Source organism: Metopolophium dirhodum, chromosome 1 (assembly GCF_019925205.1).
Source record: "Metopolophium dirhodum isolate CAU chromosome 1, ASM1992520v1, whole genome shotgun sequence".
In the NCBI taxonomy this organism is placed as follows: Eukaryota; Metazoa; Arthropoda; class Insecta; order Hemiptera; family Aphididae; genus Metopolophium; species Metopolophium dirhodum.
The window spans coordinates 104012641-104084729 of record NC_083560.1 but is presented as its reverse complement, the minus strand read 5'-3'; the positions used below and the strand labels follow the sequence as shown (position 1 = coordinate 104084729).

General features: G+C 28.4%; 1 protein-coding gene across 7 annotated transcripts; it reads right to left on the bottom strand.

The window, feature by feature from the left end:
- Nucleotides 1–30720: 30720 nt before the first annotated feature.
- On the bottom strand, nt 30721–71746 carry LOC132933575 (voltage-dependent calcium channel type D subunit alpha-1). 7 transcript variants are annotated; one of them, XM_060999840.1, is made up of 40 exons: nt 70794–71743; nt 60228–60575; nt 59470–59575; nt 59249–59388; nt 59098–59186; nt 58385–58537; nt 57203–57408; nt 56337–56440; nt 56050–56216; nt 55704–55800; nt 55460–55605; nt 55278–55351; nt 53463–53614; nt 53191–53401; nt 51392–51512; nt 50671–50756; nt 50482–50597; nt 50330–50412; nt 50152–50263; nt 48907–49036; nt 48654–48829; nt 48501–48603; nt 46167–46274; nt 42431–42483; nt 42102–42248; nt 41823–42024; nt 41437–41706; nt 39095–39178; nt 38807–39022; nt 38603–38708; nt 38152–38528; nt 37842–38046; nt 37644–37777; nt 37471–37572; nt 37320–37394; nt 35990–36028; nt 35772–35872; nt 32942–33123; nt 32304–32431; nt 30721–31328 (listed from the first exon to the last, which is right to left on the bottom strand). In XM_060999840.1, exons 2-40 carry the CDS (start codon nt 60497–60499, stop codon nt 31143–31145), a joined length of 5559 nt encoding a protein of 1852 aa, XP_060855823.1. In that variant the 5' UTR covers nt 60500–60575; nt 70794–71743; the 3' UTR covers nt 30721–31142. The 7 variants fall into 7 exon arrangements, 6 of the variants coding, with proteins under 6 accessions (XP_060855823.1, XP_060855821.1, XP_060855822.1 ...); XM_060999838.1 differs by having other exon boundaries at nt 37290–37394; nt 70794–71742; XM_060999839.1 differs by lacking the exon at nt 46167–46274 and adding an exon at nt 44151–44258 and having other exon boundaries at nt 37290–37394; nt 70794–71742.
- Between the last annotated feature and the right edge of the window lie 343 nt (nt 71747–72089).

The window sequence follows — 72089 nt, the reverse complement described above, 5'->3', positions numbered from 1 at the left end:
TTGTAGTTCTAAATTTTTCTTTTTTAAAAAACGGGTAAAACATAAGTTCAACAATTAACGTACAATGTTTTAAAGTGTTATCCATAATATGAAAGTTTAATCCTTTGAAATTTCATTTAAAAACAATTCACCCGCCAAAAAAAAAATTGCTAAAATTAGCTGATTTATGTGATTCCAATTTCTTCTTTTGGAAAAAAACGAGTAAAACATAAGTTCAACGATTGACCCTCAATGTTTTAAAGTGTTATGCATACGATAAAAGTTTATTCCTTTAAAATTTCGTTTAAATACAATTCACCCTTCCCAAAAAAACCCCATTTATTAGCCGAATTATGTGGTTCCAATATTTTCTATTTGAGAAAACGAGTAAAACATAAGTTCAACGATCGACCCACAATGTTTTAAAGTGTTATGCATACGATAAAAGTTTATCCCTTTAAAATTTCGTTTAAATACAATTCACCTCTCCCAGAAAACCCCTTTTATTAGCCGAATTAAAGTTTAATTCTTTGAATTTTTGTTTAAATACAATATGCGGAGCATTGCACTTTAAAACATTGGGGGTCAATTGTTGAACTTATGTTTTACTCGTTTTTTTCAAAAAGAAAATATTAGAACCACTAAATTCGGCTAATATAAGCGGTTTTTTGGGCGGGTGAATTGTATTTAAATGAAATTTCAAAGGAATAAACTTTTATTGTATGGATAACACTGTAAAACATTGTGGGTGAATCGTTGAACTTATGTCTTACTCCTTTTTTCCCAAAAGCAGAAATTAGAATCACATGACCAGTTAATTTTAACAATTTTTTTTGCGGGGTATATTGTATTTAACCAAAAGTTCAAAGAATGAAACGTTAATTCGGCTAATATAAAGGGTTTTTTTTGGAGGTGAATTGTATTTAAACGAAATTTCAGAGGATTAAACTTTTATCTTGTGAATCTAACCTAACAATAAAACCCTAGAATTAAAATCGTTAATATTAGCCGATTTATGTGGTCCTTATTTTTGGTTTTGGAATAAACGTGTAAAACATAATTTCAACAATCGACACACAATATTTTTAAGTGTGATTCACAAGATAAAAGTTTAATCCTCTGAAATTTCGTTTAAATAGAATTCACCCCTCTAAAAAAAACCCTTATATTAGCTGATTTTTGTAGTTCTAAATTTTTCTTTTTTAAAAAACGGGTAAAACATAAGTTCAACAATTAACGTACAATGTTTTAAAGTGTTATCCATAATATGAAAGTTTAATCCTTTGAAATTTCATTTAAAAACAATTCACCCGCCAAAAAAAAAATTGCTAAAATTAGCTGATTTATGTGATTCCAATTTCTTCTTTTGGAAAAAACGAGTAAAACATAAGTTCAACGATTGACCCTCAATGTTTTAAAGTGTTATGCATACGATAAAAGTTTATTCCTTTAAAATTTCGTTTAAATACAATTCACCCTTCCCAAAAAACCCCATTTATTAGCCGAATTATGTGGTTCCAATATTTTCTATTTGAGAAAACGAGTAAAACATAAGTTCAACGATCGACCCACAATGTTTTAAAGTGGTATTCACACGATAAAAGTTTATTCCTTTGAATTTTCGTTTAAATACAATTCATCCCCCAAAAACCCCCTTTTATTGGCCGAATTAAAGTTTAATTCTTTGAATTTTTGTTTAAATACAATATGCGGAGCATTGCACTTTAAAACATTGGGGGTCAATTGTTGAAATTATGTTTTATTCGTTTTTTCAAAAAGAAAATATTAGAACCACTAAATTCGGCTAATATAAGCGGTTTTTTTGGGGGGTGAATTGTATTCAAACGAAATTTCAAAGGAATAAACTTTTATTGTATGGATAACACTGTAAAACATTGTGGGTGAATCGTTGAACTTATGTCTTACTCATTTTTCCCAAAAGCAGAAATTAGAATCACATGACCAATTAATTTTAACAATTTTTTTTGCGGGGTATATTGTATTTAACCAAAAGTTCAAAGAATGAAACGTTAATTCGGCTAATATAAAGGGTTTTTTTGGAGGTGAATTGTATTTAAACGAAATTTCAGAGGATTAAACTTTTATCTTGTGAATCTAATCTAACAATAAAACCCTAGAATTAAAATCGTTAATATTGGCCGATTTATGTGGTCCTTATTTTTGGTTTTGGAATAAACGTGTAAAACATAATTTCAACAATCGACATACAATATTTTTAAGTGTGATTCACAAGATAAAAGTTTAATCCTCTGAAATTTCGTTTAAATAGAATTCACCCCTCTAAAAAAACCCTTATATTCGCTGATTTTTGTAGTTCTAAATTTTTCTTTTTTAAAAAACGTGTAAAACATAAGTTCAACAATTGACGTACAATGTTTTAAAGTGTTATCCATAATATGAAAGTTGAATCCTTTGAAATTTCATTTAAAAACAATTCACCCGCCAAAAAAAAATTGCTAAAATTAGCTGATTTATGTGATTCCAATTTCTTCTTTTGGAAAAAACGAGTAAAACATAAGTTCAACGATCGACCCACAATGTTTTAAAGTGGTATTCACACGATAAAAGTTTATTCCTTTGAATTTTCGTTTAAATACAATTCATCCCCCAAAAATCCCCTTTTATTGGCCGAATTAAAGTTTAATTCTTTGAATTTTTGTTTAAATACAATATGCGGAGTATTGCACTTTAAAACATTGGGGGTCAATTGTTGAAATTATGTTTTATTCGTTTTTTCAAAAAGAAAATATTAGAACCACTAAATTCGGCTAATATAAGCGGTTTTTTGGGGGGTGAATTGTATTTAAACGAAATTTCAAAAGAATAAACATTTATTGTATGGATAACACTGTAAAACATTGTGGGTGAATCGTTGAACTTATGTCTTACTCATTTTTCCCAAAAGCAGAAATTAGAATCACATGACCAGTTAATTTTAACAATTTTTTTTTGCGGGGTATATTGTATTTAACCAAAAGATCAAAGAATGAAACTTTAATTCGGCTAATATAAAGGGTTTTTTGGGGGGTGAATTGTATTTAAACGAAATTTCAGAGGATTAAACTTTTATCTTGTGAAACTAATCTAACAATAAAACCCTAGAATTAAAATCGTTAATATTAGCTGATTTATGTGATTCCAATTTCTTCTTTTGGAAAAAACGAGTAAAACATAAGTTCAACGATCGACCCACAATGTTTTAAAGTGTTATGCATACGATAAAAGTTTATTCCTTTAAAATTTCGTTTAAATACAATTCACCCTTCCCAAAAAACCCCTTTTATTAGCCGATTTAAAGTTTAATTCTTTGAATTTTTGGTTAAATACAATATGCGGAGCATTGCACTTTACAACATTGGGCGTCAATTGTTGAACTTATGTTTTACTCGTTTTTTCAAAAAGAAAATATTAGAACCACTAAATTCGGCTAATATAAGCGGTTTTTTGGGGGGTGAATTGTATTTAAACGAAATTTCAAAGGAATAAACTTTTATTGTATGGATAACACTGTAAAACATTGTGGGTGAATCGTTGAACTTATGTCTTACTCATTTTTCCCAAAAGCAGAAATTAGAATCACATGACCAATTAATTTTAACAATTTTTTTTTGCGGGGTATATTGTATTTAACCAAAAGTTCAAAGAATGAAACGTTAATTCGGCTAATAAAAAGGGTTTTTTTGGAGGTGAATTGTATTTAAACGAAATTTCAGAGGATTAAACTTTTATCTTGTGAATCTAATCTAACAATAAAACCCTAGAATTAAAATCGTTAATATTGGCCGATTTATGTGGTCCTTATTTTTGGTTTTGGAATAAACGTGTAAAACATAATTTCAACAATCGACACACAATATTTTTAAGTGTGATTCACAAGATAAAAGTTTAATCCTCTGAAATTTCGTTTAAATAGAATTCACCCCTCTAAAAAAACCCTTATATTCGCTGATTTTTGTAGTTCTAAATTTTTCTTTTTTAAAAAACGGGTAAAACATAAGTTCAACAATTGACGTACAATGTTTTAAAGTGTTATCCATAATATGAAAGTTTAATCCTTTGAAATTTCATTTAAAAACAATTCACCCGCCAAAAAAAAAATTGCTAAAATTAGCTGATTTATGTGATTCCAATTTCTTCTTTTGGAAAAAACGAGTAAAACATAAGTTCAACGATTGACCCTCAATGTTTTAAAGTGTTATGCATACGATAAAAGTTTATTCCTTTAATATTTCGTTTAAATACAATTCACCCTTCCCAAAAAACCCCTTTTATTAGCTGAATTATGTTGTTCCAATATTTTCTATTTGAGAAAACGAGTAAAACATAAGTTCAACGATCGACCCACAATGTTTTAAAGAGTTATTCGTACGATAAAAGTTTATTCCTTTTAATTTTCGTTTAAATACAATTCATCCCCCAAAAATCCCCTAATATTAGCCGAATTAAAGTTTAATTCTTTGAATTTTTAGTTAAATACAATATGCGGAGCATTGCACTTTAAAACATTGGGGGTCAATTGTTGAACTTATGTTTTACTCATTTTTTCAAAAAGAAAATATTAGAACCACAAAATTCGGCTAATATAAGCGGTTTTTTGGGGGTTGAATTGTATTTAAACGAAATTTCAAAGGAATAAACTTTTATCGTATGGATAATACTTTAAAACATTTTGAGTGAATCGTTGAACTTATGTATTACTCATTTTTCCCAAAAGCAGCAATTAGAATCACATGATCAGTTAATTTTAACAATTTTTTTTTGCGGGGTATATTGTATTTTACCAAAAGTTCAAAGAATGAAACGTTAATTCGGCTAATATAAAGGGTTTTTTTGGGGGATGAATTGTATTTAAACGAAATTTAAGAGGATTAAACTTTTATCTTGTGAATCTAATCTAACAATAAAACCCTAGAATTAAAATCGTTAATATTAGCCGATTTATGTGGTTCTTATTTTTGGTTTTGGAAAAAACGTGTAAAACATAAGTTCAACGATCGACCCACAATGTTTTAAAGTGTTATGCATACGATAAAAGTTTATTCCTTTAAAATTTCGTTTAAATACAATTCACCCTTCCCAAAAAACCCCTTTTATTAGCCGAATTAAAGTTTAATTCTTTGAATTTTTGGTTAAATACAATATGCGGAGCATTGCACTTTACAACATTAGGGGTCAATTGTTGAACTTATGTTTTACTCGTTTTTTCAAAAAGAAAATATTAGAACCACAAAATTCGGCTAATATAAGCGGTTTTTTGGGGGGGTGAATTGTATTTAAATGAAATTTCAAAGGAATAAACTTTTATTGTATGGATAACACTGTAAAACATTGTGGGTGAATCGTTGAACTTATGTCTTACTCATTTTTCCCAAAAGCAGAAATTAGAATCACATGACCAGTTAATTTTAACAATTTTTTTTTGCGGGGTATATTGTATTTAACCAAAAGTTCAAAGAATGAAACGTTAATTCGGCTAATATAAAGGGTTTTTTTGGGGGTGAATTGTATTTAAACGAAATTTCAGAGGATTAAACTTTTATCTTGTGAATCTAATCTAACAATAAAACCCTAGAATTAAAATCGTTAATATTAGCTGATTTATGTGATTCCAATTTCTTCTTTTGGAAAAAACGAGTAAAACATAAGTTCAACGATCAACCCACAATGTTTTAAAGTGTTATGCATACGATAAAAGTTTATTCCTTTAAAATTTCGTTTAAATACAATTCACCCTTCCCAAAAAACCCCTTTTATTAGCCGATTTAAAGTTTAATTCTTTGAATTTTTGGTTAAATACAATATGCGGAGCATTGCACTTTACAACATTGGGGGTCAATTGTTGAACTTATGTTTTACTCGTTTTTTCAAAAAGAAAATATAAGAACCACTAAATTCGGCTAATATAAGCGGTTTTTTGGGGGGTGAATTGTATTTAAACGAAATTTCAAAGGAATAAACTTTTATTGTATGGATAACACTGTAAAACATTGTGGGTGAATCGTTGAACTTATGTCTTACTCATTTTTCCCAAAAGCAGAAATTAGAATCACATGACCAATTAATTTTAACAATTTTTTTTGCGGGGTATATTGTATTTAACCAAAAGTTCAAAGAATGAAACGTTAATTCGGCTAATATAAAGGGTTTTTTTGGAGGTGAATTGTATTTAAACGAAATTTCAGAGGATTAAACTTTTATCTTGTGAATCTAATCTAACAATAAAACCCTAGAATTAAAATCGTTAATATTGGCCGATTTATGTGGTCCTTATTTTTGGTTTTGGAATAAACGTGTAAAACATAATTTCAACAATCGACACACAATATTTTTAAGTGTGATTCACAAGATAAAAGTTTAATCCTCTGAAATTTCGTTTAAATAGAATTCACCCCTCTAAAAAAACCCTTATATTCGCTGATTTTTGTAGTTCTAAATTTTTCTTTTTTAAAAAACGGGTAAAACATAAGTTCAACAATTGACGTACAATGTTTTAAAGTGTTATCCATAATATGAAAGTTTAATCCTTTGAAATTTCATTTAAAAACAATTCACCCGCCAAAAAAAAATTGCTAAAATTAGCTGATTTATGTGATTCCAATTTCTTCTTTTGGAAAAAAACGAGTAAAACATAAGTTCAACGATTGACCCTCAATGTTTTAAAGTGTTATGCATACGATAAAAGTTTATTCCTTTAATATTTCGTTTAAATACAATTCACCCTTCCCAAAAAACCCCTTTTATTAGCCGAATTATGTTGTTCCAATATTTTCTATTTGAGAAAACGAGTAAAACATAAGTTCAACGATCGACCCACAATGTTTTAAAGTGGTATTCATACGATAAAAGTTTATTCCTTTGAATTTTCGTTTAAATACAATTCATCCCCCAAAATCCCCTTTTATTGGCCGAATTAAAGTTTAATTCTTTGAATTTTTGTTTAAATACAATATGCGGAGCATTGCACTTTAAAACATTGGGGGTCAATTGTTGAACTTATGTTTTACTCGTTTTTTCAAAAAGAAAATATTAGAACCACTAAATTCGACTAATATAAGCGGTTTTTTGGGGGGTGAATTGTATTTAAACGAAATTTCAAAGGAATAAACTTTTATTGTATGGATAACACATTAAAACATTGTGGGTGAATCGTTGAACTTATGTCTTACTCATTTTTCCCAAAAGCAGAAATTAGAATCACATGACCAGTTAATTTTAACAATTTTTTTTTGCGGGGAATATTGTATTTAACCAAAAGTTCAAAGAATGAAACGTTAATTCGACTAATATAAAGGGTTTTTTTGGAGGTGAATTGTATTTAAACGAAATTTCAGAGGATTAAACTTTTATCTTGTGAATCTAATCTAACAATAAAACCCTAGAATTAAAATCGTTAATATTAGCCGATTTATGTGGTCCTTATTTTTGGTTTTGGATTAAACGTGTAAAACATAATTTCAACAATCGACACACAATATTTTTAAGTGTGATTCACAAGATAAAAGTTTAAACCTCTGAAATTTCGTTTAAATAGAATTCACCCCTCTAAAAAAAAACCCTTATATTAGCTGATTTTTGTAGTTCTAAATTTTTCTTTTTTAAAAAACGGGTAAAACTTAAGTTCAACAATTGACGTACAATGTTTTAAAGTGTTATCCATAATATGAAAGTTTAATCTTTTGAAATTTCATTTAAAAACAATTCACCCGCCAAAAAAAAATTGCTAAAATTAGCTGATTTATGTGATTCCAATTTCTTCTTTTGGAAAAAACGAGTAAACCATAAGTTCAACGATTGACCCTCAATGTTTTAAAGTGTTATGCATACGATAAAAGTTTATTCCTTTAAAATTTCGTTTAAATACAATTCACCCTTCCCAAAAAACCCCTTTTATTAGCCGAATTATGTGGTCCCAATATTTTCTATTTGAGAAAACGAGTAAAACATAAGTTCAACGATCGACCCACAATGTTTTAAAGAGTTATTCGTACGATAAAAGTTTATTCCTTTTAATTTTCGTTTAAATACAATTCATCCCCCAAAAATCCCCTAATATTAGCCGAATTAAAGTTTAATTCTTTGAATTTTTAGTTAAATACAATATGCGGAGCATTGCACTTTAAAACATTGGGGGTCAATTGTTGAACTTATGTTTTACTCATTTTTTCAAAAAGAAAATATTAGAACCACAAAATTCGGCTAATATAAGCGGTTTTTTGGGGGTTGAATTGTATTTAAACGAAATTTCAAAGGAATAAACTTTTATCGTATGGATAATACTTTAAAACATTTTGAGTGAATCGTTGAACTTATGTATTACTCATTTTTCCCAAAAGCAGCAATTAGAATCACATGATCAGTTAATTTTAACAATTTTTTTTTGCGGGGTATATTGTATTTTACCAAAAGTTCAAAGAATGAAACGTTAATTCGGCTAATATAAAGGGTTTTTTGGGGGATGAATTGTATTTAAACGAAATTTAAGAGGATTAAACTTTTATCTTGTGAATCTAATCTAACAATAAAACCCTAGAATTAAAATCGTTAATATTAGCCGATTTATGTGGTTCTTATTTTTGGTTTTGGAAAAAACGTGTAAAACATAATTTCAACAATCGACACACAATATTTTTAAGTGTTATTCAAAAGATAAAAGTTTAATACTTTGAAATTTCATTTAAAAACAATTCACTCCCCCAAAAAAAATATTGCTTAAATTAGCTGATTTATGTGATTCCAATTTCTTCTTTTGGGAAAAACGAGTAAAACATAAGTTCAACGATCGACGCTCAATGTTTTAAAGTGTTATGCATACGATAAAAGTTTATCCCTTTAAAATTTCGTTTAAATACAATTCACCCCTCCCAGAAAACCCCTTTTATTAGCCGAATTATGTGGTTCCAATATTTTCTTTTTGAGAAAACAAGTAAAACATAAGTTCAACGATCGACCCACAATGTTTTAAAGTGGTATTCACACGATAAAAGTTTATTCCTTTGAATTTTCGTTTACATACAATTCATCCCCCAAAAATCCCCTTTTATTGGCCGAATTAAAGTTTAATTCTTTGAATTTTTGTTTAAATACAATATGCGGAGCATTGCACTTTAAAACATTGGGGGTCAATTGTTGAACTTATGTTTTACTCGTTTTTTCAAAAAGAAAATATTAGAACCACTAAATTCGGCTAATATAAGCGGTATTTTGGGGGGTGAATTGTATTTAAACGAAATTTCAAAGGAATAAACTTTTATCGTATGGATAATACTTTAAAACATTTTGGGTGAATCGTTGAACTTATGTATTACTCATTTTTCCCAAAAGCAGCAATTAGAATCACATGATCAGTTAATTTTAACAATTTTTTTTTGCGGGGTATATTGTATTTAACCAAAAGTTCAAAGAATGAAACTTTAATTCGGCTAATATAAAGGGTTTTTTGGGGGGTGAATTGTATTTAAACGAAATTTCAGAGGATTAATCTTTTATCTTGTGAATCTAACCTAACAATAAAACCCTAGAATTAAAATCGTTAATATTAGCCGATTTATGTGGTTCTTATTTTTGGTTTTGGAAAAAACGTGTCATACATAATTTCAACAATCGACACACAATATTTTTAAGTGTGATTCAAAAGATAAAAGTTTAATCCTTTGAAATTTCATTTAAAAACAATTCACTCCCCCAAAAAAAATATTGCTAAAATTAGCTGATTTATGTGATTCCAATTTCTTCTTTTGGAAAAAACGAGTAAACCATAAGTTCAACGATCGACCCTCAATGTTTTAAAGTGTTATGCATACGATAAAAGTTTATTCCTTTAAAATTTCGTTTAAATACAATTCACCCCTCCCAGAAAACCCCTTTTATTAGCTGAATTATGTGGTTCCAATATTTTCTTTTTGAGAAAACAAGTAAAACATAAGTTCAACGATCGACCCACAATGTTTTAAAATGGTATTCACACGATAAAAGTTTATTCCTTTGAATTTTCGTTTACATACAATTCATCCCCCAAAAATCCCCTTTTATTGGCCGAATTAAAGTTTAATTCTTTGAATTTTTGTTTAAATACAATATGCGGAGCATTGCACTTTAAAACATTGGGGGTCAATTGTTGAACTTATGTTTTACTCGTTTTTTCAAAAAGAAAATATTAGAACCACTAAATTCGGCTAATATAAGCGGTTTTTTGGGGGGTGAATTGTATTTAAACGAAATTTCAAAGGAATAAACTTTTATTGTATGGATAACACTGTAAAACATTGTGGGTGAATCGTTGAACTTATGTCTTACTCATTTTTCCCAAAAGCAGAAATTAGAATCACATGACCAATTAATTTTAACAATTTTTTTTGCGGGGTATATTGTATTTAACCAAAAGATCAAAGAATGAAACTTTAATTCGGCTAATATAAAGGGTTTTTTGGGGGGTGAATTGTATTTAAACGAAATTTCAGAGGATTAAACTTTTATCTTGTGAATCTAATCTAACAATAAAACCCTAGAATTAAAATCGTTAATATTAGCCGATTTATGTGGTTCTTATTTTTGGTTTTGGAAAAAACGTGTAAAACATAATTTCAACAATCGACACACAATATTTTTAAGTGTGATTCAAAAGATAAAAGTTTAATCCTTTGAAATTTAATTTAAAAACAATTCACTCCCCCAAAAAAAATATCGTTAATATTAGCTGATTTATGTGATTCCAATTTCTTCTTTTGGAAAAAACGAGTAAAACATAAGTTCAACGATCGACCCACAATGTTTTAAAGTGTTATGCATACGATAAAAGTTTATTCCTTTAAAATTTCGTTTAAATACAATTCACCTTTCCCAAAAAACCCCTTTTATTAGCCGAATTAAAGTTTAATTCTTTGAATTTTTGGTTAAATACAATATGTGGAGCATTGCACTTTACAACATTGGGGGTCAATTGTTGAACTTATGTTTTACTCGTTTTTTCAAAAAGAAAATATTAGAACCACAAAATTCGGCTAATATAAGCAGTTTTTTGGGGGGTGAATTGTATTCAAACGAAATTTCAAAGGAATAAACTTTTATCGTATGGATAATACTTTAAAACATTTTGGGTGAATCGTTGAACTTATGTATTACTCATTTTTCCCAAAAGCAGCAATTAGAATCACATGATCAGTTAATTTTAACAATTTTTTTTTGCGGGGTATATTGTATTTAACCAAAAGATCAAAGAATGAAACTTTAATTCGGCTAATATAAAGGGTTTTTTGGGGGGTGAATTGTATTTAAACGAAATTTCAGAGGATTAAACTTTTATCTTGTGAATCTAATCTAACAATAAAACCCTAGAATTAAAATCGTTAATATTAGCCGATTTATGTGGTTCTTATTTTTGGTTTTGGAAAAAACGTGTAAAACATAATTTCAACAATCGACACACAATATTTTTAAGTGTGATTCAAAAGATAAAAGTTTAATCCTTTGAAATTTAATTTAAAAACAATTCACTCCCCCAAAAAAAATATTGCTAAAATTAGCTGATGTATGTGATTCCAATTTCTTCTTTTGGGAAAAACGAGTAAAACATAAGTTCAACGATTGACCCTCAATGTTTTAAAGTGTTATGCATACGATAAAAGTTTATTCCTTTAAAATTTCGTTTAAATACAATTCACCCTTCCCAAAAAACCCCTTTTATTAGCCGAATTATGTGGTCCCAATATTTTCTATTTGAGAAAACGAGTAAAACATAAGTTCAACGATCGACCCACAATGTTTTAAAGAGTTATTCGTACGATAAAAGTTTATTCCTTTTAATTTTCGTTTAAATACAATTCATCCCCCAAAAATCCCCTAATATTAGCCGAATTAAAGTTTAATTCTTTGAATTTTTAGTTAAATACAATATGCGGAGCATTGCACTTTAAAACATTGGGGGTCAATTGTTGAACTTATGTTTTACTCATTTTTTCAAAAAGAAAATATTAGAACCACAAAATTCGGCTAATATAAGCGGTTTTTTGGGGGTTGAATTGTATTTAAACGAAATTTCAAAGGAATAAACTTTTATCGTATGGATAATACTTTAAAACATTTTGAGTGAATCGTTGAACTTATGTATTACTCATTTTTCCCAAAAGCAGCAATTAGAATCACATGATCAGTTAATTTTAACAATTTTTTTTTGCGGGGTATATTGTATTTTACCAAAAGTTCAAAGAATGAAACGTTAATTCGGCTAATATAAAGGGTTTTTTGGGGGATGAATTGTATTTAAACGAAATTTAAGAGGATTAAACTTTTATCTTGTGAATCTAATCTAACAATAAAACCCTAGAATTAAAATCGTTAATATTAGCCGATTTATGTGGTCCTTATTTTTGGTTTTGGAAAAAACGTGTAAAACATAATTTCAACAATCGACACACAATATTTTTAAGTGTGATTCACAAGATAAAAGTTTAATCCTCTGAAATTTCGTTTAAATAGAATTCACCCCTCTTATAAAAACTCTTATATTAGCTGATTTTTGTGGTTCTAAATTTTTCTTTTTTAAAAAACGGGTAAAACATAAGTTCAACAATTGACGTACAATCTTTTAAAGTGTTATCCATAATATTAAAGTTTAATCCTTTGAAATTTCATTTAAAAACAATTCACCCTCCCAAAAACAAATTGCTAAAATTAGCTGATTTATGTGATTCCAATTTCTTCTTTTGGAAAAAACGAGTAAAACATAAGTTCAACGATCGACCCACAATGTTTTAAAGTGTTATGCATACGATAAAAGTTTATTCCTTTAAAATTTCGTTTAAATACAATTCACCCTTCCCAAAAAACCCCTTTTATTAGCCGAATTAAAGTTTAATTCTTTGAATTTTTGGTTAAATACAATATGCGGAGCATTGCACTTTACAACATTAGGGGTCAATTGTTGAACTTATGTTTTACTCGTTTTTTCAAAAAGAAAATATTAGAACCACAAAATTCGGCTAATATAAGCGGTATTTTGGGGGGTGAATTGTATTTAAACGAAATTTCAAAGGAATAAACTTTTATCGTATGGATAATACTTTAAAACATTTTGGGTGAATCGTTGAACTTATGTATTACTCATTTTTCCCAAAAGCAGCAATTAGAATCACTTGATCAGTTAATTTTAACAATTTTTTTTTGCGGGGTATATTGTATTTAACCAAAAGTTCAAAGAATGAAACTTTAATTCGGCTAATATAAAGGGTTTTTTGGGGGGTGAATTGTATTTAAACGAAATTTCAGAGGATTAATCTTTTATCTTGTGAATCTAACCTAACAATAAAACCCTAGAATTAAAATCGTTAATATTAGCCGATTTATGTGGTTCTTATTTTTGGTTTTGGAAAAAACGTGTCATACATAATTTCAACAATCGACACACAATATTTTTAAGTGTGATTCAAAAGATAAAAGTTTAATCCTTTGAAATTTCATTTAAAAACAATTCACTCCCCCAAAAAAAATATTGCTAAAATTAGCTGATTTATGTGATTCCAATTTCTTCTTTTGGAAAAAACGAGTAAACCATAAGTTCAACGATCGACCCTCAATGTTTTAAAGTGTTATGCATACGATAAAAGTTTATTCCTTTAAAATTTCGTTTAAATACAATTCACCCCTCCCAGAAAACCCCTTTTATTAGCCGAATTATGTGGTTCCAATATTTTCTTTTTGAGAAAACAAGTAAAACATAAGTTCAACGATCGACCCACAATGTTTTAAAATGGTATTCACACGATAAAAGTTTATTCCTTTGAATTTTCGTTTACATACAATTCATCCCCCAAAAATCCCCTTTTATTGGCCGAATTAAAGTTTAATTCTTTGAATTTTTGTTTAAATACAATATGCGGAGCATTGCACTTTAAAACATTGGGGGTCAATTGTTGAACTTATGTTTTACTCGTTTTTTCAAAAAGAAAATATTAGAACCACTAAATTCGGCTAATATAAGCGGTTTTTTGGGGGGTGAATTGTATTTAAACGAAATTTCAAAGGAATAAACTTTTATTGTATGGATAACACTGTAAAACATTGTGGGTGAATCGTTGAACTTATGTCTTACTCATTTTTCCCAAAAGCAGAAATTAGAATCACATGACCAATTAATTTTAACAATTTTTTTTGCGGGGTATATTGTATTTAACCAAAAGTTCAAAGAATGAAACGTTAATTCGGCTAATATAAAGGGTTTTTTTGGAGGTGAATTGTATTTAAACGAAATTTCAGAGGATTAAACTTTTATCTTGTGAATCTAATCTAACAATAAAACCCTAGAATTAAAATCGTTAATATTAGCTGATTTATGTGATTCCAATTTCTTCTTTTGGAAAAAACGAGTAAAACATAAGTTCAACGATCGACCCACAATGTTTTAAAGTGTTATGCATACGATAAAAGTTTATTCCTTTAAAATTTCGTTTAAATACAATTCACCTTTCCCAAAAAACCCCTTTTATTAGCCGAATTAAAGTTTAATTCTTTGAATTTTTGGTTAAATACAATATGTGGAGCATTGCACTTTACAACATTGGGGGTCAATTGTTGAACTTATGTTTTACTCGTTTTTTCAAAAAGAAAATATTAGAACCACAAAATTCGGCTAATATAAGCAGTTTTTTGGGGGGTGAATTGTATTCAAACGAAATTTCAAAGGAATAAACTTTTATCGTATGGATAATACTTTAAAACATTTTGGGTGAATCGTTGAACTTATGTATTACTCATTTTTCCCAAAAGCAGCAATTTGAATCACATGATCAGTTAATTTTAACAATTTTTTTTTTGCGGGGTATATTGTATTTTACCAAAAGATCAAAGAATGAAACTTTAATTCGGCTAATATAAAGGGTTTTTTGGGGGGTGAATTGTATTTAAACGAAATTTCAGAGGATTAAACTTTTATCTTGTGAATCTAATCTAACAATAAAACCCTAGAATTAAAATCGTTAATATTAGCCGATTTATGTGGTTCTTATTTTTGGTTTTGGAAAAAACGTGTAAAACATAATTTCAACAATCGACACACAATATTTTTAAGTGTGATTCAAAAGATAAAAGTTTAATCCTTTGAAATTTAATTTAAAAACAATTCACTCCCCCAAAAAAAAATATTGCTAAAATTAGCTGATTTATGTGATTCCAATTTCTTCTTTTGGGAAAAACGAGTAAAACATAAGTTCAACGATCGACCCTCAATGTTTTAAAGTGTTATGCATACGATAAAAGTTTATCCCTTTAAAATTTCGTTTAAATACAATTCACCCCTCCCAGAAAACCCCTTTTATTAGCCGAATTATGTGGTTCCAATATTTTCTTTTTGAGAAAACAAGTAAAACATAAGTTCAACGATCGCCCCACAATGTTTTAAAGTGGTATTCATACGATAAAAGTTTATTCCTTTGAATTTTCGTTTAAATACAATTCATCCCCCAAAATCCCCTTTTATTGGCCGAATTAAAGTTTAATTCTTTGAATTTTTGTTTAAATACAATATGCGGAGCATTGCACTTTAAAACATTGGGGGTAAATTGTTGAACTTATGTTTTACTCGTTTTTTCAAAAAGAAAATATTAGAACCACTAAATTCGACTAATATAAGCGGTTTTTTGGGGGGTGAATTGTATTTAAACGAAATTTCAAAGGAATAAACTTTTATTGTATGGATAACACATTAAAACATTGTGGGTGAATCGTTGAACTTATGTCTTACTCATTTTTCCCAAAAGCAGAAATTAGAATCACATGACCAGTTAATTTTAACAATTTTTTTTGCGGGGAATATTGTATTTAACCAAAAGTTCAAAGAATGAAACGTTAATTCGACTAATATAAACGGTTTTTTTTGGAGGTGAATTGCATTTAAACGAAATTTCAGAGGATTAAACTTTTATCTTGTGAATCTAATCTAACAATAAAACCCTAGAATTAAAATCGTTAATATTAGCCGATTTATGTGGTCCTTATTTTTGGTTTTGGATTAAACGTGTAAAACATAATTTCAACAATCGACACACAATATTTTTAAGTGTGATTCACAAGATAAAAGTTTAAACCTCTGAAATTTCGTTTAAATAGAATTCACCCCTCTAAAAAAAACCCTTATATTAGCTGATTTTTGTAGTTCTAAATTTTTCTTTTTTAAAAAACGGGTAAAACATAAGTTCAACAATTGACGTACAATGTTTTAAAGTGTTATCCATAATATGAAAGTTTAATCCTTTGAAATTTCATTTAAAAACAATTCACCCGCCAAAAAAAAATTGCTAAAATTAGCTGATTTATGTGATTCCAATTTCTTCTTTTGGAAAAAACGAGTAAACCATAAGTTCAACGATTGACCCTCAATGTTTTAAAGTGTTATGCATACGATAAAAGTTTATTCCTTTAAAATTTCGTTTAAATACAATTCACCCTTCCCAAAAAACCCCTTTTATTAGCCGAATTATGTGGTCCCAATATTTTCTATTTGAGAAAACGAGTAAAACATAAGTTCAACGATCGACCCACAATGTTTTAAAGAGTTATTCGTACGATAAAAGTTTATTCCTTTTAATTTTCGTTTAAATACAATTCATCCCCCAAAAATCCCCTAATATTAGCCGAATTAAAGTTTAATTCTTTGAATTTTTAGTTAAATACAATATGCGGAGCATTGCACTTTAAAACATTGGGGGTCAATTGTTGAACTTATGTTTTACTCATTTTTTCAAAAAGAAAATATTAGAACCACAAAATTCGGCTAATATAAGCGGTTTTTTGGGGGTTGAATTGTATTTAAACGAAATTTCAAAGGAATAAACTTTTATCGTATGGATAATACTTTAAAACATTTTGAGTGAATCGTTGAACTTATGTATTACTCATTTTTCCCAAAAGCAGCAATTAGAATCACATGATCAGTTAATTTTAACAATTTTTTTTTGCGGGGTATATTGTATTTTACCAAAAGTTCAAAGAATGAAACGTTAATTCGGCTAATATAAAGGGTTTTTTGGGGGATGAATTGTATTTAAACGAAATTTAAGAGGATTAAACTTTTATCTTGTGAATCTAATCTAACAATAAAACCCTAGAATTAAAATCGTTAATATTAGCCGATTTATGTGGTTCTTATTTTTGGTTTTGGAAAAAACGTGTAAAACTTAATTTCAACAATCGACACACAATATTTTTAAGTGTGATTCACAAGATAAAAGTTTAATCCTCTGAAATTTCGTTTAAATAGAATTCACCCCTCTTATAAAAACTCTTATATTAGCTGATTTTTGTGGTTCTAAATTTTTCTTTTTTAAAAAACGGGTAAAACATAAGTTCAACAATTGACGTACAATCTTTTAAAGTGTTATCCATAATATGAAAGTTTAATCCTTTGAAATTTCATTTAAAAACAATTCACCCTCCCAAAAACAAATTGCTAAAATTAGCTGATTTATGTGATTCCAATTTCTTCTTTTGGAAAAAACGAGTAAAACATAAGTTCAACGATCGACCCACAATGTTTTAAAGTGTTATGCATACGATAAAAGTTTATTCCTTTAAAATTTCGTTTAAATACAATTCACCCTTCCCAAAAAACCCCTTTTATTAGCCGAATTAAAGTTTAATTCTTTGAATTTTTGGTTAAATACAATATGCGGAGCATTGCACTTTACAACATTAGGGGTCAATTGTTGAACTTATGTTTTACTCGTTTTTTCAAAAAGAAAATATTAGAACCACAAAATTCGGCTAATATAAGCGGTATTTTGGGGGGTGAATTGTATTTAAACGAAATTTCAAAGGAATAAACTTTTATCGTATGGATAATACTTTAAAACATTTTGGGTGAATCGTTGAACTTATGTATTACTCATTTTTCCCAAAAGCAGCAATTAGAATCACATGATCAGTTAATTTTAACAATTTTTTTTTGCGGGGTATATTGTATTTAACCAAAAGTTCAAAGAATGAAACTTTAATTCGGCTAATATAAAGGGTTTTTTGGGGGGTGAATTGTATTTAAACGAAATTTCAGAGGATTAATCTTTTATCTTGTGAATCTAACCTAACAATAAAACCCTAGAATTAAAATCGTTAATATTAGCCGATTTATGTGGTTCTTATTTTTGGTTTTGGAAAAAACGTGTAAAACATAATTTCAACAATCGACACACAATATTTTTAAGTGTGATTCAAAAGATAAAAGTTTAATCCTTTGAAATTTAATTTAAAAACAATTCACTCCCCCCAAAAAAATATTGCTAAAATTAGCTGATTTATGTGATTCCAATTTCTTCTTTTGGGAAAAACGAGTAAAACATAAGTTCAACGATCGACCCTCAATGTTTTAAAGTGTTATGCATACGATAAAAGTTTATCCCTTTAAAATTTCGTTTAAATACAATTCACCCCTCCCAGAAAACCGCTTTTATTAGCCGAATTATGTGGTTCCAATATTTTCTTTTTGAGAAAACAAGTAAAACATAAGTTCAACGATCGCCCCACAATGTTTTAAAGTGGTATTCATACGATAAAAGTTTATTCCTTTGAATTTTCGTTTAAATACAATTCATCCCCCAAAATCCCCTTTTATTGGCCGAATTAAAGTTTAATTCTTTGAATTTTTGTTTAAATACAATATGCGGAGCATTGCACTTTAAAACATTGGGGGTAAATTGTTGAACTTATGTTTTACTCGTTTTTTCAAAAAGAAAATATTAGAACCACTAAATTCGGCTAATATAAGCGGTTTTTTGGGGGGTGAATTGTATTTAAACGAAATTTCAAAGGAATAAACTTTTATTGTATGGATAACACATTAAAACATTGTGGGTGAATCGTTGAACTTATGTCTTACTCATTTTTCCCAAAAGCAGAAATTAGAATCACATGACCAGTTAATTTTAACAATTTTTTTTGCGGGGAATATTGTATTTAACCAAAAGTTCAAAGAATGAAACGTTAATTCGACTAATATAAAGGGTTTTTTTGGAGGTGAATTGTATTTAAACGAAATTTCATAGGATTAAACTTTTATCTTGTGAATCTAATCTAACAATAAAACCCTAGAATTAAAATCGTTAATATTAGCCGATTTATGTGGTCCTTATTTTTGGTTTTGGATTAAACGTGTAAAACATAATTTCAACAATCGACACACAATATTTTTAAGTGTGATTCACAAGATAAAAGTTTAAACCTCTGAAATTTCGTTTAAATAGAATTCACCCCTCTAAAAAAAACCCTTATATTAGCTGATTTTTGAAGTTCTAAATTTTTCTTTTTTAAAAAACGGGTAAAACTTAAGTTCAACAATTGACGTACAATGTTTTAAAGTGTTATCCATAATATGAAAGTTTAATCCTTTGAAATTTCATTTAAAAACAATTCACCCGCCAAAAAAAAATTGCTAAAATTAGCTGATTTATGTGATTCCAATTTCTTCTTTTGGAAAAAACGAGTAAACCATAAGTTCAACGATTGACCCTCAATGTTTTAAAGTGTTATGCATACGATAAAAGTTTATTCCTTTAAAATTTCGTTTAAATACAATTCACCCTTCCCAAAAAACCCCTTTTATTAGCCGAATTATGTGGTCCCAATATTTTCTATTTGAGAAAACGAGTAAAACATAAGTTCAACGATCGACCCACAATGTTTTAAAGAGTTATTCGTACGATAAAAGTTTATTCCTTTTAATTTTCGTTTAAATACAATTCATCCCCCAAAAATCCCCTAATATTAGCCGAATTAAAGTTTAATTCTTTAGATTTTTAGTTAAATACAATATGCGGAGCATTGCACTTTAAAACATTGGGGGTCAATTGTTGAACTTATGTTTTACTCATTTTTTCAAAAAGAAAATATTAGAACCACAAAATTCGGCTAATATAAGCGGTTTTTTGGGGGTTGAATTGTATTTAAACGAAATTTCAAAGAAATAAACTTTTATCGTATGGATAATACTTTAAAACATTTTGAGTGAATCGTTGAACTTATGTATTACTCATTTTTCCCAAAAGCAGCAATTAGAATCACATGATCAGTTAATTTTAACAATTTTTTTTTGCGGGGTATATTGTATTTTACCAAAAGTTCAAAGAATGAAACGTTAATTCGGCTAATATAAAGGGTTTTTTGGGGGATGAATTGTATTTAAACGAAATTTAAGAGGATTAAACTTTTATCTTGTGAATCTAATCTAACAATAAAACCCTAGAATTAAAATCGTTAATATTAGCCGATTTATGTGGTTCTTATTTTTGGTTTTGGAAAAAACGTGTAAAACATAATTTCAACAATCGACACACAATATTTTTAAGTGTTATTCAAAAGATAAAAGTTTAATCCTTTGAAATTTCATTTAAAAACAATTCACTCCCCCAAAAAAAATATTGCTAAAATTAGCTGATTTATGTGATTCCAATTTCTTCTTTTGGGAAAAACGAGTAAAACAAAAGTTCAACGATCGACCCTCAATGTTTTAAAGTGTTATGCATACGATAAAAGTTTATCCCATTAAAATTTCGTTTAAATACAATTCACCCCTCCCAAAAAACCCCTTTTGTTAGCCGAATTATGTGGTTCTAATATTTTCTTTTTGAGAAAACGAGTAAAACATAAGTTCAACGATCGACCCACAATGTATTAAAGTAATATGCATACGATAAAAGTTTATTCCTTTGAATTTTCGTTTAAATACAATTCATCCCCCAAAAATCCCCTTATATTAGCCGAATTAAAGTTTAATTCTTTGAATTTTTGGTTAAATACAATATGCGGAGCATTGCACTTTAAAACATTGGGGGTCAATTGTTGAACTTATGTTTTACTCGTTTTTTCAAAAAGAAAATATTAGAACCACCAAATTCGGCTAATATAAGCGGTTTTTTGGGGGGTGAATTGTATTTAAACGAAATTTTAAAGGAATAAACTTTTATCGTATGGATAATACTTTAAAACATTGTGGGTGAATCGTTGAACTTATGTATTACTCATTTTTCCCAAAAGCAGCAATTAGAATCACATGATCAGTTAAATTTAACAATTTTTTTTTGCGGGGTATATTGTATTTAACCAAAAGTTCAAAGAATGAAACTTTAATTCGGCTAATATAAATGGTTTTTTAGGGGGTGAATTGTATTTAAACGAAATTTCAGAGGATTAAACTTTTATCTTGTGAATCTAATCTAACAATAAAACCCTAGAATTAAAATCGTTAATATTAGCCGATTTATGTGGTTCTTATTTTTGGTTTTGGAAAAAACGTGTAAAACATAATTTCAACAATCAACACACAATATTTTGAAGTGTGATTCACAAGATAAAAGTTTAATCCTCTGAAATTTCGTTTAAATAGAATTCACCCCTCTAATAAAAACTCTTATATTAGCTGATTTTTGTGGTTCTAAATTTTTCTTTTTTAAAAAACGGGTAAAAAATAAGTTCAACAATTGACGTACAATCTTTTAAAGTGTTATCCATAATATGAAAGTTTAATCCTTTGAAATTTCATTTAAAAACAATTCACCCCCCAAAAAAAAATTGCTAAAATTAGCTGATTTATGTGATTCCAATTTCTTCTTTTGGGAAAAACGAGTAAAACATAAGTTCAACGATCGACCCACAATGTTTTAAAGTAATATGCATACGATAAAAGTTTATTCCTTTGAATTTTCGTTTAAATACAATTCATCCCCCAAAAATCCCCTTATATTAGCCGAATTAAAGTTTAATTCTTTGAATTTTTGGTTAAATACAATATGCGGAGCATTGGACTTTACAACATCGGGGGTCAATTGTTGAACTTATGTTTTACTCGTTTTTTCAAAAAGAAAATATTAGAACCACAAAATTCGGCTAATATAAGCGGTTTTATGGGGGGTAAATTGTATTTAAACGAAATTTTAAAGGAATAAACTTTTATCGTATGGATGATACTTTAAAACATTGTGGGTTAATCGTTGAACTTATGTCTTACTCATTTTTCCCAAAAGCAGAAATAAGAATCACATGATCAGTTAATTTTAACAATTTTTTTTTGCGGGGTATATTGTATTTAACCAAAAGTTCAAAGAATGAAACTTTAATTCGGCTAATATAAAGGGTTTTTTAGGGGGTGAATTGTATTTATACGAAATTTCAGAGGATTAAACTTTTATCTTGTGAATCTAATCTAACAATAAAACCCTAGAATTAAAATCGTTAATATTAGCCGATTTATGTGGTTCTTATTTTTGGTTTTGGAAAAAACGTGTAAAACATAATTTCAACAATCGACACACAATATTTTTAAGTGTGATTCACAAGATAAAAGTTTAATCCTCTGAAATTTCATTTAAATAGAAATCACCCCTCTAAAAAAAACCTTATATTAGCTGATTTTTGTGGTTCTAAATTTTTCTTTTTTAAAAAACGGGTACAACATATTTTCAACAATTGACGTACAATGTTATAAAGTGTTATCCATAATATGAAAGTTTAATCCTTTGAAATTTCATTTAAAAACAATTCACCCCCCAAAAACAAATTGCTAAAATTAGCTGTTTTTTGTGGTTCTACATTTTTCTTTTTTAAAAAACGGGTAAAACATAAGTTCAACAATCGACGAACAATGTTTTAAAGTTTGATTCACAATATAAAAGTTTAATCCTTTGAAATTTCGTTTAAATACTATTCACCCCAAAAAAAAAACCCTCATATTACCCGAATTTTTTCTTTTTGAAAAAACGAGTATAACACAAGTTCAACAATCAACACCAAGGTTTTATTAAAGTGTAGTTCATAAGATTAAAGTTTAATCCTCTGAAATTTCATTTAAATACAATTCACCCCCCCCCCCTCAAAAAAAACCCTTATATTAGCCGAATTTTGTGTTTAATACACTTTAAAATAAAATTAGCTTCTTCATGTGATTCCAATTACTTCATTTGAGAAAAACGAGTAAAATATAAGTTGAACAATCGACCCCTAATGTTTTAAAGTGTTATCTATAAGAAGAAAGTTTAATCCGTTAAATCATTGATTAATTACAATTAAACCCTAGAATTAAAATCGGTAATATTAACCGATTTTTGTGGTTCTAATTTATGCTTTTGGAAAAAACGTGTAAAACATAAGTTCAACAATCGACGTACAATATTTTAAAGTTTTATCCATAATATGAAAGTTTTATCCTCTGAAATTTAGTTTATATACAATTCATCCCCCCCAAAAGACCCCTTATATTAGCCGATTTTTGTAGTTCTAATATTTTCTTTTTGAAAAGACGAGTATAACACAAGTTCAACAATCAACCCCCAAGGTTTTATTAAAGTGTTATCCATAAGATTAAAGTTTATTCCTTTGAAATTTTTTTTAAATACAATTCACCCCTTCAAAAACCCCATTTTATTAGCCGAATTTTGTGGTTCTAATATTTTTGTTTTGAAAAAACGAGTAAAACATAAGCTCAACAATCGAACCACAATGTTTTAAATTGTGATTCACAAGATGAAAGTTGAATTCTTTGAAATCATTAATTAAAAACTATTTACCCACAGAATAAAAATCGTTAATATTAGCTAAATTTTATATTCCTAAAATGTTCACTCGGAAAAAACATGTGTAACATAAGTTCAACTATCGACCCACAATGTTTTAAAGTGTGATTCACAAGATAAAAGTTTAATCCTCTGAAATTTTGTTTAAATACAATTCACCCCCCCAAAAAAAATTGCTAAAATTAACTGATTCATGTGATTCCAATTTCTTCTTTTGGGAAAAACGAGTAAAACATAAGTTCAACAATTGACGAATAATGTTTTTAAGTTTGATTCACAAGATAAAAGTTTAATCCTCTGAAATTTCGTTTAAATACAATTCACCCCCCCCCCCCCCCCCTCAAAAAAAAACCCTTATATTCGCCGAATTTTGTGTTTGATACACTTTAAAATAAAATTAGCTTCTTCATGTGATTCCAATTACTTCATTTGAGAAAAACGAGTAAAACATAAGTTCAACAATCGACCCACAATGTTTTTAAGTGTTATCCATAAGATAGAATATTATTTTTAATTTGAAATTTCGTTTAAATACAATTCACCCTCCCCCCCACAATAAAAAACTTAATATTAGCTAATTTATGTGGTTTCAATTTCTTCTTTTGGTAATAACAGGGAAAACATAAGCTCAACAATTATATTAGTGACTTGTAACTGCATCATAATAATTATTATATATTCAGCAAGTGTGGATGTGCCGATGCGTGAGTGACATAACAGTGGCGACAAATACACCTGCGTAAATATCGATTCCCTGACTCCGGGGTCGGAATGTCATAGGAACTCGTACGAGGTTGGTAGAATAACTAAATTAACACCCGATTTCTCTGTGACACGGTTGTGTCGAGATCGTATATTTATTTTGATATAAACCAATAAAAGCAATAAACGTATTGCGCAACAATATGTGGGGTAATTCGCTCAGTTCGTGTTGACGGTTTCAGGAGGTGCTCTAGGCCCATGCTGTCGAGGAGCATAATGGTCGCGGCGAGAAGCGAACCGTAGTTCGTGTGCCACAGCGACGTCTTGGAGGACGCGCGCTGCTGGGCACTCAATACCCATACAAGGACATGAGATCGGAGCGGTATAGCAGAGACGGTCGTTAGTGGTCGGTTACATGGTTTCCGTACGGGAATCGCGAGTCGGTCTGTTTCGTTTCGCTCGGTCGGAGGCGATGAGCAGAGAGAGCGCTAGCCGGTCGGTCGGCCGCGTTGTACCCGTCACGGGACGAGTCGCATAGCGTCGCCAATGGGGCACGCGAGTTTGAAGTTACAAGGAACATAAATATAAAATTCACAGAAGTCGTATAATAAAAACAAATATAAAATAAAATAATTGTTACGAATATTATTATACAATGTGTCCGCGCTGCGGAACGGTATTGCGAAAAGGCTTGAGCAAAGTGTTGATAAGGCGCAATACATATCGCCCTATCGCCACAATACAAAATGTGAAGCCAAATAAAACTACCGGTTTGAAAACATTAGGTACCCAGTATTCTTATTATGGTGTAACCTTTTGGTGGCCGTTCCCCAACCACTGCCAACCATGTCGTTTACAGTCCATTATAATATCTTACTATCTTAGTCAATCATAAATTAATTCAACTATTAGTAAAATAAATCCCCTACTTTAATAACAATATAAATATATAATAAAATAATAAATTAATATACTTACCGTCTTCACTTTTTCGTATACAATAATGATAATATAATATCATTGAATTCAAATATAAGACATACATTACCGTGACGAGTACCATAGGCGCAACCAGGGTTAAAATTCTGGGAGGCCAACAAAACTATTTATTTAAAATAACCAATAGGGTGGCTTATATCTAAATAAATAAAACATACTTTGGGGGGCTAAGCCCCTAGCCCCCCCCAAGTTCCACTAATGACAAGTACACGACACGTAATGTACAGTCACTTGACCACCTTTTTAGTATATTATGCAAATTTCATTGTTTATTTTTATTATTTCTTATTTCATCGTAATTAACGTTATTTGAATAATAAAAATTGCTGAGAACGTTGCTGAGATAACTATTCTACCAATTATCTTTTATCTTTATCTATATATTAAAAAAATTATTAAAATTTGTATCCTTATACAGCACTGGTTGTAGATCATAATTATATTTCAATATTTTAATATAATTTTGGATTTTGTAATACCACAATAGGTATTTTAACAAAGCTATTTGTTGAATGCAAACAACACACCCTTTATTATGTAGATTATAAGCAAATTATTCATTCTGTATTACAGCAGACGCTGAATCGGCATTTTATATTTCTATAGCATATTCGTTCTATGTAGTAGCCTGTAGGACGATTAGTCGTTGCTTTATATTACGCCTCGAAGCACTATAGTTATTCATATCAATATACAAATTATTATATTATTACATAATATATCCAATCTTATTTTTATTTACCTTGAACTTCCATATATTTGTATACTTCAACAGGTTATGGGCCCAGTAGTAAGGTACTTATAATAAAGTCGTGTACGTATAATACATTAATTATTGATACGAATCGCGTGTTTGTGTACAGCAATAATAATTCGCGAAGTATAATAGTGCAGTGTAGTGTAAGTGCATCGATCGTGTGAAGCGCAGAAACTGTGTTTGTTATTTTTACATTTACATAGTGTACAGACAGTGTACAGATAATTCGTTATTATGGAAAATGAATCTATAAAATTTAATAAACTAACAGGTAATGAAAATTGGGGAACATGGAAATTCCAAATTAAAGTCATAATGACTGCAGCCGAAATATTTGACGTTGTGACCGGAAAATCAAAATAACCCGTTCTTACAAAATCAAGTTCAGAAACTGAAGATGATACAAGAAAAAGGTATGGTGTTGATTATTCAGCATGGAAAAGAGTTGACAATAAAGCTCAAAAATATATTGTAACATCTGTAGACAAACAGCCATTATTATTTATTATGAACTGTGAAACAGCAAAGGAAATGTGGGACAAATTGCTCAGCATATATGAACAGAAGTCTGCAACAAGCATTTCTTTGTTACAAGAAAAATGCTATAGTTATGTTATGGACCTCGTAGAGAGTATGGCTGGTCACATATCAAAACTAGAAAATTTAAGTAAGCAATTGGCACAATCAGGAGAACCAATATCTGATTCAATGCTGATGACAAAGATTCTAATGACGTTACCAGACACTTATAAACATTTTTATAGTGCTTGGGATTCAATGTCGAGTGAGAATAAGACTTTAACAAACTTGACATCTAGACTCATGGTGGAAGAATCAAGGCAACCTAGAGGACATGATTTTCAGAAAGATACTGCAGGTAGTGCATTTTCAGCAAAGAAATCGTATGGAACGAATAAAGAAAAACATACAAAAATTGGTAATTCTGAAAACCGATGGAACAATAATAAAAAACCAGGCAAGTGTAATCATTGCAAAAAACCAGGACATTGGAAGCGTGAATGCCGGATTTTCTTAAAAGAACAAAAAGAAAGAAATAAGAGCGAATCAAACTCAGGAAATGCGTTAGTTGGAGTACAATCAAAGGACATCGAAATCAGTGAGTCAGAAAAATGGTATGTGGATTCAGGTGCAAGTGATCACATGACCAGTCGAAAAGAATGGTTCACTAACTATGAATTATTTGAAACTCAATTACCAGTACGTATTGGTGATGGTAAATATATTATGGCTATTGGTAAAGGTAATATAAATGTTCAAGCAAAAATCGGTGATAAATGGGTTGACAGTCATTTGTCGAACGTTTTACACGTACCTGATCTTAAGGTAAATTTGTTTTCGTGTGGAGCATGCCTTGACAAAGGTATAAAAATGGTGACAGACAGTGACGGCTGTATATTTAAAAAAAAACAATCGTATAGTTGTTATAGGAGTTCGTGAGAATAAAATGTTTTCAATGGTTCTGAGAACAGGACCATTACAACAGACTGATCAAGCAAATATTGCAGTTAAAAATCTCACATTACTACAGTGGCATGAAATTCTAAGTCATCAGAATGTTCAACATGTTTGAAACTACTTGAAACATATGCGGATTCAATTTACAGAAACAAAAAACAAGTTTTTCTGCGAAGCGTGCGTTTATGGCAAACAACACAGAGAGCCGTTCACACTGAGTAATACTAAAACTACAAAACCAGGTCAGTTAATTCACAGTGATGTATGTGGACCCATGGAGGTAAACTCACTTGGAGGTAAACGGTATTTTGTTATATTTAAGGATGATTATTCCAATTATACATATGTGTATTTTATGAGCCAAAAATCAGATGTTAAAAATAAATTTGAACTATATTTAAATACAGACAAAAATCAGTTAAATATCTCAGTAATTACTTTAAGAAGTGATTGTGGTCTGGAATATAAAAATACTGAAGTAAAAGCCTTATTGGATAAATTTGGAATAAAACATGAGACGAGTATACCATATACATCTCAGCAAAATGGGAAGACGGAAAGATCAATGCAAACAATTGTAGAAGCGGCCAGAACTATGGTATACAGCAAAAATTTGTCTAAGACACTTTGGGCAGAAGCAGTGAATACAGCCGTATATACAATAAATCGAACAGGAAACACAGGTCAAGAAGGAAAAACGCCTTATGAATTATGGTTCAATAAAACACCAGACATAAAGAATTTAAAAATATTTGGTAGTGAAGTCTATGCACATATACCAAAAGAAAAACGAAGAAAATGGGATCAGAAGGGAAGAAAAGGTATTTTCGTTGGATACTCAGAGGAGACGAAAGGATATCGTATATGCTTTGATGGAAAAGAAGTTTCATTAAGTAGAGATGTCATATTCAAAGTAGAGTCAGTAAACCCATCAACAGGCAACAGCTACAGAAGTAAAAATCAGAAATGAAGAAGAAGAGGAAGAAGTAAATTCGGAAGGTGAAGCTGAAGACGAGGAAGTCAACAGCGACGACGAAGAAAAACTGGACGATGATAATCAGATGCTAGTAGCAGTAAAGGATCAACAATAGATGATACTCAGAGACAGAGGAAAACTCAATAAACCTATTAGGTATAGAGATGCATATTTCTCAGCATGTAATGACCCACTTACATATAAAGAAGCTATGACAGGTAACAATGTAGACAGTTGGAAGGCAGCAATGACGACGAAATGTTATCATTGCAGAAAAATGAAACTTGGCAATTAGTAGATTTACCAATAAATAAAAATCCAATAAATAATGGGTGGATATATAAAACTAAGTACAAAACAAATGGAGAAGTAGATCGATATAAAGCTAGGCTAGTTGTAAAAGACTGTGCGCAAGTTCATCGGATAGATTTTCAAGAAACGTTCAGTCCAGTAGTGAAATACGATTCAATTCGAGTAATACTTGCGATAGCAGCAGCCAGAAAATTAATGCTCAGACAATTTGACATTAAAACAGCGTTCTTATATGGAGATCTTGAAGAAGACATTTATATGAAGCAGCCAAAAGGTTACGAAGATGGAACACAATTAGTATGCAAACTTCAACGGAGCCTATATGGGCTGAAACAGGCACCCAGGTGCTGGAACAAAAAGTTCAAAAATATGCTGATGAACTTTGACCTAAAGGAAACAAAAGCAGACCCTTGTGTATTCGTAAGCAATAAAAATAATCAATTATTAACTGTCGCTATTTTTGTAGACGATGGGCTAATCGCAGCAACAAACAACGAGCTGGTGGACACAATGGTGAACTACCTAAAGGACAACTTCGAGACGAAGGAAGGTGAACTTGATCATTTCTTGTGTATTGAAATTGATCAGAGACCTGATGGTTCAATTTTCATACACCAATCTTCATATTGCAAGCGAATTCTAGAGAGGTTCAATATGGAAGAAGCCAACGTCCTGCATATTCCCACAGATCCACAACACTCACCAGATCCAAATTTGTCAGGATCATTGGAAGCAGGGGAAGTTCCATACAGAGAATCAGTTGGAAGTTTGTTGTATCTAAGCCAAATAACAAGGCCTGATATAACTTTTGCAGTAATTCTCGTCAGTCGTTATTTAGAAAAACCTCTGACAATTCATTGGAATGCGGTGAAACGTATATTTAAATATTTAAAGGGGACATTTAATTATGGTTTAATTTATGATTCTAGTGTAACACCAAAGTTGCGTGGATATAGTGACGCAGACTATGCCGGTGACACAACAACGAGACGATCAACATCAGGATTCATTTTCATGATGGGAGATGGAATCGTGGCATGGTGTTCACAAAGGCAAAAATCGGTAGCACTTTCGACTACTGAGGCAGAATACATAGCGCTGAGCCAATCGATACAGGAACTTACTTGGTTGACGCTACTTATCAGTGATCTTCTGGAGACACGGGGAGATACACCGGTTCTGTATGCAGACAACCAAAGCGCCATCAAACTAGTGAAAAATCCAGAATACCATAAGTGAACAAAACACATTGATGTTCGCTATCACTACATTCGTGAGAAGTTCAGTGAAGGGATGTTTTCTCTGGAGTATGTGCCAAGCAAGGAGCAGTTAGCTGACATATTGACTAAGCCAACTCCATGACCAAGATTCGAAGAACTCAGGGAGATGTTGGGAATTAGATATATTAATTCTAAGTTAGGGTATATTGTTTAAGGGGAAGTGTTGAATGTAAACAACACACCCTGTATTATGTAGATTATAAGCAAATTATTCATACTGTAGTACAGCAGACGCTGAATAGGCATTTTATATTTCTATAGCATATTTGTTCTATGTAGTAGCCTGTAGGACGATTAGTCGTTGCTTTATATTACGCCTCGGAGCACTATAGTTAGTCATATCAATATACAAATTATTATATTATTACATATATCCGATCTTATTTTTATTTACCTTTAGCTTCTGTATATCTGTATACTTCAACACTTTTAAATGAATAATAACATTCGTACATTATAATATATTTATGAGTACATTCAATGGGTTGTACATTGTATCAAATGATAAAAATAATGATTTTTCAATGGTTCTGAAATATTTTTGTAGTTTTTGTGCCGTTGAATTTATAAAATTAGGTAGGTATACCTATCTATAAATTCTCGATAAATCTATCGACACTCGTATATTTAATAAATTGACTACTTATTTAATAAAACCAGAACAAAAATAACACAAAATATAGCTGCAACATAAATATAATATAATATAATATAATATAATGTAATATAATATAACATAGCATTTATATAATTACCGAAAATGTCAGCACCAAAAAATTAAATATATCATATGTATTGACTAAGCAAAAAATATAAGCTAGTATAACGTCTAATAAAAATTAATTATTTACATAATTAGTTAACATGGAAAAACGTTTATCGATAAAATCTTAATGTGTAAATAAAATAACTAAATTCAAAGTATAATAATATAAATAAACTTTATGACTAGGCACACGTGCCGAATAACACCGATAAAATTATATTGTGAGGCACTTGAATTGGACTCGGAGGATTGAATAATGATAATAATTATTATTATATTAATGTTATTAATTATTATAATTATAATTTGTAAACTTATAGGAAGGAAAAATATCTTAGACAAAATTACTGTCTTCTTCGTGGAAGGATATGGGGCGGCCATGTTGTTCTCTGGTGAGTAACTGATGTGCAGCAGAATCCATTTCCTCTCTGGTCATATTTAAAGCTTCGCGTAATTCTTTGGACGTGTTCTGCACAAACACTTCGTCACAGTATTTTCCAAGGCCTTGCTCCGCCAATATCTGTATGTAATTATATATATCAAATATCAAAAGTATTAATACGTAATGACTAATGAGTATACCAAACCATATTATACAACAAATACCTCACAAAAAAAAACAAAAGTATATAGTTAAGCTTACTAGTAAAAGATAAGTCCTATACCATAGTTTATCACTTAATAATTGTTTTTAAAACAACGTTAAGAAAAGTGTCAGAAATGTACAAAAAATCAACAAACTGATTCTGATAGGTATTGTAATTATTCGATGACAACATATAATATTATAAATATTAAACGGGTTGTAAAAACGTACAAACCCAAAATTGACATATTAGTGCGGACTTACATGTATGTAAGGTTTGTAAATTTAAACATTCATAACAGCGAATCTTGATAATTTTACAAATGTACACACTACTAAGTGTACACTGTTCATCTATAGGCACAGACGCACAGTATTACACGTTTTAATTTACCCCCACATGGCCTGCAATGTTCATAATTATGATATTTATTGTATTATGACATTAGATATGTGTAATAAACATTAAATAATATTATTTAATATGTTATTATATAACATTATATAATTCAATTTTAACTTTATACATTGTTTAGTTTACAGAAATACGTATAAAACATCAATGTTTCTACCAATAGGAAATTCAGTTATATTAAATATAAACATATTATGCATTTTAAATATTTTTAGTAGAGACTTTAATAGACAGATTTTGCTATAAAAATATTTATATGGTATAAATCCGTTGTATATATTTAACTAACTGTCAGATCTTAATTACAAAATTTTAACTAATTAATTAATCTTTTAAATTTAACGAAAAATAAAAAATATTGAAAATAAAAATGATTTAAAAGTTATAAATAATAATATAAATATTACGTAATGATTTTTATACCTATACATATATTTTATATTTCCTTAAAAGTAAAATGTAGTGCAGCCTAATAAATAGTTTAAATATAATACCCGTCCAACGAGGCTTTCTGCAGAGCCAATAACTTCGGTTGAATTCAGTCTATCATCTATGGGGCTTCCAGGTACAGAATGTGATAACCTGGTTAGGGACATGGCTCCATTCATTTCTTCTTTACTATCTATATATTAAATCAATCGAAAGTGTATTATAATGATTGTAACCACAAACTAATTGTCGTAGTTCACGATTGAAATCAAGGTAAATAGGCAAGTACAATAAAAGGCTTTTAATAAAAAAGAAAATTTGATATGTGAACCTTTTTTATACCAAAAATATACAACGCGATGAAGGCAAATCGTATCCATACGTTAAAAATTAAAAGAATGTAAGAAAATATGTTCATTCGCCATTTAATTTAACTTCAATCGATTTAAGATAAATATAATATTAATATAGTAATAATATATTTTTCGTGCGTACAGTAAAATAATATGTAAAAAATATTATTACTATACATCATAATTTATCAACGATTTTAAAAGCCTTTAAAATTTGTATACTTACTTAATTATTACTATATTATTAATTATTAATATTATATATTATTATAATTTTGTAGCGAGAATATGTATACATTTTGTTTTAATCAAACTACATGGCAGCGCAGTAAAAATGTGATTAGTTATACCTTTGAAATGAAATGAAGCGCGATGCATAAGATGCACAGTTCGCTGGTTATTTTGGTCGTATACCAATCTAGCAGTGTTACGTTTTCGCATGGGCACGTATACGTTATCTCCGCTGAAGTTTGATATGTTATCATCGGTTTCGGGGCTTCTGTTTAGCCAATCGTGGTTATAGGAATATCCTCTAATGATAGCGTTTCAAAATAAAAGCAACAGAAATGTCAATGTTAGCGTTGCGTGCATCATCATTCAGTAGTTATTTATTATAATATTAGATAAAATACATAATATGTTATGTTCATGTCATTATTATAATAATAATAATAATAAAATATAGGTAGGTATATAGTGCAAAAACAAAAAACCGATATCAATAATAATAGTTACTAATATTAAAGCTATAAGGCTGTTACGCGTATTACATAATATTATTTATACGTATAATATATATATATATATATATATATATAGGTAGATAATACAAGCTGCTATAACAGCGCCTATGTCTATGTACTAATGAAATATCGACAGCCAAAGAACATAATATTCAGTTTTGAAAACCAATGTAATTGAAAGAAGGTATATTTTAAACAAGAAGTAGGTACAGCCGTAGTTACACAATAGGTTGGTGTAATGAAGTATTTATATACGAATTTCATCGAACCATATATAACCGCAACCGAAAAAAAAAATTATTAAATTACTATAGTGAATATAGTGTTAAGCATAATGTAGATTATATCTAGGTATATAATATATATATATATATATATAGATAGATAGTACATAGGCAGTGTAAATCATGTTATATCTTTTGCTTTTCATACGATAAAACAAGTTTGGTTCATTACCATAACGGCAATACGATAATAATGAAATTGTAACAATGAAAGCATTTAATATACATTTGTTATTTGTTTATGTAACTACATAAAGTAAAAATCAAAGAAGAATCACTTGTTCCGAGTTAAGTGTATGTTAATGTTATTGTGATCCCTAAAAAACAGCATATTTCTTACCATTAAAATTACGCATTTGAACGGGTAAACGTCTGAAATATACATACATATATAATCTTGCGTCATTTGTACATCATACTCATTATTTGTTTTGGCTAAAAGACAAAAGTGCCTTTGGTTAAGAGAATTGAGAGTGTCTCTTAAACTTAATAATATATCTAGCGATTATGGTTTATATCGCATCATTGATATTTTACTACACCTATTTATTGCCTATAACCTAATATACCAGGGGGTCGGCAATTAGTTTCAAGGGGGACCGGAAGATTTAAAAAAAACTTTTTGAGGTCCAGAAACCTTTTTGTTTAGCATGCTATTCTATGTCTATACAGTGGAAAATAATGACAAATAAATCAGCATTAAGGCAATTAAAGCAAAATATTTTGGGTGGTCCATTTATTTTCTCTCTGTATAGTCCGGTTGACTTCGGATCGAATTCTAATCGATTTATATTCGGACGCCTAGCTATTGCCGACCCTTGTGTTATACTATATAATAACAAATGTATGTCCATAGTTTTATTTTTAACAATCTTTGTTAGTAACATATAATTTTAAACATATTTTAAAATATTATTCATCAAGTAGTCTTACACACAATTAAAATAGTTTTAAAAATAAGATAGACATATTTTATTGGTGATTAGGCAAGCAGAATATATTTTTATTTTATAGAAACTCGTATTGAAATTCTGTAAGATGAATTAATAAGATTTTAAGCTTAAAAATTTAAAAATTGCTTTATTTTGTTGAATACCTATAAAATTGGTTTATTATGGGTTCGTATTTTTTTAGACGTAATCTCAGGTCAATATTATTCTGACAGCTGTATTATACAGCTATCTGAATTTGTGTATACCTACTAAAATTTCAAAAACATTGTACAAATATTTAATAAATAACCTGTTCAAAATTAAAAGAACTCGGGAATATATTATACTATTTTTATGTATTATATTATAGGTAATCATATTGACATTTTCAATATTAAGAATGTTGTAAATGTTAATACAAAACATTAACATTGATTTAGAATATTTGTTTTCTTCATTAATTATTCATTATTTGGACGCTTCGTTAACAAAATAATGTATCTTTTTGTATGATCAACACGTAGGTCTGTAACTCTGGATTCATTTATTATTATTTATTAAGAACTCCATTTAAATAATTATGAGAAACTTAGTACATATTATATATATAGCCACGTTTCAATTGAAAATGTAAATGTAGAAACCACTTTGAAATGAGTCAGCTGTATCTAAACATTGAATGGTACAGAGTTTTGGACCTGTGAAATGTATATATTATATTATGTATCGAGTGAGTGTATTAAATTTATTTAAGAGCATTGCTGAATACTCAAATATTCTTTAAAAAAAAATGTAACTAAATATATTAAAGTAATATTTTAATTGATGTCCTGACCATTATTGACTATCATTTATTTAATTTTTTAGACGAATATAAGTTAAGTAAATAATAACGCATAAATATTTATATTTAATATAAATACAGATTAAATATCAAGTAAGTAACTTATAAAATGCAGAAAGAAATACTGTGATAATGTGTACTAAATACTTTGAACTTAATTTAAATAACGATAGTAGGTACCTACACGAATATAGATGTAATAAGTGTAAACAGAAGTATTTCAATTTTAGGAGGTGTCCTACCTATGTTTAGAAAAATCTATTACTACACTGGAAATTAGTACCTATTGTTATAACATTTAATAACATACCTACTGGCTTTTAAAATATTTTGTATTATAAAATCGTATTATATTATTAATTTGAATAACGTTTTACCTATGTAGTGAAACAGATCCATTTTGAATTTTGGTATCTCGCCGCTGTTTTGCATAGCTGCCCGGTAAATAATCTACTTCGATTGAACTCGACGGAGACAGCTAGAGTAGAATAACCCGTGGGCAATTATTTTTTTATTTTTTTTGGTCAATTAATATATAAATAAGATAACATTAACATTAAATTTATAGTATTTTAATATAGATCATAGAAAATACCTTTGTCACATTTCTTCCTGATACTTGTAAGTAATTTTTCTGAAAAATTTATAATTTCTGTGATATTAGAAATTAATAAGGTAGTTATATAAATATTATAATATTATATATTTAAAAATAAACAAACAATATGTTACCATATTGGACACCGGGGGTTAGTATAAATTTTAGCTACGTAATAAACTATTAGTTTTTTAGTTCAACAATAATAACCACTACCTAGTATATTTATATACTTTTGTTTTATAATTTTCATTAATGCACATAATACGCACAAATGATATACGAATATAATCTATTTATAATTTCTATTTGTATCTGAGTTGTTATGATTGGATATTTTCACATTTAAACTAATTCTGTGGTTACGTATAATATTATAATTCATCTATTTAGAATCTAAATACATATTATAATTGTTTATTTGTAGGGATGTACCTATAAATGAAAATGGATAGATTTATGGTAGGTATAAATTATTTAAGTTTGTATTAAAAATAATTAAGTTAATTTTAGTTTAAAGTTAATAATGGTACTTATTAATGCTATATAAATCAAGTTACTGAAAAATCATAAATTATTAAATAAATATTTTAAGTAATTTGTTGACTAATAATTAATAACTATCAATTAACATAATTATTATGTAGTAGGTACAATAGATTATTTGCTAAATATTCGTAAAGTAAATCAACATAAATGTTTCATATAGGTTGATATAGGTAACTAATTTTATAGCTCGTTAAATTATGTTTTTTCCGTAATTTAAACTTTTAATTGTTTTCAAATAGGTAGGTAATCATAATAGTACCTATAAAAAAAACTGTGCTTTTTAAAATTGTAGTTCAATGGGACATATTACAAACAATTTCTACTTTGTACCTATATTATTATTATTTATGATAAATTAGGAATATTTGAACAATTTGTATTATTCACACAATTGGTCGAGTTAGTAAATGTAGTAGAGTTAGATGCGTTGTAGGTATGTGTAGAATCTAAAATCTATTCCAAATGTAACTATCAAGCATTTTATAACTATACAGTATAATATTATATATTATTAAGCTTATTCAACTGCCGAATGTATCAATATATATTATTATATGAATGCTATATTGTTAGTTCACTAGCAACAGTAACAACTACTTCAGAACCTAACTTTCAACTTTAAGCCTAAAAATTTAAACTACGCACATATATTTAGTAACTGTAATTAGTAAGAAAACATAATAACTGTTAGTTTTATATCAGGTTCGATCAAAAACTGAAATCACAGTCTATCAAGTGCGTAGCTTACATGCTTCTTTTTTGAATGAGTATTGCTTACTCTAAATGACCGTCTCAAACTGCCCGTCCTACGTCTCATCGATGACCAAACGCTGCCAAAGAGCGTATGATTTCTCTTCAAATTTATAAACGATTTTAGAACTGTATTTTAAAATGTATTAACTATGGATATGGATGATTAAAATAAATACCCTATGTGATGGTTCCGGATTGTCGTCGATTAGTTCATCAAGGTTTCCGGATATAGCCCTTTTGATTTCGGGACCAGCATCATGCAAAGTTCGTAGGCCAGCCTATAAAAAAAAAATGTTTGCTCAGTGTAAAAAACAATTATTATACATTTTCCATATTTAGCAAAGTCTACCTGAAGAGTAACAGTATTTCGAGCTTCTTTATCCCCCTCCTTGAGTTCTTGTTCTTTTCGTTTTTTAAATCGTCGGAAATAATCTTGAATTAAGAATGTTGCGTAGAATTTGCCCACAGTGACTTCGTCATCAACTATTATAATACATTTTGGTTGATGAATATTGAAAACGATTATAACAAAGTTAAAAACGCTAACCTCCTGGAGGCGGCACAACTTGGTCTAAGAGTTTTGGACTGGTACGTTTCCAAATTTTTTTGATGACAGCTCTTAATTCTGCATTGGCATCATCGATGTTGCCTTCAGATTTAATGTGTAATGATGTTCTAACAACAGCAAACAATGTTGCATTAAACAAAACTGTGCCATCACTGTTTAAGGGCATGTTCATTGAAACCAGTCTCTAAATATTGATTTAAAAATATTTGTGTCATATTCAAGTTAATATTGATTATTGAATTATGAGTGATAATTAGTTTAGACACTGACAAAAATTAAAATTAGTTACCTTACACGCGACTCGATGTGGACATAGTTTACCAAATCCCAAAGGGGGTGAAATCTTTCTCAACAGAGTTACAACGTCTAGATGCTTTATTCTACCTTTGGCGTCAGGGTCATATTCACTCCACAACCTAATAAATTCGTCTAAATGATGAGGTCCAAGTATAGACCAATCTCTTGTTAAATAATCAAAGTTATCCATTATAACTGCGACAAACAAATTGATGATCAGAAATGAACACAGCACATAAAATGAAATAAAATATGGAAAAGCAAAGTCAGAGCCACAGCAATTGTCATCAGTTTTATCGGCCTCGTTATCGCAGAAAACTTCGTTCGGTCGGTAAGCACACGACATCATTATATCTTGCCAAGCTTCACCTATGTACGAAATAATTCATTTTCTTTATAATTTAAGGCATGGCATAAAATAATTAATTAATTAATCGATTTACCGGTAGCAGATCGGAAAAGAATTAGAACAGCTTGAGGAAATGTTTGGAAATGATTGTTTCTATGGATTGCAGAATCTTCAGTGTCTTTTGCTATTCTCCCAAAAATCTGCATGTCACAACATATTTTATTCCACAAAATTTAAAATGTATGTACTCGTAAATAAAAAAAATTAACTTCATTATGATAATAATGGAAACTATTACCTGCATCCCAATGACTGCGTAAATGAAGAACAGCATCACAATCAGAAGTGCAACATATGGTAGAGCTTGAAATGATTTTATGAAAGTCCACAGCAATGTTCTAATACCGTCACCACGACTTAATAACTTAACGAGACGCATAACGCGAAATAGTCGAAAAAAGTTAATCGACAATTTTCTTTCTTTTTTCTTTGGAGCGTTGGTGATATTAGGAGGCTAATAAAAAAAAATTCGACAGTAATATACCTATTGACACATTTATTATACGCGATATACTCAAATACATACGGACAAATTTTCAACAACGATATCTATGAAACTTCCCAGTACGATTATGAAATCAAATACATTCCATGCATCGCCAAAATAATTCTAAAAAAAAATTAATCAATTAAAAATGAGATGTTTTGTATAAGTTCGTAAATTATTAATATCTATGAAATTTGTTTTTTACATAAAATCATATTTTTTAGTATGGGTGCAGCTTAAAAAACAAAAACCACTCGAATAATAAATTGTATTTAATATTGAACTAATTGATATTGACTATTGAGTGTAATACTTATTTTTTTATTTTTTGAATGAATGTTGGTATAATTAAACAATGATAGGTATAAATATATTATATATTATACGTGGGAAGTATTAGGTATTATTAATAATCTTTTTTTATGTTAAGTAAAATTGATAAGAAAGTATTTTTCCATTTTACTTGATACCATTAGGTGAAAGTTTTACTTTACTGTTTTTTTACTAAACATGCATCGTTATAATATGTATATAATTAGATATCTTTATTTCAATGTTAAAAATAAATCGAGTGATTAATTTTTTTTTATGGTAAGACATACACCTAATTCTAACGGCAATCTATTGTTTTCTTCTTACTTTTAGATTGCGTTGTTATATTAAATAAATCAAATATATTTATTTTGATTAATAAGCATACAAATTAATTAAAATGTATTCAATTTAAAATAGAACATTAAGTAGGTAAGTCTACTAAGACACCAGAAACTGAACTAAAAGGCTAAGTAATTACATACCTAATAAATACTAATTACGATGATATAATTTAAGATATTTATAAAAAATGTATTTTTTAACTTTGATAGAATTGATACATTAATATTATTATACCTAGATGTAATTTAAAACATCTCAATTCTTTTTTTGTATTTTTAAGTAATAAATTACTATTACATTAATGATAAATATAAAAATACCAATCAATGAATTGGATTCGTTTTTAAACAAATGACCTAATAAAATATTTAGAATTTAATATATCAAATATTCAGGGGTATTTACAAGCGTAACGATTGCGTTTGATTCTGAGCGGAGCTATGGAATGTATTGATTTTACGATGATGTGTGTTTTTTTATATTTATTTTTTATTTTTTGTGACTGTCATTACCTTTTAGAACAGTGAAAATGCTTAGACTTTCTTTAACAGTAACTTTTCTGATAGAAATGTGAATCTAGCTGATACTTTGGCGGGTCGAAAGCAAAAAAATGTCTAATAGTTTTAAAAGCGTAGGGAAAAACTAAATAAAAATTAAGGAAAAACGGGAATTTTTACACAAAATCAGTTTTTGACAAAATTGATTTTGGTTTTTGAAGTAACTCTAAAACAAATGACCGTAGACAAATGAAATGTTCACTGAATGTTTATATTTGCATTTTATTTACACAATAACATTTTTTAAATTTGAAAATGATTTTGTGGTTAAAAATGTATAAAATGTTTTACTTTTATAGCTAAGAATTTAATATTTAAAATAAGGTTCCAAGTAAGTAGGTTATTCTGTAACCAAAAATTCTCAAAAATATAGAAACACATTTTTTTTTAATAGTTATTTTATGTTTAAATTTAGACAAAATTACAAATTAAATAACCAATAATAACGATTTTAGTTATTTTGTTGCAATTTTATAATATTACTTAAACTTACCGTATTAATAATAATATAAAATATGAAATATCCACACTGACAAATCGTCTCCGCTAAGAATCGTTTTTCGTATACAATGATATTATATCATTGAATCAATCCATTATACAGTGACCCACTTGTAACCTACTGTACAGCAGACCGACATCCACTAACCCACCGTATTTTTATTGCAAATCAGCTATTTAGGTAGGCTTTTGGAAAAACTGGGAATGGGTAAGAATCGTTTATCATAATACTGCCACCAGGTCCCGTAACGTTTATTCACCAACATAAAATATGTTATACATAGGTGAGGGCCTCTAATCACCCTGAAAATCTAGCCTTTGGCCCACAGACTTATTAGTAAGAGATACTTACACCAAAATAAAAATTGGTAAATTAAAAAAAAAACTGTGATTATAGATAGTAGATAGGTAGTATGTATAGATAGCATTTTGTAATGATAATATTATAATAAGTTATTATTAATAACGTTATATAGGTACTATAATAATATTATAATCACAAATAATATTATTATAATGTTATAATAATATGTTTAGTGAGACATTTGCTGTAGTTTTAAGTTTTCAGAATAATTGTTAATTTTATACTAAACTATTTTTAGACTTTAAGAGAAAAAAAACCTTATTAGATCACTAAATTAGAACACATAAATTAGGCATAAGTACCTTGAAACGAAAAGCCGCTAGTTTGAATACAAATTCCAATGCGAATACTGCAGTGAAAAATAAATTCAACATGTCCAAGATGCTATCGTAATATTGTGGTTGTCTGTAGAATTTCATTGCAAGTGTAATGGTGTTTACCATAATTAACACAAATATGGTATATTCAAATGGCTGTGACGTCACGAACCACCACACTTTGTATTGACATCGGTGCTTCGGTATGTAACGACGGACTGGTTTGGCTTTCAGTGCAAATGCTATACAGTTTCTCTAAGAATATGTTATAAGTAAAAGCAAATTATGATATAGGTACATGACAGGTGTATAATATAAGTAGTAATTGGTTTAACGTATTTGCTAAAAATATAAAATTTCGTATAATTTACTTGGTTTTTATCAAGTTCGCAATTCTTGTATTCCTGTTCTCCTTCATTTTGAAACGTTACTATAACGAAACCAACAAATATATTCACCATAAAAAACGCTATTATAATTATATATATGATGTAATATGCGGCAACGATCGGTCTATAGTTGTGTACCGGGCCCTTTTCTTCCTCATTGGAATCTATTGACTTTTGTAACAGTCTATAACACGTGCATATACATTTCATTAATGAACCGATGTTTTTAGTGATATATACAAATAATAAACACATTCTTACGAAGGCCATCCTTCAAAAGTAGATACAGTGAAGAGAGTAAGCATTGCTTTGGCTACATCATCAAAATGGAACGAGTTACGTTCCCATTTTCTATCTTCCTTTTTAGGAGTATCGACATCACCATGGTCGAACGTTAGGAACAAGCCTCTGTAAAATAAAAGCTACTTGCTTAGTATATGAAACAATTAGGTAGGTACTAATAAATAATAATATTTTAAGCATTAAATAATAGGTATCTCACAATATAAATTATATTATTGAAACTCAATATAGTATGTGAAATAAAAAAAATGCAGAATTGTAAAAATTAAATTATATTTTATACTAACTGGCATTCAAATTCTGTTGTTTTGGAAAGATCATTACACGAAAAAAATTTCCCCTATAATCATACAAAAATCTCAAACAATATTTTTATCATACATAAAATAATTATTAAAATATATTAGTGTTTAGATTGAAAAAAGGAATCAAGTATTAAAGTCGTAATAATCAAGCTAAAGATTAAACGTAATTAAAAGTTTATGTACTTATGAACAAAATTAATATTAATAGGATGTGAATAAATTAAATAATTATCAACGTGCGTTCAACAAATTAAAGCATGCAAATTACAACTAACCTTATTAGTTATTAGTAGATAAGTGTTATAAACGTATAGGGCCATAGCTAATATAAATACCTATTAGATATAGTTATGTTCAAATGATTAATATGCACAACAAACGTCATAAAAGATAGGAATCATTATTATTATATTTATTGTATCATATTTTAAAAACGGACCATTATTATTGAACAAAATCAAAGCGACAAAAAAAGACATTTTGAAATTGGTAATTTTAAAACTTAAAATTCAATTTTTTTTTAATTGTAGAAACAACCATAATATTACAATCCCTTCATTTAGATGGATATTTTTGATTAGCTTAGCAATGATTCCCAATTGAACAGATGCAAAACAAAATCCATAATACCTATCGTAGTCGAATCCTAGTTACAACGGTATCTTATCTGCACAAATTAAGTTACAGATTATAATTATAAATATCATAATTTTTAGGTAAGTGGGTTATAGTTAAATATAGATTTTGACAATAATGCTGTAAGTAAACAATTGATAAAATATTTCATACAAGCCAATAAACTGCGTTACCAGTAGGTAGTTTCATGCTCCCTAACTGGTTCTACACGATATTAAAATTACAATATAGGTACACTTAAAACATATATTATAAATATACCACACAATTATGGTGGTATTGGCCAAATACTAGATGGTAGTATTTGCGAAACATTCTCTGAGATATCAAAATAGCGTGTAAAAAATGTAAAAAAAAAAAAATGTTATTAAATGATATAAAAAATGTGCACAAAATATGATCATGCAGTATACTTAAAGAATTACATTCTCTATAGTATTCACAAATTTATTTAACTATTTTTATTAATTTAAAAAATAATTACAAAATAATGTTTTATCTGTTATGCAAAAGTGCTATAAAATTTTAGCGTGAAATAGTTTATATTTACAAAATTATAATAGGTAATTTGTTAAATAAAAGACATATGATTTTTAATTGATAACTTAACTTAACTTTGTGAAGAAAACAATTGAAAATAATGAATTGATAACTAAAATTTGCATGGAATATTCAATAAAACATAAGAAGTCTTATTTATAACAATCACTATAATCGTACTTATTTGCTTGAAATTGTCAAGTCTTGTTAAATAAATAAATTGGACACTTTTGCCTAACAGAAATTAATTACACATGAGCCAAATTGTATATATATATATATATATATATATTAGCTATTAAAAATGCATACATTAGGTAACTAAACTACATACGATTGCATCGATAGAACTACAATATAAAATAAACGTTAAACCTACTAAAACCTATAGCAGGTTATAGTGAGTATATAATACGTTAAATATAATAAAATTGTATACAAAATAAATTTTTTTCATTAAAAAATAATTAAAATTTTAACAATTTCTACAGAATATATTATTTATATAAGAAAACTATGGAATTACCTTGAAAAGCTGAACTCCTATGACAGCAAACATGAACTGAAGTAAATATGTAACCAGCATGATATTTCCGATGGTCTTAATTGCAACTATCACGCATTTCACTACATACTATAAAAAAAGGAAAACTATCAAATAAATATAATTAACTAGGGGTCTACAAGTTTCAAGTGAATATTAATACAATACCTAGATACAATTTTGCCATTTATTACTAGAAATATAAAATTGAAAATATAAATAAATGAGTACTTTTTAAAACTTTATTGAGAGGATGTTTCAAATCCTAAAAAATAATCAGTAAGTTAATTCTTAAAATGATAAATATTGTATAACAATCAAAAACAAAAATTATTTTATGATAAAAATAGTAAATAACAGTATTTTATCAAATTACTATTTACAACAAATAACAATAAATATTATATTTTCAAATTAATAAATAATCTGTTTGTTTTCATGCCAAATCCTGTTAAATTAAAAATGAAGCATAAATATCCTCTTAATAAAAAACTTTCATTACTTTTAAATACAAATGAGAAATAAAAACGTAAATACTTCTATAGATAATAATTTATATAATAACAAAACATTAGATATAAATAATTAAAACTTAAGTCTAAAATATTTACACTTAGAATCTTTATTTACTAACTTTAAACTTATTTTTCTAAAAATCTGACATGTATTGAATTTAATGTTGACGGATTTGAAAATAGTTCGGTATAAATTCGAAAGCTCGCTATCTCAATGCTCATTATGTTTACATGTTCTTATAACAAGTTTATAATAACAACAATTACAATTTAACTATAATTAACTACCTAAATATATTTTAACGCATGCATTTTTACTATCGTTTTTTTTATTTTTAACACTTCAATCGATTCAACGATTTTATGTTAAGAGTATTCGATACCGTCTCTAAATAGTTCAATATAGGCAATTTTCCAAGTGCGTGCATACTGTGTGCAGCGTTTGTATTCGTAAACAATTAAAATATGTGTTCTGAAAATTAATCTGATTACTAGGATAGTCTGTACAATTGGCATAAGATTTTTCTATTATGGTAGAAAACCTAGCTGAAATCAAATCCTCTTAATCTCAAATTTTATTTTTTATCAGATAATGTCCTATAATTGTTATATCTATTAAGTGCTAAGAAAACAACAAGTTTATTAGGCCATTATCATTTAAAATTAAAACTTTTTTAAATTTTAGATTACAAAATCTTAATATTATAGAATATGATTAAGCAATAAAGCAACTACACATACACAGACGTATAATGTGTAGCTACGTCATAATATTCATAAAGTAACATAAAACTACAAATTACAATATATTATTAACCATCCAAAGAATTAAAATATACATTATTTAATTTGAATTAAACATTTTTCAATTTACATAAAATTTCATGATTTTTTTTATGTAAAAATTAACATATTAATGACCTAGCTACTTATATTTATGAAAAAAAAAACACATTTTTAATAAGAAACAACTTATATTAGGTATGGTAAAACATTTACATTTATACTTAAGTATATACTTATTATAATTCACTCATAATATTTCAATCTATAATTAACATTTTATGAGCTTTAGAATATATCTTATCAATAAGGTTTTGGTTGAGATTTTAATATCGTGTAGATAATTATGAATTATTAGAAACGCTTTTTTTGTTGTATATGATATACTTACGATAAAATAAAAACAACAATTCTACTTAAAAACAAAATTTATATCGGAACAATCTATGTAAATTGTCAAATATACCTATATATTTTAAACAAAACATTAATTGTTAGGAGGTTGCAAATGCCACGACGCCAGTTAATTATTTAACTTATAGGTAATAAGTAAATAATAAAATAGTTACTTTGGTTAAATTTTTGTTTCAGAAAATGTCATTAGATAAAAATTTAAATAGGATGGTGGTTCATGTACAATGACATTATGAGGAACGAAAATTTGGCACGGATATATTATTATGCCTCTAATCGGTCGTACCTTAAATAATTGAACTCCGATAACTGCGAACATGAACTGAAGAAGGCATGTTACCAGCACTATGTTCCCGATCGTTTTGACCGCAACAATGACACACTGCACTACATGCTAAACATTTCGTATTATTTCATTTGTTATAATTTATAACTCAAACGTATGGCTGATAAGCATATTATATTATATTAAAAAATAAAATTAATACACTATCATAACAGGTAGTCAGTATCTGATGGCTAACATTGATTATAAAAATAATTGTAATAAAATTATTTCTATAAAATGTTAAAATATTATAAATCATATTGTAATCTAATTTTAGTTTTATGAAAACAAAATAAATTCACAGGAGAAGTCACTCAGTTGTATAATAGGTTACGAGTGTACCTCGTCATTGAGTAGGTCACTGTAACATGAACAGATCCAGTGGTGGAGCTCACACCACACACATACATATTTTCACATACTTTTAAAAAAAATATTTAATTGAATAATTTAATAATACAGGAATTAAACAAATTATAAATAAATAAATAGTGTAACTTACTATTGAATGGCATTTAGATTTTTGAATGTAATAAATTTTTTTTGAATTTATTGTTCATAATATAGTATATACCAATATTATAATAAGAGCACGGCATAGGGTAACAAATTAATAAATAATACTGTACAGTCTTAGAAACCACATGCTACACAGTATACAGATTATCATCGGTGTAATAATTTGATGAATTTATTAAATATTAACACAATTTTTAAACATTAAATAAACTAAGTACTTATGTTTCAATTTAAAAAAAAAAAGTTTAAATATTAAAAATTATGAATTCAAAATAATACATAGGCACTTAACGAATTGTGTATTTACTTGAAACGTGCAAGTTAAAACGAACAGGTTATTGCACGAGATCAAGTTTTTTCTGGATTTTTAATTATTTTATACAGTATCTCTCCTTTGTACACGGCAATAACTTTTGTACTAATTAATATTATTTTTAAAAGTTAATATTAGAGCCACAATGATTCGTATTCACTGTACATTTTTGGTTTACTCATCTCATGATATAAAAATTAAAATAATAGTTTTGCATAAAAATCCCGGACTGCCGATTAATATGGAACTAATTAATGTAATAGTTTTAAAATATTAACTATAAAATATGTTCATTGAGTATTCATGTAGGTACCTACCTACGCAAGTTTTAAGTTTTGGCAGAAAGCGGGCTGGTTAGAAGGGGCTAATATTAATTATTCATATGTCTACGTTATACACATATACGTTTAGTAGGTGTGCGGGTGGAAATGAGGACAAACATTGTGAGATACTCTGTATAGGTGCATAATGCATATTATTATAATATAGAATATAGAGACATTTATAATTTCAAAAACATTTTAATTTCATTATTCATACATTGCAATATGAATAATGTATGAATGTATCGTTTTGCATTATTTCATTCAAATTTTTTGCAACATAAAATTTATTTAATAAAAAAAAACTAGGGTATATAATAATTGTTCACCAATTAAGTTAACAAAATAGTATGTTTGGGATACCCAAGTTATTAATAAATGAAGCGCTTATGCAAATTCTATGATTCTATAATATATTGGAAAGGGTTGTATTATAATTGATATGTACGTTATGGATATATTATTGTTATTATTATTATTATTTAAGCATTAAGGATAAAACTGATAAAGACAATTAAATATTAATTAACTGCAATAAAATGTGTATGATTATTTAACTATATACTATTTTAGACGTATTAAATAGCACAGGTTTTATAACAAACTTGGACTAACTCATATAAACTAACGATTACAAATTCTACTATTTTCTAATTACTTATAAGTTATAACAATATTAGGTACTCATTCTAAATTAAAATACAAAACTTGACTACACAAAATACAGATTATTTAAAACTACTTAGTATTTAGATATATCAACAATAAACTTTAAGACTATATAATTTATTGATTATTCATATTATGTACCATAAACCATTGGTACAATGGTTATGGTATATCATAAAATATGTCTAATACCTTTATACATCAATAGAATGTAAAACATATTTCCTAGAATTCATCAATTTTAAAATATTTAACACCAACTACTATAAATAATAATAACAAAATGACAATGCGTGTTGTAGGTATTGATTATTTTTTTTAGATATTATATATATCTAAGAAAAATGTATGTTATTTTATGAAATAAACTCATTTAAGAGAATATCAAAAAATACTGGAATGATCTCTTACAACATTTTATAATTTAAAAAAAATTCATAAACATTTCTTTGTAATATTTATACTTACTTTCAGTCCTTTTGCTCTATTTATAGCACGTAAAGGCCTGAGTACTCGCAAGACTCTCAAGACTTTTACTAATGACATCGGTCCCGCGCTAAAATTTTGCGTACTATTATTTTAAAATAGTATATACTGTTTAATTTTTTTTAAGTTACATACCTTGCCATTTTAGAAATAACCGTCAACAGTGAGACCGCAACAACCAAAAGATCTAAGAGATTGAAGAATGATCGACAGAATGCTCCATCGTGCAGAACAAATCCGTATGAGATTATTTTAAAAATTATTTCAAGAGTGAAAACTGCCGTAAAGAAATGATCAAATTTTTTTAAAACCTATGATAAATACGAAATAATTTTTAGCAACTATAATATTTTTCAATACCTATAAATATAGGTTTAGTTTTACTCACGTTATTTCTTTCCGAATCTGCTTTCAACGGATCTTCTGCTGCTAATAACGCCGAAGAAACCATAATGCACACTAATATAAAATTACTGAAGTATGTATGGTTGTGCAACCAATGACAAAACGTTCGAACCCTAAACAAATTATAAAAATATCTCATTCGTATTTAATTAATACATTTAAAAAAAATCAAATTTCCCCAGGTTATTGTTATAGATATGTCATTGTTAGATCAAGTGTATGCAGTATTTATTATACCTAAATGGCTAAATCTATAAAATTCATATGTGGGTCAGTAATCATTATTATCAATTAATAAAATTTCTGCACCGTACAAAGCTGACCCTAAGACGAATGGCTGAGTAAGTTTTTTGTAATTTTACATTTAAAGTACCTTCAATACTATTTACACCAATTATTTACCTAATTTATATGTGAGCCTACATTATATAGAAAATTTAATAATATAAAAATGTTACCTACGACCTACCAATCACTGTTGATAATAAAATATTTAGAACTTTTTATGTAAGCCAGAAGTGAATGATTTCATAAGTAAAATGACCCAAAGATTGATTCAATTTTGGTTATTTTTTCAATTACCTATATTTATATTATATGCATGAATATACCATTTTAAGAGGATGTGGTATCCGCAAGTGTTATCTCCGTCTTACAAGTGCGTAATAGATCAAATTGTCCGCTCAACAAATCACGTTTAGCTCCGTTAGTTTAAAAATTAGAGTAAACTGGCCTATTATGGTGGTAAGAACACTGTCTAGGCAACCTCTTGGCTTTTTATTATAATTTAATTTTAAAACCAGTTATGAGTATTTTAAGATTTGGAAACAATTTACAATTTTAAAATACTCATAACTCGCTTTAAAATCAAAATATAATAAAAACCCTATGGATTGCCCATATAATAATCTTACCTTAAAATTTTATAAGAGGTGAATTCACTCTAATTTTTAAACTAACGGAGCTAAACATGATCTGCTGAACGTAAATTTGCTATGTTACGCACTTGTAAGACAGAGACAACACATACGGGTACCATGTCCTCTTAAATCAAGTTAACTGAGAACAGGTAACAATAAAAAAAAATAAAATATTTAGTTAGTCCAGTTATTTAGAGCAAAGTCAACTGTAAATATATCACTGTCGTCACAAACTGTAGTCATTCGCTGCACTGGTGTACTGCCAGTACTTTTTTTATATTATAGTTGACTTAATAAAAGTTACTTACCGACTGGTCGGTGAAAATATGAAAAACGAAGAGGCTGGAGGAATGGGCATTCCTTTATTTGCATTGTTGAACTCTGACATTGGACGGACGCCATCTTCATTTTCTTCGTTTTCTAGAATAAACCAGTACTGTTATAATTACTCACTGGCTACAAAATGATTCAGTTTTATAATTTAACCTGGATTTCCATTTGGTTCGAAATCGAATCCTTCTAAATCGATTTTGATGTTACTGTCGCTTTCATAGTCTTTTCTTGATGAACTGTATGAAAATTACAAAACCTTGCTAGACTAAAAATTAATAATAATAAGGCTATAATAAAGCACATACCTTTCATCTGAAAGTTCTTCCTCAGCAGATATACCTTCAGAATTTTCTCCTTGATATTCGTTATCTCTTTCTTTCGATTGACTATTACTTCGAGATTTTTGTTGTTTGTCGGGTTGCTTAATGACAAGAATAAATATAATAAATGTTTTTATTAAGTATAATACATATAAAGAAAAAAATAAACCTTACTTCTTCTTCTTTATCTATTGCGGTTAAAGACTCTGCGTCGGCTAAATTATCTACGGCGATAGCCAAGAAAACATTTAACAGTATATCTGGTATATTATTATGTAGTTAAGGTAGTTTAAAGTTTTGTTTTTAGATAAACGATCGGTTTTAATTGTCACGTAAATTATATATTAAAATCACACCGAAAAATACATTTAAAACTATTCAACAAAAGTTTGTATAAAACACTTTTTTTAGCTGTTCTTTTATCTCTTTCAACAGTGGTATGGGTAAAGACGTCAAAGCTATAACTCTTGTAAAAAATAAAACCTATTAGATTTTCATTCCAGGGATGTGTTTATGAGAGTAAACGTTTCCCATGTAGATATCGGTATACCGAAAATCATATACCGGTAAACGGTGACGTACAAATAATAAATTCGTATTATTATTACACAGATTACAGGGAATTATTTACATAATATAGTGTCATAAAGTCCATACGATTATATTATAATTTCATTAAGTTAGTCTTTTGGTTTATTAAAAAGTTTATTGTAAAATGTAAATCACAATTTTAATAATTTAATTTACTTTTGGATAAAAGATGTACCTATTTTGTAAGTTAGTATTTATATTTTGTAAATAGTATTAAATTCGTTCATGTAAATTAATAAAAAATTAAAATCCTATCTAAATTCGTGATTACAAAAAACATATTTCAATATTTGTTAAAGGATACAATTACCGCAGATAAACAATATAATGAAGTAGATGCAAGCTAAAATACCAGGCGATGATACACCATTGTAAGCTTTTATTCCATTGTACATCACAACATTCCAATCTTCACCAGTCAATATCTAAAAAAATATTTAAATTAAAAATAGTAAACTATTTATAGTTAAAAAACAAATGGTGACAAGTGAGTTCCGCTCTGCTGTACAGTAGTTGTCGAGCATGTCGTTGTAATGTATGTATTATATTTGAATTTGAGTTGAATGATAAATCATTGTATACGAAAAACGATTATGAGCGGAGACGTTGTGTCAGCCTAGCATACTTATGTAAATTATCAAAGAAATAATTTTAAAAAATTTAATAAAAATCGAAAATATCTCATAGCTAAAAATAGCGTAAGTTTCCAGTGAACTTTTTATTTTAATAGAGGTAGAAAAACTTATTGAAAACATTCTATTTAAAAATTTCTATTAAAAATTCTAATGTTATCTATGAAACAAACACTTTTATAAATTTCTAACTGAACAATAATTTATAAAATTTAAAAAAATTATCATGGCTATAAATAGCACGAAATAAGTCAAAATAGTTTGAAAAAAATTTATCATGCATGGAATATCATAATATAAATATTTGGCAAATATTACAAAAGTATAATATGGTTATTTGTTTTGGAAATACAACAAAATATCAAAAATCGATTAATGGGATAGTTACGATAATTTACCGCTGAATATAAAAGATCATAAAAATAATAAGTTGAAACTCTTCTAAAAAAATTATGTTAGTTTCAATAAACTTTTTTTTTTGTTATAGGTAAAAAAACTTACCTTGTTATAGGTAAAAAAGTTTTTATCGAGAATAATTTTAAAAAAATTTATAAAATATGAAAAAAACTCAAGGCTCAAAACTAGCTTAAAAAATCGAATATGTTACCATTAAAAGAAAATGCTACTATAAATATTTAATGAAACTTTCGAAGATCTACGGTTATTAGTTTTTAAGTTACACCAAAATAATGAAATCGATTTTTTAAATAAATGGTTTTGAAAAAAAAAATATTATATTATAATTTTTTTTTTTTTTGGTTATTCTAGACGCTTTGTAATACTATTTGAAATTTGTCTTTTCAAAAGTACCAATTAGATTTTCTTTTCTATCAGAAAAGATGTTGATTCCAAAAATCGGAGCAGTTTTATTACCCCAAATGTTGATGATAGAGAGAAATAAAAACTCGTCTTTGTCAACACAATATATTCATTCGCTCCGCTCAGAATTAAAATGGGTTAAGACGTATGGTAAGTAGAGTTTAGTTTACATCATTAAAATATCCTTAGTTCTTGAGATTAAATATTTGTATTAATGTTTATAATAGAACTTAAATAGTTAATAAATTATAGATTATAGGTTCCTAAATCTATATTTAAATCTAATCTATAAACTATAATCTATATAGACCCATTGATAAGCAATAAGAAAACAAAATCGGGATTTTTCAAAAACAAACTATTTCTATTTTGTTTTATAGGTAGGAAAATTTACTACATTTTCAAAAACCATGTTATTGTAGCTTGTATTATTTATCATACTATGCACGGGTTCACATTGAAAATGTTTGTATATTTTTTGTTACTAAACGTATAACTGTATAATGTGTGGTAATTGTAGAACTACGTATTTTAGTTAATATTTGATTAGGTAGTATTTTATTATGCACATAAGCGTTTATAAACTATGTGGATCGTAAGTGTATTAAGGCCCATTATGCTTAAGGGATGAACATAATTATTAATTACTTACTTGAAATACAGTCAGTAAACTTTGCCAAAACGTATCAAAATTACTACGTGGCTTATAATCTGTGGCGTCAAAGTTAAATTTTCCACCAAATACTTGCATCCCTAATAATGCAAATATTACGATGAAAAGGAACAGTAGAAGCAGCAATGAAGCAATGGATTGTATCGAATTGAGCAACGAGGCCACTAAATTTGATAGCGACCTCCAGTACCTATTGAATGAATTAATATTAAATCATTAAATATTCAAGTTATGTTATGATAAATTATTACTTTGTAACTTTAAAAACCCTGAGTAGCCGTACACAACGTAACACTGATACTCCAAGTGGTAACATTAATTTCGTTCGCGTTAAAATCGTTTCGGTTATACTTCCGATGACAACAAAACAGTCAAAACGATTAAAAAGCGAAACAAAATATCCCTAAAAATAATAGAATAATTTGTTAAGGTTTTTATGTTTTTACAATTAAAATAATTTGATATTATTCACAAAGTTGTTTTTCTCCCATTGCTCCCAACCATAGTATGGGATAATATTATTGGATCGGCCATCCTTGTCCTACATCTCCATTGGGCTCTGTTTAACCTAACCTCTTATTTACCTACACCGCCTATTTTCACGTCATTATCTATTTTGTTTATCCATCTCTTCTTCGGTCTTCACCTCCCTCTCATTTCTCCTACATTAATTTCCATAGCCACTCTCGCTGCCAGCCGAGTCATCTCTCCTTATAAAATGACCGAACCATCTCAACATATTCTCCCTTATTATTTTGTTCACAATTGATGCCACTCTGTTACTATAACTATCCCCAATGTGTGCCTTATTATATCCTTCCTAGTCACTCCACATATCCACATATCCACATATCTACTATATTTACCCTCAGTTCTGTTATATTGTCTACTGCCCAACATTTCGATCCATGCAACATGACTGGCCTCATAATTGCTTTATAAAATCTGTCTTTTAATCTAAATGACATCCCGCTTTCACACAAAAATACCAACGATTCTCTACACTTTATCTATCCACACGTTATAATCTAATTTCTGACGTCGTTCTCAAAACCCTCATTCTATTATACTACCGATCCTAAGTTCTTGAAATTATTCACCTCGCTCATTATATAGGTAATCGTTATTATTCATGTAATGTATTGTATAAAATATGTGAGTCTGTAATTTGCACCAAAATAAAGATATGTAATTTGCACCACTGCTGGTTGCCGAAAATAGTGTTTGTAATTTGCGCCAAAATAAGTAGGTACCACCTACGTATTCCATTATTCATCGGTATCCTCATTGAGTGTGAATCCGCAATGGTATAAAAGGCAATTTTAACTGGCCAATACTAATATTTTTTAAAAATCCAAGAATTATTGTTTTTTTTTTTTAATTGTATTTTGATTTATAAAACATAGACATTATTTGATTGATATTTTCAAACTTTCATAAATTGTTTTATTATTTGAGTATATATTTTTAATTAATTTTATCTATACTGTTTTTATATTGTCTTAAATGATAATGATAGATTATTTTTTTTAGTCTATGCTATATGACATATTATGCATATTATGTTGTCAAAAGATTAAGACATGTTTTAATGGTTTTTTAAATTTTAATATTTACGCAGTCTTATTAATTGTTCAATTAATATATCTTGTAAAAGAAATTATGATGGCTTTTTAAAGATAGTTGCAACAGAAATTTACAAAAATGATTTTGTTATAAAACAACGTACCTCTTATTTTAAAAATCAAGGTTTTGGTACTTCATTAACTTATATACTTATAATCACGATCTTATTAAAGTTATACTTGTACTTATACGAGTTATACATAATCTATTTAATCAGTTAGGTACTAGTCAGAACAAATTTATAAACTGAATATTCTGTGTCCAGCTTCTCATATTTCAATATATTATACTCTACTAGTCTACTATCAAAACTTGTCCATTGGTACTATCGAAAGCATAATCGAAGAACTTTGGTCCAAATTGCACATTTTTCAAATATTTAGAGTCAAATTTGGTGCAAATTGAGTACATCCTAAAATATATTAATGAAATATTATTACCTGTATTCCGAGACTATACATTTTTAGTAACATCTCTAATGTGAAAAGAGTAATGAAGAAGACGTTTGTAATTTCTACAAGTAAAAAATAAACGTTTTAATACATATAATAATCCATTATACTAGTCTTAAAAAAACTGTTTTATATATATAGGCAATATCAGCCATATTAAATTTACATACCTTGAAAATCATCTAACCATGCTGGTTGCTTATAATGTTCTGTTGCTAAAACGCCAGTGTTTAAGAACACTAAAATAATAATTAACCAATAAAATGCTTGTGATTTTACAGCTTTACGACAAGCCCGTCTAGCTCTGCGATTAATCCTATAAATAATAATAACAAATCAATTATAAATTAATGATTAAAACTTAATTTTTAAGTTTGATTAATAAAGATCAATCTATAAAACTATATACGAAACTTGTCAAAGTCTTTTCTCTTCTTTTTCCACCATGATTTACTTGAGTCGACTTCATCCCGTTCCACATTTGTCGATTTGTTTTCATTTGCATTATTATCTATTTGAAATATATAATTAAAGTATGAGACTTACGAATTCACGACTCAAATTTAGAATAAAACATAAATATTGCATAAATTCAGGATTCCAATTCCACTATTAGGTAAGTACTTCAATAATATAAGTAATAAGTTGATTTACCTACTTATTAATTGAAAATAAATTAAAATACACAATACGGTCTAAGAAATCAACTAGGTATAAAAAGAAATATTCATATATTATAAGATTAAAAATAATAATTTACCCTGTTGATTAGAAGATTCATCTTTATCATCTGCGTCAGGTTCAATATCTTCTGCTTGTGTTATCCAATCTAGATATCCCCTCAAGTCTTCTTCAAGCTGTTGCTTTTCACGAAGTTTTTGAAAATCTCCTCTAGCTTTTGCTTTTTCTCTCTCTTTGGAAAATTCTCTGAGATTTGTTAACATTAATTTAAATATTATTATTTACTTATGATTTAATTAGATCTTATCTTATATATATATATTGTACAGTTATTGTTATGTGTTAGTTAAGAAATATTAAACATACCCGCTTAACACACCAAGAATAAGATTCATTACGAAAAAAGCTCCTAAAATGACCATGGAAACAAAATATATCCACTGCCATGAACTTCCTAAAGCATCTTCAATCTAAATATATAAAACTGAGTTACGTCATATCAAAACATAATATTATATGTAATATACTAGCTGAATAACAAAATAAAAAACTGTGATTAATTAACTTCTTTTCAGGGCCTCACCCCTAATACCCCTAAACACCCTTAAAAAATCAAACACCTGAAACCCATTACCCATATAACCCGAATGATTCTGTTTTCAAAACACCCGTATTAACCAAAACCCGAATAATTTTGTTTTTTACAAACTTTTCATGTAATACATCATTTTGTATGTATTTCTTATGGTGAGTTCGATTCTGTAGTTAATTGTTTAATAATAATTAAAAATTAACAGGAACAATCTTACAATCAATCACAGGTAAATTCAATAATTATTTTCTTGAAAATAAAATCCAATACAATCTTATTATACCTAATATATAATATAATTTATTAATTTATTAGTACTTAAAATAAATCCAATTATAGCCTATAGCAATATAAAATATAGATATTCCAAATATCACGTTTTGTATTTTAAAATCAATGTTGTATATTTAAATTAGATTTTACTTAATACATGCGCCACTGTTGTATTCGTACAATCCCTATTATTTTCTCAAACATTTCCAAAAAAACCTTTTTTAGTGGACGCTTACGTCATAATAACTATCTGTATGCAAAATTTCAACCAGATCTGTTCAGTGGTTCCGACTATTCTATTTTTACAGACAAATCGGTGTAGTTATAATAATAAATGTAAAATAATAATATATTTTATAATATTTACACTGTATAAAACGTCCGTCCATCCTTCAAGAGTAATACATTGGAAAACGGTTAACATAGACAAGCCAAAATTGTCAAAATTGGTTATTCCCCAATTTGGTCCATCCCAAGGACCACGACAGGTGTAATTCCCTTCAAGATTAGCGCAATTAAAACCACTAATATCTCCATAATTACCTTCGTCACATGGATGAGGGCTGTCCATCACTGTAATACAGAGAAAAGTTGCATTTAAAATTGCAGGTATTAACATTTTTTATAAATAATTTAAAACTGCCGATGTATTTTAGGTGTGCTTACGTTTTAATTCAATTTTAATTTAATAAATGTTAGAAAAAATTATTTTTGATCTAATTTAGAGTTTAAAAAAAAAAGTTCAAGGTTGGATTTTATCCTCCAAATCCCCTTGCTACGTGACTGATCACTGATTGGTAGATATAAAATAACATAGGTATATAATATATTATTTTATTAAGTACCTACCAATTATTGGTACCAATATATATTTGTTTGAGTTATATTATAATACCGATTAAATGGATTAGATATAGATACTTATTGTTTATAGTATAATAGTATCCAATTCTGATATTTAATCATCCATATTATATTTTTATATAATATTATGATTGTAAAATAATATTTTGATTAGTTAATCACTTTGTAGACTTATTTTGGTATTTCCCTCATTTTTTTTTTCATTATTGTTTATTAATATTTAAGAGTAGATATTCAATACAGCGTTAAAGCGTAGAATATGGGAAGTAATCATAAGTACCTATCTTAATATCAAGTTTCGTGTTTATCATAGAAAATATATGAAATATGATTTTTTTTTATTAATATTACTTTATTGGTTCGTCAGTAGCCGCGTTCATTAAACTAAAAGTTTATTTATATCTGCCAACAATATTTTAGGGGACTATGAAGTGTTTGTCCTTCAAGTGCCTCCCTTCCTAATTTCGTTACCAGGGAATTTGATCAACAAAAAATGTAAAAGAAGTTAAATAAATTTGCAATTATTTTTTTATAAATAACATTTAAACACATAATACATATACGTATATACGGAATATTATTATGAACATTATTACTACCTAATACAGTAATATACTAGAATCAAATTACTCAATTAGATACTTAAAGACAATCAAGTTTTTTTAAATTATAAAACAATATTTACTTGTGTCATTATCATAGCAAGTGGTATGCAAAGTCCCAGAGAATAGCTCTAATCCAATAATTGCATATATGATGATAACAAATATAACTAAAAGCGCGATGTGTAATAAAGGTACCATGGCCCGTAAAATTGAATTCAATACAACTTGCAAACCTGTAAATAAACAATTAATACGTATCAATATTATTTTAACATATTAGCTGGTATTAAGTATTAAACATAATATTTTATTCATTCAACAGTATACTGGTTAATAATATTCTTTCATATTTAGCAGAATACTTATAAATAATTATATATTTTGATAGTTGATAAAGTTGTAGATTTTTTGTATTGCTGTTCGTAAATAGTTAAATGATAATAAAGACTAATTTGTATTTATTGTATTGTGTTAAAGTGTGACGTTATTTTATGAGTACTTACACATAATTTTAGCACGAGTTTAATATAATTTCTGATTCATAATAAAGGTAGGTGGGCGTAACTATAAGACCTTGAAAAAACATATTTTTCAAATGGTCTATATGTCTATTTTATTCTACCTGCAGTGTCCGAAATACATTTAGTACCTACTAATATAGTTAGTCAAGTTTGAATTATCATTCGAAAAAGTAAAAAACTTAAAATTATAAGGATAAAAAATATTTGTACATCCATTTGAATAACCATTCACTCTGTATATATGTAGTTAGGTGTTAAGATAAAATGCTTACTTGGAACACCCGAAACTAATCTCAGTGGTCGTAAGACTCGAAAGGCACGCAACGCCTTTACATCGAATCCATTGATTATACTGATACATCTGAAAAATAATAATGAAATATTTTATTAAACTATAAAATATATTAGTCATTTCCAAGTTACCCCATCAGTACAATTGTGAAATCCAAGAAATTCCAGCCGTTTCTTAGATATGCGCCTGGATGGGCAACAAACCCGTATGCTACAATCTTCATTATACATTCTACGGTGAATATAACTAAAAACACGCGTTCAATTCTATCCTAAAATTAGTAATGTTTATAATAAAAAATGATTTGTGTTGGGTATAAGTTGATTTAAAAATACAGATTTGTTAAACTTACTAAATAACCATTCACTGTGTTTGAATCGTTGCATGGATATGGTGTATATACTGCAAGAGCGACGCAATTAGCAAAAATTGTCATTAAAATTAAATATTCAAATGGTCTAAATATATTTGTTAAGGAAATACATTACCCATATGAGTATAAATTATAATCATATATTTTTTTAGAAATCGTTTTTTTTTAGAATATTTTAAATTTTAATATCTACATTAAATAATATTATATTTAAACAATTACAATAAATAATAATTATTATTATATTATAGGGAATAGGCATAACTAGGCAATTACATTTTATATTAGAGTTCCGTGTAAAATATATTATATAATTTTCAAAACTATAGACTTATACAATAAATCATTTTTGTAAGGCTGTATTAAATATTAATTGCACACAATAATATTCAATTATAACTTACAAGAAAGCAAATTTCAATATTATATATTGCTTATATAATTAATAAAAAACCTGTGCATTTTGAAATATTTTAGAAAACTATCGAAAGTTTATATTGTTTGATATTACGTGATCTATTTGTTATCAACTACAAAAATGTTTTTCTTTAAGTATATTTTGGTACAAAGTCTTAAAACGGTTATATAATCTGACAATATTTCACCAAATTGTAATATTTAATTTACTCTGAATGAAGATTTTAAAATATGCCTAGCGATATTTTAATAAGCTTTTTGAGATGTAAATAAAAATTAGTATTATTCTATAATTATTTAGTACTGAATAAAAAGGATACTTCCATTCGATTACACCAATACATAATTTCCGTAGAGGATTTTTGAGAGTTAGGCAGCATAACGCTCTTTGTGGTCTGTCGGGGAGCTGTTTTCCAGGTCTTCGAATAGGTCTTTTCGTTACTTGTTTGGTTTGATTATTGTTCGCCGGATTGTTATTATTTGTGTTGTTGTTTGTGGTGTTATTGTTATTGGTGTTTGTGGTGGCATTGTTGCTATTATTGTTATTTGACACCCCGTTAGGATCGGCATTGTTGTCATTTATAACACTCATAGTTTTTTTTCAAACATTTATTTCAAACAACAAAGAAATAAGTAATGAATATTACCCCAATATTCCACAATTCTACCTAGAAATATAAAATTTAATTAGATTTAAATCTTATATTAATTCAAGTTTAATATATATTAATCTAACACCAATTTTTCTAAAACTGTTTTCAATTTCTAACGGAAACGTTCATATACGTCAACTTAATTAGTGGCCTATCCCAAATACATCATAACAAATCAGTGTGTTTAACATGTCGATTGTCCACCACATACGCACATGCAAAGAACGTTCGTTTCTTTTAAATGTTTAGAATTATTAGAATTATTACTTTGTGGCTTATCTATTTATGAACGAACTTTCCTTTGAATAAAAAATTTGCTACCCAAACCACCCTTTGACGAATAACATAGATGCAACTGGTAATGCGCTATTGATAAATTCATATAATTATTATGACGTATACAAAGTAATTAGGTGATTTACAATTCATTATAAGCTCTATCATAGTTTATTTTGTCTTCGTTTGGTTACAATTTAATTTTTATTCTTCTTTAAATATTAGCTCAAACATTTAACTTCGGTGTCATATAATATAATATTGTATTTCGTGTAATTCATCGTTGTTACCGACGGTAATTAATTTTAATAACAAATTATTAATTATTATAAATTAAAGAATATTGGTAGGACATAGGACGTAGGTACGATTGCAAACGCTGCTTATCAGCGGTACTTTTTTCGTTACTTGATTCTGAGCGTTAAATTAATTTTATTGTTATGTGAATGTGTGATGTTGCCAAATTTTACGAATTTTACAATGGCGTAAAAGTATATAACTAACAAAGTAAAATAAATCTAAAGAACAACACGCGCTACAGAATGCTCATAAAAACCGTGCAACAGCCAATTGTGTACTGCTCACCCACCAATGCATGTAGCTTTCCAAATTTTAATGGCGATTTAAGTTGAAACATAGACAAAATGTGTTCAATCTCAAGACGTATCCATAAAAAATGGACCTTTTGATTCTCATGATTCAAACTTTTATTAACACTTATAATAGATATTTCATATTAAATAGAAAATTTCAAATTTCAAATAATATTTTGATATTTTTACCTTCAATTGACATAGATGATCCAAAAGAATTTATACATTTCAAGGGAAATGTTTTTAATTATTTATGATGAGTTACCACTTACCATATTATACACAGTAAATAATAGACCTATACTATTAACCATTTTCCAAATATTAATTAGGTAAATTAGATTTTTTTTTAATTATTATAACGTCGATGTTAAATTACAATATTATGAGACTGATTATTGAATGCAATTCATTAATTTTCAATCTTAAACCGTTGTAAGATTTTGATAACAAAAACAAGTAATTTAACAAGATTGTGTTAGTTTGAAAATTGTATACCTGCCTAAATATAAATTTGACAACGTTGGAGTACATTTTAATCGAAATGTAATCAAGGGAATCCTTTGTTATTAGGAAAATATGTACAAAATCGTGTTTCTAGAAAGGTGTCAGAAAGGTAAATCATACGGAACAAAATTCACCTCAATTATATTATTACATAACATAATTAAATAAAAATTATCGCTTCTAGAACTTTGCTTTAAAACGAAATCCCCGAGTATAATACTATAATATATTTAAATTTAAAACTAATTAAAAAAAAAAATTCAAACTATGCTCATTAAGCATTGCTCGACACAGTTAACAATGCTTACATTTAGAATCAAAAGATTACATACCTAGTATTTCTCATGAAATGCTATTCATAATATTTAATTAATATTAATATAATTTACTAATTAAACTGACCAATCTCTTAATTTGATGTTTTTATAATCGAAACTGTTTGGAAAATGTGATATAAATATTTAATGTATTAATATTACCCAGGCCTTTATACTAAAAAATAAATACAAATGCAGTTAATTACATTAACACCTACCTCTTTACCTACCCTTGATTTTTATATTATTACAATTTGTTTTAAAAAGAAAATGTACTTATTAGGTACTTTGATTTTTATTAAAATTATTACAAAAATTTAAAATAAGTGAAAATGCTTGAATATTTTATTATTATTTTATAACACGTTAGTGTTTGAGGGTGAGGTTTAAATATTGTTTGGATAAATATTAAAAATAAGTTAGTCATTTATGGCCTACGGATATTTGCAATATTTTTGTAGGTTCCTATACATTTGTATTGACTTACACAGACTTGAGATTCACAAACACAGTAAAACACCCGTAATAATAATGGTAATAATAACTATTTCAATTTTCAACAAATACTTTTTAAAACAGATAAAATAATAGTTGTTCTAAAATAAAAATATATATTATAGTATAATATGTTAAAAAATAAGTAGATAAACAAATAAACAATTAGCTTTTAGCATAGATATATAAAACAAAATCGTAACAATAATAATTAGATTACTACGCCTAATTAATCAACAAAAACGATAGTACCTTCATAATATTATAGTTTATTTAAAAAATGTTTAATAACAAAATCACAACCAATAATAGCTACCAGGTACCTATAATGAAAATTATGTTTTTAGAAAAAATAAATTAATAAATCAAAATAAGATTTGGCATAAAAACAATAACAATAATTGACTCGCTCATATTAGAAAACACAAGTGTACAATAGGTACATCAAAATGTAATTAAAATACAAACTCTTGATAAAAATAAAATTATGAATCAAGATTTTAGAGTCTGTATTAAATATTTAAATATAATTTTTGTATTAAAAGGCAATTTTATTAAAGAAAAACCCGATAAATTGGTTGATATTTTCAAAATATTAAATAAATCTAAATCTGAAGTATATTTAAATAACTACTATTTTTTAAATTACAACAAAGTTACAAAAATTGACTTTGATGCAACTTTCACTTGTTATTAAATGTAAAATGTATTCAGAAATTCCAAAATTATTTTTTCTAAAGTAAGTACCTTCATAAAATACTTACGATAAATTGACAATAAAGTTTATCAGTAAAATTATGAAAAACTAAAAAAAAAACTAAAAATATAGGTTACACTCTGTTTGTGTGCACACGGAAAATATAATATAGCAAAAGATAAAATGGCAATATATATTCGCCCGCAGGCACGTATCAAATATTTTCCGAATGTATTTGTTAAAAAAAAAAATCAGTTAAGTGAATTCTAACATAATACAATATCATATACACAATACACCCGAATACACAAAATACAGAACAATGCAATTTATAAACCTACCACAGTACCACTGCAAATAATAAACAAAAAAAATACACTAGACAACAGACCTTATTGTAAAATCAATACGCTCCACGCTCTGATCAGTGATCAGAATTTAAATTTGTTTTCATTATTGATATTATACCACGGTAACTTACCAAGAATAAAATAAATATTCCAACGTACCTATAATATTCTATTAGAAAATATTTTACTCGACTAATTCTTTCACTACTCTTCTTTTATGGTATTTCAGATTAGGAATTGACATGGGTGTATTCGAAAGTTAACCTGTGGGGGGGAGGGGTAGATATAAAGTAGACACACAATAAAACAAAAATAACTTTATTTTCAAAACTAAATCTATGTTTCTATTTTCTTGCTTGACAATTTGTCAATAACATCATCAACAGATAATGTGATAGAATTATAAATATTAAGTAATAAAAACCGTTAAGAAGGCGCCATACCCGCGTACGTTCTCTCAGTCTTAAAAACGCATAGCATAGAAAATTGTACGATCACGTTTAGCTCTTTTAGTGTAAAACTTAGAGTGAATTTACCTCTTATAAAATTTAGAATAAATATTATCTGGTGAACCTTTAGGGGTTTATTATATTTTAATTTTAAAGCAAGTTATGAGACTAATATTTTAAAATACTCATAACTCGCTTTAAAATTAAAATTAAAAAAAAACCTATGAAGTTCACTAGATAATAATCTTAACTTTAAATTGTATAAGAGGTCAATTCAATCTAATTTTTAAACTAACAGATCCAAACATGACCAAATAGCTTACAATTCGCTATGTTAAGCAGAGAGAATGCATGCGGGTCTTAGACGATATTGACCCTTTTTTTATCTCAACCAAGTTTCTAAGTAACCTAACCTATTTAGTATTAACAATTTAATTGCAAATTTGAAACAATTAGATTAATTAATCTGTCGTTCCCGCAAGTCGTAATTTATGCACTATGTGTTATCTTTGTCTTACTAACGCATTTACGTATAACATTCCCAAATAAAGGTACGCTCAGTAGCTTCTATATTGTCTTGTTAGCTTTAAATTTGAATATTAGAGAGAATTGACCTACAATGAAACTTAAAGGTAAGAACATTATATGTGTTTTCTTGTTGAATTTTTATGATATTTTAGATTCTAAGCAAGTTATATGAGTGTAAAATAATAGTATTTAAAAATAATTATAACTCAAAAATTAAAATATCATAAAAAAACAAAAAAAGGACACAGATAATGTGCTTACTTTTAAGTTTCATAATAGGTCAATTCTTCAATATTTAAGCTAACAACACTGCAACATTAGAACTATTGAACGTATATTTTAAAATGTTGTATAGGTATACGTTAGATACTAAAACGGGGATAACATATTCATGTACGGTGTAGTACGCCCCCTTAAGATTAGACTAGTATTATAGGTGACTTAAAATAAGACATTTCATCAAAGAAGTGTTTGCCGGCATGTCACAGGAGAGGAATACCTAACTGAAATGAAAAATGTGGGCCTAACCTTTATACTCGATTATTCCCAAAGTAGATAAAATAAGCATTTAAAGCATTTGCCAATTGCCGAATTCCAAAACAAGACAATTGTTTCGAAGTTGTTAGTATATACTATACAGCCCAACAAATATTTAAAGCCTAAATTGTATTAAGTGATACTTTACACACTACAACCTTTTAAACGTGAAAAAGCTGCATGATGCAACACTATTAAGTAATAAGTAATATTGTAATAAGCAAAGAAGGGATTGTAATTAATAATTTATACACATTACTACATTAGGGCAAGAGTGCTCAACCTTTTGAGGTTCATGCCCCACCCCTTTTCGTACTAGTGTATGAAGTTACACCCCCCTCACCACTATAAGATTAATATAGGATATAATATATATAATAAATACGTCATAACTAAAATGTTCATGCCTCCCCTGAAATTTTGTCACGCCTCCATCGGGGAGCACGCCAATGTGGTATAATCAAATATTAAAATAAAAATGTATTAATTTTTATTTATTACGTAATAAAATAAAAAGAGACTTATAAAAAGCAACGTAAAATATGATTTGTAAGAAAACTCTTGGGGGTTGCTCCTATAGCCTCTCAAATACGCCACTGGTAATTGACAAGTCACAACTCGTAATGTACATGAGCAGACTTCAATTTCGGGGCGTGCCTAATGAAGCATTTAAAAGTTTCTTAAGTGATATAAAAAGTATAATATTGAGGGTCCTGCATTTATTTTAACCGTTAGGTAAGAGAAAAATCGATTTACCATAAACAAACCAACACGAAGAAAAGTCCACTACACTGCTCTACATACACATTAGTTAGGTACGGTTAGTTCATCATAAATTTATACTCTATTTATTTTAAATGACTTTGGAGCTACATTAATCATTTAGAGATACTCAAAAACAACACAGCTTCATTATTGAAGTTATATTTAGCAACTACCACAGGCATACAGAGAATATTAATATTAAACTCTGAAAGTCCACTTTATATTAGGTATATGTTAGAAATAAAATAAAGACCTACCATTTATGTGTAACCATAGGTACTTATGGTTAAATAATGTATTGTATTTTTTTTAGGATTAGATGCTATATTACTATAAACATCTTAAAGTAATATGCTCTATAAATATGAATTTATTAATTACGTACTATTGTTATTATTTGCTTTTTGTTTTTTACCTTTAACTAGATTTTCAGCATATTTTTATAAATTGCAGTTTTTAGATTTATTTTTAAGTTATTCTTTTCATAGTTATACAATTTTAGGGAGCAATATACAAATAAGCTTAAAATCATAACACATATCAGTTTCATAAAAAACATATACTATTTCCTTTATTGTAAAAACGCCAATTATTTAAGAACTAAAATTGTTATTTTAGTGGTCTTCTCGAAACAATATTTGTTTTAATTTAAGACGTCGTTACTATGCGTTATCTATTTGACTACTTATCTTCGTCTTGATAATGCATAACCATTAACCATATCAAAATGTACAGGAAGTTCACACAAAGTCACAAAAGAACAATAAATATCATATTTGAGTTCAGAATTTCTAATACCTATTGTATTGTTAGCTTTAATATTAGAGTGAATTGACCAATTATAAAACATTAATGTAAGAACATTACATTTGTTCTCTTGTAAGTGTTGTACAACATTTTAATTTTTAAGCGAGTTATGAATATATAAAGAAAAATAAATATTTGAAAATAATTATTGAAACAATATAGACAACGTTTTTACCTTTAAGTTTGAGAATAGACAGTAATATCAGCTCACTAATATTAATGCGAACAGTTAAATTTTGGAATTTCTGAACTCAGATTTTTATATATTGTCCATTTATGACGTGACAAAAGCAACTGAAATTATAAAATATTTTCAACAATCGTAGATATTATGTATAATATATTATGCACATTTTGTACATGATATAATACATTTATAATATATCAAATTTATATGAAAGACTGAAAAACAATATTTTATATAAAAAAAAAAATAATTCAAAATTTGTAAAGACTTGATATTTTCACTAGGTAAGGCCCATGGCCCCATTCACACCATATTTTAATATTTTCTTAATAATCCTGAATTATTTGTATTAATTTTTATTGTTTTACAACACAGTTTAATTCTTATCATCAACGGATGATCTTCATATAAAATTGTATTCAGAATGTGATGATTCATCGCTTTCAGATTTAAAATGTCAATACTCTGTGCCAGCTGCCAAGTGGCAAGCCTAGTGAGTAGTGAGTCATGCGTTAAGTTCTTTTTTGAAATATATTCAATTTTATACTTATTTCTTGGAGTTTGAATATACATATTAATTATTATCAAATCTAAATTAATCACAACAAATTAAAATGACACGTATTAATTTTTTTTATACTTGAATATTAATGGTGAAAATATTTTGTTTTGATTCAAAATTCAATTATATATCCTAGCAAAGTTATTATTTTAACAATGTTTATACATATTTGTATTAATTAAATTGTTACGCAATTTCAAATGATAATTTTGCTTATTAAAATACATGAATCAATTGTTGATAAAATATATAGTTTAACTGTACATACCGATTCGGCGATTCCGTACTTTTGATTGTTACGTTTCTACTAAATTGGTTCAAAAATATACTTTCATATTTCCAGTAGCGTGGTGTTCACAGAAATGAAATGTTTTTACCAAAATAAAATCGGAACTTGTACAAAAAGTAAGCGTGGGTTATTTTTAATATCGTGATTTGAATGTTTTATGATTGCATGGAATGCCTATTAAGTATAATTTATAACAGAGCTTTTAAAAATAATTATAAATATTTCAAGTATTGTACACTGTACAGTAGTTAAATTTTATGTACACCAAATTAATGTCTTATTTTAAATTAAAAAAAACATACATAAATATTAAATATAATATGTTAACATTGTAAACAAACAAACATTGCCATTTGGATACTATACATGTATCTTTAATACATCGAAAGGATTTTTCTTTCACAATAATGACAGAATAACAGTTTGTAATTTTTAATAAATGATAATTTATATAAATACCGAATATTATACTCATAATCCAGTTTTAATGAAAAGTAGTTATATGATAAACTACGTCTAAAAAAGTATAAAAATGTTGGTGCCTTTAATACTGTTGTGTTTTTACAGTCAATAATCTTTGCAATTTTTTTCATAGTGTATAGTAAATTCTGCCGAATTACTTTAAATGTCTTTTATTTTTTTTTATTACCCAACTTTCTGAACTATAAAAATAGTTTTACCTATGTTTTTTTACATTTAAAAATGAAAACTAAATAAGTTATGATGTGTATTTTGGTTTTTTTTAGTTCTTACATTTCACAGTTCAAATTTTTAGTAGGTACCTTATGTTGGGTTTTTCTTGATTTTTCACGTGATTTCCATTATTTACTAATTTATCAATAAATTAATCGTAAGTCAAATCATATTATAATATTTAACTATATTAAACCTTACACAAACTTTATGACTTTTAAATACTATTTTCTTTAAACAACAAGTACTTTTAATTAGTATCTAAACTATACTTTATAACTTGATTTCACATGATATTTTGTAATACTATACCTATATATAATATTATAATAAATAGTTTAAGAGTCATATTATAATTACTGGATTTGATAACAATGTTTTATTAGCGTACCTATATCTGGACCAAAATTAAAAATTCAAAGGTTATACAATTGGTACTTTTTGCTACCTATCATAAATATTTATTATAATGGTTGGTTAGAATATGTACATGACGAATTTCATTTCAGCTAGATACTATAATTAGTAATGATAATCTCTAATGAGCATACAAGAGAAAATAAATACATTATTTATTTTAAACACAGATTATTGAAAAATATAATATTAGTTACAAGTGTATTTAATCGGTAATAACGAATAAAACCACTTGTGCCATTTTTGTAAAAAAAAAATAGTGATTAAAAAATAAAACCATACGTAGCAGGTAAGATTGTGTTAGATTTATAGCTAAGCGAGATGAATCGATTTTATATTGACTATAGGGTTTTTCTCACACCTAATAAGGTGAATACAAGGCAAAAAAGATTAAAAAGTTTCATGCGGGAACCCTTAAAGAAATGGAATCAAACCAGAATGGAAGTATTTTTTCCAAACTTCCGAGTATCTACCTAAATTTCGAGAAGACAGCAAAACACAACTGTGAAAAAATGTCGTGAGAAAGTGTCTTAAACATTGACCTGCACTTAAACCTACACTATAATGTATAAAAGCCATCCACCCTTGTAACTTCAATTTTATTTTTTTGTTAAGTATATTACTATTTCATACCGTAAATTTCGATGATTACAGTACCTACTACCTACCCATGATTAAAGATTATGTTTAAGGGTTTAATAACACTCGTAAAATACAAATACCAATGGGTCCATGGGTATAGTGTTAAACAGAATGGAGTGGAGAAAGAGGTAAACGATTGAGGGATGGCCGTAAGAATACCAAATTTATACGATTTACTGTAAGACATTATAAAATTGTGAATAAAGATAAGGGAAAGGTAATTACTAATTAGATAAGAAAAGCCATAAGGTAAGAAAAAGGTGCTACGCTAAACGATCGATCGAATTTCGGAGCGGTCGCTTATAATAATATTAGGTGTTTGTATTAAATTGTCGGATCAGCGAAATGTCATAATGTCGTATTTAGTGTCAGTTCGATCGTACAATTAGTGGTTACGTCCAAACTTGTGGGTATACCGTTGAAGCGAGGACCGGAGACGAACAATATCATTATTATTATGTTTATAAATCATAATTATAATCCTACCACACGAGTGGATTTCGCTGTACCTACATGTTATTGATACACCTAACTTCGTCAACAGGTACATCATTCTCGTAAGCATATTATTATTATTATTAGGTATATTATATAATATAATTAGCGATTATGATGACAAGGTGCGTTCGCGCAAAAGGGACTCACGGCCGACATGCGCACGCGGCGGTCATATTCATAATATCTCGCCAACACAAACTCGCGGCGTGTGCACAACACGCGAAAATCATCTATAAACCTACCGCGCCGGACAGACAGTATCTATGCGATTTTTTTATCGTCTCGTTCGACCGATACTTAACATGGAATATTCAACAACTATTATTATAATATAATTGTTGTCATTATTACGATAACTCGATAGTTCAAACGATTCGCCAAAGCGAATTATACGATAACGTAATATTATTATTATTATGCCCAACATGGCTATTGGTGCACAATCGTGTGTCTTACTGGTGCAGCTTCCGTTTCGAGTGCGCGCAGGTATACGATAATATTATTATAATGTAATTATTAATAAAACTCGGGAAACGAACGAAACGCAAACGATTGGCCGTTTTCTACAGATGGTCGTAAAATACAAAAAATAAATTTTTAAAAAACACACACTACTTGGCCTACCCTTCTTCGGAACGGCGAGTTGGCGGAGCAGCGGCTTGCAGCTACCGTCGTCGTCGTCGTCTAGCCGGCGGTCCTGCAGTGGCGTCAGCCGCGGGCGGTCGTACGGCGGCAAGTGTCCAATATAATATCGCGGCGCGCGTGCGACGGCGATGGTGGTAGGAAGGAGGGTACACGGCGGCGGCGGCGGCGGCGGCGGCGGCGGCGACGACGACGACGACCGTCGACGGTGTTCCGCGGAGGAGTGACGTGCGCGCGCGCGATCGCGTCCGACGGGCGCTGACGATGACAATATTATTATACAGGAGAAGATCGTCCGCGTCACGGGTGAACGGATTATAATATTATTATTTCGCGACGGCGGCGGGAAAAACTGATCTCGTCGTTCGGGTCTGGGAACGAGTAACGATGACGGTCGGTGCAAATTTCTTAAAAACCAAAATATCAGAAAAATATTTGAAAACGAAATTGATTACATATTATTTTATTACGATATTGTATCGGGTGTGGTGGAGGCGGCGGCGGTGGATATAAAATATTAATATTATTATAGAGACAGACGAGAAACGGGACTATAAAAAATAAACGGCAAAACGGTCGTCGGCGCAACAGTGCGCGGCGGCATAGTTCTAAATAAAACTATCGGGTGGCCGTTAATCCGTCGGCGGTGGACGTGGGTGGTGGCGGCGGTGTCGGCGGGGTGAACATTCGCTGCGCGCGCGCGCGTATTGTGGCCCCGTTACAGTGACTATGGTGCTGCTGCTCCGGACCGCTCGGCCGCCGGGCGTGTGGACGCCGGTGGCCACCTCCGCTGCTGAAGTTTTACGTGTGCGGTGCGCATGCGTCGTCGTAACGTTTCGACGAATAATTCTCTTCGGATTTCCGCCGTCACTTCGCATCCCTTCGCGCCTCCACCATCACCTCCACCGCCGCCTCCACCGCTGCCGCAGCATTCGCCGTCACCGCAGACGACGACGACGCAATCCCCGCCGATCTGGAGACGGACGTCTGGAACCGAACGACGCTCGCTCGGGCTCCCTCCAAGCCGACGTATTGGGAATTAAACGGCGATATATTAATAAACTCCTACCGGACGGTTTATAAATACCGCGCGCCGCCGCCGGGCCCGTTGACGCGAGTGCCGCGGTAAATATCACAGCACGCACTTAATATTATTATTATTATTATTATTAGGCATATATATGGTGCACATATTTTCAAGAACCATCGAAAGCAACAATAATATGTCGCTGTACAACGTGGTCGTGCCCCCGTGATCGTCTATGGAGGTTGATCGTA

What these genes read in the sequence shown, in the direction of transcription:
- LOC132933575 (XM_060999838.1), bottom strand. Translation starts at nt 60,499, where the DNA reads ATGAGTGTTATAAATGACAACAATGCCGATCCTAACGGGGTGTCAAAT. An exon ending in TGAATCTTCTAATCAACAGG is followed by an intron (nt 55,801 to 56,049) that starts GTAAATTATTAT and finishes TATTTCAAATAG; the next exon opens with ATAATAATGCAAATGAAAAC. An exon ending in CACATCGAGTCGCGTGTAAG is followed by an intron (nt 38,047 to 38,151) that starts GTAACTAATTTT and finishes ATCAATATTTAG; the next exon opens with AGACTGGTTTCAATGAACAT.